At 45.4% G+C, this 72,089-nt stretch overlaps 1 protein-coding gene across 1 annotated transcript; it reads left to right on the plus strand.

Moving 5' to 3' along the window:
* The first annotated feature begins 5,476 nt into the window (after window positions 1-5,476).
* Window positions 5,477-41,542, plus strand: LOC110496314 (brevican core protein). The gene is made up of 14 exons (XM_036952889.1): window positions 5,477-5,811; window positions 23,107-23,186; window positions 23,817-24,203; window positions 24,346-24,520; window positions 25,029-25,156; window positions 26,690-26,983; window positions 27,171-29,051; window positions 29,206-30,219; window positions 35,687-35,794; window positions 36,742-36,900; window positions 37,430-37,512; window positions 37,619-37,763; window positions 38,051-38,233; window positions 38,926-41,542. Exons 1-14 carry the CDS (start codon window positions 5,792-5,794, stop codon window positions 39,051-39,053), a joined length of 4,785 nt encoding a protein of 1,594 aa, XP_036808784.1. The 5' UTR covers window positions 5,477-5,791; the 3' UTR covers window positions 39,054-41,542.
* The last annotated feature ends 30,547 nt before the right edge of the window (window positions 41,543-72,089 follow it).

Genomic DNA, 72,089 nt, shown 5'->3' on the forward strand with positions numbered 1-72,089 from the left:
TCCTTGATCTTTTTTGCCTTCCTGTGACATCTGTTGTTGTAGGTGTCCTGGAGGGCAGGTAGTTTGGCCCCGGTGATGCGTTGTGCAGACCAGACCACCCTCTGGAGAGCCTTGTGGTTGTGGGCGGTGCAGTTGCCGTACTAAGCGGTGATACAACTCGACAGGATTGTACCTATAAAAGTTTGTGAGGGTTTTCACCTCCTGAGGTTGAAGAGGTGCTGTTGTGCCTTCTTCACCACAACGTCTGTGTGGGTGAACCATTTCAGTTTGTTGGTGCTATGGACACTGAGGAACTTAAAACGTTCCATCTTCTCCACTGCTGTCCCATCAATGTGAATAGGGGGATGCTCCCTTTGCTGTTTCCTGAAGTCCACAATCATCTCTTTTGTTTTGCTGACATTGAGTGAGAGGTTATTTTCCTGACACCACACTCCGAGGGCCTTCACCTCCTCCCTGTTGGCTGTTTCGTCATTGTTGGTAATCAAGTCTTCCACTATTGTGTCGTCTGCAAACTTGATGATTGAGTTGGAGGCGTGTGTGGCCACGCAGTCATGGGTGAACAGGGAGTACAGGAGGAGGCTGATAACACACCTTTGTGGGGCTCCAGTGTTGAGGAACAGCGGAGTGGAGGTGTTGTTTCCTACCTTCACCACCTGGGGGCGACCCATCAGGAAGTCCAGGTCCCAGTTGCACAGTGCAGGGTCGAGGCCCAGGGTCTCAAGCTTAACGATGAGTTTGGAGGGTACTATGGTGTTGAATGCTGAGCTGTAGTCAATGAACAGCATTCTGACGTAGGTATCCCTCTTGTCCAGATAGGATTGTGCAGTGTGATGGCGATTGCATCGTCTGGGGACCTATTTAGGCGGTAAGCAAATTGAAGTGGGTCTAGGGTGACAGGTAGGGTGGAGGTGATAGGATCCTTGACTAGTCTCTCAAAGCACTTCATGATGACAGAAGTGAGTGCTACGGGGCGATAGTCATTTAGTTTAGATACCTTAGCTTTCTTGGGAACAGGAACCATGGTGGCCATCTTGAAGCATGTGGGGACAGCAGACTGGGATAGGGATTGATTTAATATGTCCGTAAACACACCAGCCAGCTGGTCTGCGCATGCTCTGGGGACGCGGCTAGGGATGCCGTCTGGGCCGGCAGCCTTGCGAGGGTTAACACGTTTAAATGTTTTACTCACGTTGGCCACGGAGAAGGAGAGCCCACAGTCTTTGGTAGCGGGCCGCGTCGGTGGCACTGTATTGTCCTCAAAGCGCTCAAAGAAGTTGTTTAATTTGTCTGGAAGCAAGACGTCGACATCAGCGACGGGGCTGGTTTTCTTTTTGTAATTCGGGATTGTCTGTAAGCCCTGCCACATACATCTTGTCTTACAATACTCCATCGGTCATCAAATCAATATTATATGCTATGTTCACAGGACTAGAAACTTACGAAACTTTGATATATACGGTAATGCTTTCTTCTATGAAACAGATAAACCAATCACTCCACCGTTCTCTAACATGTCATCTCTAGATTACCGGATGATTGACAATCATGGTCCCCGGGGAGTACCTTGTAGTTTACCGCTTATTTTTGTAGGTACCCTAGTGGATAATCAGCTGTGGTTGGCAAAGGATGGGGAAAAAGTGTGACTCCACTCAGGATAATTGTAAGGGCGTTCGTCTGTAGGAGGAAGAGAAGCGGACCAAAGCGCAGCGTGGTGGTTATTCATGTTTTAATAAATCACTACACATGAACAAACTAACAAAAACAAGAAATGTGAAAACGCAAAACAGTCCTATCCTGTGACAACAAACACAGTGACAGGAACAATCACCCACAAACACACAGTGAAACCCAGGCTACCTAAGTATGATTCTCAATCAGAGACAACTAATGACACCTGCCTCTGATTGAGAACCATACTAGGCCGAAAACATAGAAATGCCCCAAAACATAGAAAAACAAACATAGACTGCCCACCCAACTCACGCCCTGACCATACTAAATAAATACAAAACAACAGAAATAGAGGTCAGAACGTGACAGTACCCCCCCCCAAAGGTGCGGACTCCGGCCGCAAAACCTTGACCTATAGGGGAGGGTCTGGGTGGGCGTCTGTCCGCGGTGGCGGCTCTGGCGCGGGACGCGGACCCCACTTCACCATTGTCTTAGTCCGCCTTATTGTCCGTCTCCCTGGCTTACTCACCATGACCACCCCTCTCAATGACCCCACTGGACAGAGGGGCTGCTCGGGACAGAGGGGCAGCTCGGGACAGAGGTGAAGCAGCTGCTCGGGACAGAGGGACAACTGCTCGGGACAGAGGGACAACTGCTCGGGACAGAGGGGCGATAGCAGCTCGGGACAGAGGGGCGATAGCAGCTCGGGACAGAGGGGCGATAGCAGCTCGGGACAGAGGGGCGGCAGCTGCTCGGGACAGAGGGGCGGCAGCAGCTTGGGACAGAGGGGCGACAGCTGCTCTGGACAGAGGGGCAGCTGCTCGGGCGGCCCCTGGCTGACTGACGGCACTGGCGGCCCCTGGCTTACTTGCGGCCCCTGGCTGACTGGCGGCACTGGCGGCCCCTGGCTTACTGGCGGCCCCTGGCTTACTGGCGGCACTGGCGGCCCCTGGCTGACTGTCGGCACTGGCGGCCCCTGGCTGACTGGCGGCACTGGCGGCCCCTGGCTGACTGGCGGCACTGGCGGCCCCTGGCTGACTGGCGACACTGGCGGCCCCTGGCTGACTGGCGACACTGGCGGCCCCTGGCTGACTGGCGACACTGGCGGCCCCTGGCTGACTGGCGGCACTGGCGGCCCCTGGCTGACTGGCGGCACTGGCGGCCCCTGGCTGACTGGCGGCACTGGCGGCCCCTGGCTGACTGGCGGCACTGGCGGCCCCTGGCTGACGGGCGGCACTGGCGGCTCCTGGCTGACGGGCGGCATTGGCGGCTCCTGGCAGACGGGCGGCACTGGCGGCGCTGGGCAGACGGGCGGCGCTGGCGGCGTTGGGCAGACGGGAAGCTCAGATGGCGCTGGGCAGACGGGAAGCTCAGATGGCGCTGGGCAGACGGGAAGCTCAGATGGCGCTGGGCAGACGGGAAGCTCAGATGGCGCTGGGCAGACGGGAAGCTCAGATGGCGCCGGACAGGCGGGAGGCTCCGGCAGTGCTGGACAGGCGAGGCGCACTGTAGGCCTGATGCGTGGTGCTGGCACTGGTGGTACTGGGCCGAGGACACGCACAGGAAGCCTTGTGCGGGGAGCTGCTACCGGAGGGCTGGGGTGTGGAGGTGGTGACGGATAGACCGGGCCGTGAAGGCGTACTGGAGATCTTGAGAGCAGGGCTGGCACCAACCGCCCTGGCTGGATCTTCACCCTAGCCCGGCAGATGTGGGGAGCTGGGATGTAGCGCACCGGGCTAAGCACGCGTACTGGGGACACCGTGCGCACAACTGCATAACACGGTGCCTGACCAGCACCACGCCCGCCACAGTTAGCACTGCTAGGAGCACTGTAGTGCTGAGATGGCACAGGACGTGCAAGGCTAGGGAGATGCACAGGAGGCCTGGTGCGTGAGGCTGGCACAGTCTTCACCAGACCCCTCGCACGCACCTCAGGATGAGTATGGAGAGCTGACCCCGGTGCCATTAAATCCCTGACACGCTCCGTCGGGCGAATGTCGTGCCTCATGCACCAAACCAGCAAGTCCCTCATATCACTCTCCTCCAATTTCCCCATTAACTCCTTCACAGTCTCTGCTTCGCTCACCTCCAACACCAGCTCTGGTTCTGAGCTCCTCCTTGGCTCCTCACGATAAACGGGGAGAGTTGGCTCAGGTCTGACTCCTGACTCTGCCACACTCCCCCTGTGCCCCCCCCCAAGAAATTTTTGGGGGTGACTCTCGGGCTTCCGTCCGCGCCGCCGTGCTTGCTTCTCAGAATGCCGCCTCTCTGCTTTTGCTGCCTCCAGCTCGGCCTTGGGGCGGCAATATTCTCCTGGCTTAGCCCAGGGTCCTTTCCCGTCGAGGATTTCCTCCCATGTCCAGAATTCCTTACTACGTATCTCCTGCAGCCGCTGTTGCTTCTCCTGCTGCTCCTGCCTGTTGACACGCTGCTTGGTCCTGTTGGGGTGGGTGATTCTGTAAGGGCGTTCGTCTGTAGGAGGAAGAGAAGCGGACCAAAGCGCAGCGTGGTGGTTATTCATGTTTTAATAAATCACTACACACGAACAAACTAACAAAAACAAGAAATTTGAAAACGCAAAACAGTCCTATCCTGTGACAACAAACACAGTGACAGGAACAATCACCCACAAACACACAGTGAAACCCAGGCTACCTAAGTATGATTCTCAATCAGAGACAACTAATGACACCTGCCTCTGATTGAGAACCATACTAGGCCGAAAACATAGAAATGCCCCAAAACATAGAAAAACAAACATAGACTGCCCACCCAACTCACGCCCTGACCATACTAAATAAATACAAAACAACAGAAATAGAGGTCAGAACGTGACAATAATGCTGGGTTCGGCAGGTTGTGTGATTAAAAGTGAGAGAGGCTGAAATTTAACAACGGAAATGGAACCTTCTTCTGGGCTTTTAAAATTAATCCCATACATAGCCAGCAAAACAGCCTAAAATGTTTTGTAATGTTTCTTAGTGGACAATTCCAGGTATTCTCTCCCTGTTTCAGTCCGTTTTCTTCTGTTTGAAGCATAATAAACATGACCTAGCCCTTTCTGCTTTGCCATTTCCCGCCCAAACAGTCCCAGCAATGTCTCATCAGTGTCAAATTCCTCTGAGTCTCGCCACTTCTGCCAAGGCAGAGGACATCTACAAAGCACCATTCACTCACAGTTTAACCCCAAGGATGGGATGCCTCACTATGTGTGCTTGCTTTGCATACTGCTCTTTGGGGTTAAGAAGACAATGTTGTCATTGATACACTTTCAGAAATCATTAGCAGAAGAGGAACTTTGTGAAGTTCAAAAGTCTTCGTCAACTTTTGTGTACAGAAACATTGCGTGTACTCACTCTGATTGAAATAATCCTACGTTCACATAAATTAAATATTCACATCTGGAATTTCGAAATGATTTGTATAGTGTTCATTGACCAGAATAAACCAATTGCAATGGATTCTAAACTTATTGTAAATGCATTATTCATGGTTACCTGCAGGCATACGTTATATTCAATAAAACTTTTCATAGGCTGCATCATCCCATCGCCTTCTTTGCATGCTCTCTGCGACTCTAGTCTATTCTCTCTCGTTGCTTACCTGCAGCATCAGCAATTTGCCCGAATGCTGCACTGACTGACGCACTCTCCCCCTTCGTCTCTCCTCTCTACCCACCGCATTTCTCTTATATTCCCCCTTGCAATAAAACCATGTCTGATCCTTTCCATTAAACGTCATCAATCGTCACGAATTGAGACGTCGCTCAAACAGTTCAACTGCATTGCCATGTATGTCATCCCATCCCACTTTTACTCCATCCCTTTACACGGACACATTCTCCTCCATCCTCTTAGTTGAATGACAAAAGTGGGCAGTTCAAGATTTCATATTTGCCCTCACTGTCTCAAACTCTCTCTTTTCTTCCTCTCCTTTGCAGCCGGTCGGTCGTACGCGTCCCATACCTGCATAGAGTTCCCAGTATTCTTGGGTACAGTATTGAACGTCGCAATATCCCGCGCGCACTGCACCAAGTGAGGGAGCCGATGCCGAAAAGACTTCCCATCCTTTCAACCAAAAAAATATTAGAAAATCCAGGATTGGACAACCATTGATCGAAATGTTTGTCGAAATAATGCGGTAGGTGTCGTTTTATTGATAATTTAGCCTAACAAGTTTGGACCGATGGCGTTTAAATGAGGGCAGAAAGTTATAGTTGGCTTTGTCATATATATATATATATATATATATGTAGCCTGCATTTATGTGTGACATGCAATTATAATTTTTTTCCTCTCATTGCTTTCCTTCCCCGGTGGTCCTGAATTTAGCCTACTCTTATTTACATGGGCTATAATTGGGCTACAAGCAGGATTAGACCGTTTAGGGTCGTATTTCTTTTAAACTCACCTGCGCCCTCAGAATGTTTTTTTCTTAAGAATAATGTTCGACGTTTATTCTACAGTGAAAATCGGATGCGTAATTTGAACATCTTTTCATCAGATTGAGAATAAATCCAGAAGCATAACTTTTCATTTCACAATGTCTCTGCATTGTCCTTTGACTGATGCATCTTTAACTTTGCTTTGTAGCTTAAAGTTTAATACTACAGAGCTTTGCAAGATGTTCCACAAACTGTATTTCCACATGAATACGCACTTTCATCAGCAGTATTATTTAGTAAAGAGACACCTTCTGCCCATGGTTGGTTTAACCATTAAGAGTCTATTGACGCACCCGTGCGTCAATCTAAGTAACATCATTTTAAACAATCCCCATAAAAATCCATCAGTTTAAACTAGAGAGATGTTTTTTTGTGTACATGGGCTGCGTCTCAATGACCACATCCACATATGTCAGCCTTCTGCATCTGTGGTGGAAGGTGGCCAAGCTACAGTGGTGTTTGTCAAACCATGAGATGTCCAAAAATCCATCTTCTCACAAATAAAATGTGTAGCATCCAAAAGGGTTCGGCCTACAAACTAAAGTGACCACTCTATAGAAAGATGAGAATCTCAGGAATACTATGGTGTTCATACAAATTAATGTAAGTATGAGTTTAGTTTTGTGCAAACAAAAGTAAGGGGTTAAAATATTTGTTCAAAAAAAGCAAAATATTTCCTGACACTTATAAACCTAATTCCTTATGATTTCTTTTTTTGACTGTATTTTTTTTTCTTCCATTTATGAATGTATTATTCAATATGTTTCTAGTGGCAATAGTAGTAAATGCCAAATAAAATATTTGATCAAATCATACATAAAATATATATATATTATTCAATATCTAAAGGGGTACTAAAATTAAAAATCAATGGCTTAGACTTTTAGGTCTTAGCTCTTTTTGTAATGTAGAAACCTAAACACCATTACACTCTCTCTCTATTCTATCCATCCATTTAAGCACAAAATAACTTTCCTTCACCACTTTCGTTTTTTGGGGTCCTCTAGAACAGTACCACTCCTAGTACTTCTCAGTTTCGACAGGGTCACAAATAACAACTCTCTCACTGTCTTTAGTCTTTACTTGTCCTTTCTCCCACTCTGTCTATTCCCACTGGGCACACAGTGGTTGAATCAACTTTGTTTCCACGTAACTTCAATGAAATTGAAGGAATAGACGTTGAATTGACGTCTGTACCCAGTGGGTTTTCTCCTCCCTGCGAGCTCTCTATTCCCCCCCTCTCTGTCCCCCTCTCTGTCCCCCTCTCTAATGTAGTCTCTTAGTGGACATGTTGCCTTTGGCATCACAGGCTATAAGCGTCAGTCTTTGGTGCAGCCAAAAACGTGATTTTGCTGTGTTTTATATATATATATTTCCACACTCTGAGGTTGGAATAATACTGTGAAATTGTGAAAAGGATGATAATGCCATTTTAGTATAAGAGCTGTTTGAAAAGACAGCCTGAAATTGTAGCATTTTTTGGTAGGATGGTGTTTTGGCCTGCCTGGTGACATCATCAATAGAACAATAAGGTGGAGAGTTCCAAAACTCTCTGCCAATAACAGCTAGTTTTCAGTTTTCCACTCCCCACTCAGACCACTCCCAGACAGTCTTAGCAAAATTATTTTAGTTTCTTTTTGAGAATTTATATAGAAAACAATCACAGTAAGGTACTTCATTCTTACCCAGAAATAAAAATGGCTGCTTTGGACATTAAAGCCTAATAAGTAGCAACTGTGGTGGGACGAAACAGCGGTGATATTTCATTTTAACATGAACTCTTTTCTAAAGAGAGTCGTTACTTATTCACATGATGGGTTTTGACCCCTGCGGCACTGCTTAGGCACTTTAATCTAGTGGCACCAATAGGATTCTAGCTAATAACTACCAAACTATTATCAATATTGAACTTCAGGGCTCATTTTAACCAACCTATGATGCCAGATATAGTTTCAAATTGCTGGTGACATGGTGGGCATATATTACTTGTTACTATCGCTAGCTTGTGTACTTTGTTGCTACAAAGGTTGTTGTCTATATCCCATATTACAGTAGAACACCCACCCCCAAGATATTTTTGAGAGATACGGTCTTGAAAAACAAATATTATTGCCACTATTGGTTGTGAATATGAACTTCTGAAGAGTTCATCAACCACTGGTAGGTTATACAACTAGGTTGAAAACAGAGTTGGGGTCAATTCAATTTCAATGCTTTTTTTATTTATTTTAAGACATTTCTGATAGACTCTGGGTGCAATCAAATGACATTTTCAACCAACCGTTTCACACTCAAGAAGCTGAAATTTCAATAGTGGGGTGGTTGTGTGATTCACACACATTTTGATGGCTAAATTAAATGGAAGGATGGATGGATAAACTTAATAGATATATTAGCATTTACAATCTCTTTGGAATCTCCAGTCCAGCCCAAAGAATATAGAATAATCCTCACTAGAGATTTCCAAGTCAATGACATCAATCTCCCATTGACATCAATTCCTGATTTACATGGAAGTTTGAATTACAGCACACACACATTTCTCAAGTTACGATGCGGCCGTAAGTTGGGGGAGTTGGGAGAGTAATTTTCCCCAAGGGACTTTTTTTTATGTTAAAAGATACGAGTGATTTATGAATTTGAGGAAGCAGGTTTGAGGAACAAGCAAAAAAAGGTATCTGAGGTCTACATGGTTGTTAAGGGGATATTTCACCCAAATGACATTGTTTCCTTTCAATCCAAAGTGTGGATTTTCATTTCAGAGTAAGGAAACAAATATGTAATGTGGGTGAAGTATCTATTTAACAGACAAGGTTGTAGGGGAGATTCAGAGGTAGTACTTAAAAAAGGGAACTTGAACTAGCCTTCTGTGTTCATTGAACAAGGGGAAGTTAGACAAATGAACTAGGGTTACGTGGGTTAGACCAGTGATGAAGAGACTAAGAGCCGAGAGAATTAAAAACAAGCGGCCAACATTCTCTTGTGTGTATCTGGGCCAGAACATTTCTTTTGCAATTTTCTATAAAACAACATGTGGATGTTGTGCCCTTGCTAGACCGTGCAGAGACTGCTAAAATCCTCTGCTTCCCCTGTGACACAGTCTCCTCAGTCTCCTCATCCAGGGAAATCAGGACATCATGCACCTTTCTTGTCTTTCATCCCACCCTGCAGGAGGCGAGAGCAGGACGCTCTGAGTGCACTCTGTTTCTCTGGCTTTCACCACACAGCCTCGGGGACTGTGGGCTTCTTTAGTTCAACTCAGTAATGGACACGGTATATAGGGGGGGGGGGGGGGGGGGGGGGGGGGAAGCATAAGCAGAAAAGTGAGAGGTGTCCATATAAGTGAATGGGCCTGAACAAGTACTGATGGAAGTGGAGAGCAGGAGGTAAGGAGGGAAAGATTATTTCTAAACAAAAACTCTTCATTAAGCAACCTTGAAATGAAGTGACGTAAAACGTAACCTCACTAAAATGGTTTCAAGAGTCAGTGCTGTCTTACCTAGAGCTTGTAGCTGTTTGTGTGATTTGATATGGCTCTTGTACAGTGCAGTACAAGTGTTTGACATCATAGTAAAGTGCAGCATGGGTTGTGATAACCTATTTTCGAAGTCCCCACAATACCTCCTCGACAGCTACATAAGCGATCTGCTTGCATTGTGCCTGTCTTTTTGTGTCTGCATAAAGCGTACATCATGGTCCAAACCATGTTTTCTACAATAATGGACCTTTGGCTTTCAAATTTTCAGCGCGGCTCAAGCAATTCTCTTCAACTGTCAACACATTCAAATGAAAAAAGGACGCGTACATGGAGCCACGTTGGTTGGGAATTTTTAGGAAGGTGCGCATTCGGACTGTGTATCCCCTCGCGGACGATAGCGTAGCTATGTCACAATGGGACGCAGTACTATCACGTCTCAGCGTCTGTGGATGAAAGAGCTGGTTGAAAGAGCCCTATTTTGTACTGTGTGTACCATGTACTTGAGGATATTGCACAGGCAGCTTTTTCTGGACATGGCAGTGCTGTTGGTGGCGTCTCTGGGCCACGCTTGAGTTCTATTCCCTGGTTTCTTAATTAAAAAGAACAGAAAAGCTGACTGCACAATAACTGCCCAAGGACGTTCTTTCTGAAAGATGTGGCCAAGAGGCACCCAACAAATCAGGCCTGACTGCCATTTTATTCACCGTCATCAGTCTGTCGCCATCAGGATGAACACAAACCTGTATTTACGGATACTCGGTAACAATGGTTCAGTTTGAGAGGCCCTTGGTTAGTGTTCTCTTCATGTGGTCATTGCTTTTCTTCAAGTCCTGTTTTAAGTGATTCCTAGTAGCTTTTGGCTTCTTTTTCCATGAAATAAAGAAAACGGGCCAGTATCTCTTGTCCTGTAATTTTCCAATGTGGACGTTTGTAAGAGAATGGGTATAAAGTGAAACACAGTGTGCAGCTGTCCACTCGCGCGCCGCTCGCCTTTTGTCCGACGTTTTCCAGTCAAGAATATTAATGGCTGCCTGTCTGTGGAGCTAACCCAGCTGGCACGAATACAAACAACATTTATTCAACCACAAGGCAGTGTCGGTTTATACGACACTTGTGTCTGTTTGTCTGCTCTGTGTTTGGATTCCTTTGACTGGATTTGATATACAGTAACAGCAATGATGAGAATAAGGGTGGAATTTAAAAAAAAGCATAGATTAATGATCTGTGTGCTGCAATTGACTCAATTGCGAGCAACTTCAGAGTTGAAGCGTGAGGCTAAATTGATCTGCTGTTTTTGGTCCTGTAGCTACCACTTTGTAGCTGCGTGAAGCACACCTGTACCTGCACAGACACTACAGTTGAAGTCAGATGTTTACATACACTTAGGTTGGTCAATTTTCAACCACTCCACAAATTTCTTGTTAACAAACTATAGTTTTGGCAAGTCGGTTAGAACATCTACTTTGCACGACACAATATTGTTTACAGACTATTTCACTTTTAATTCACTGTATCACAATTTCAGTGGGTAAAAAATGTACATACACTAAGTTGACTGTGCTTTCAAACAGCTTGGGAAATTCCAGAAAATGATGTCATGGCTTTAGAAGCTTCTGATTGGCTAATTGTGTAAGGGGGCGCATACTGGCGGCAGAGAAGTCAGACGCAGGATAGAAAACTGTGTTTCCAGCGGTGCAGTTTATTAAACAAAAACTCACCGGGAAACATAACAAATATAACAAATGGGTACAATACACACCAGGACAAACGTGCACAAACACTTACAAATAACATTCACCGACAAACACAAGGGGGAACAGAGGGTTAAATACACAACATGTAACTGATGGGATTGAAACCAGGTGTGATACAAGACAAGACAAAAATGAAAATAGGATCTGCAATGGCTAGAAAGTCGGTGACTTTGAATTCCGCCCGAACAAGGAGAAGGACCAACTTCGGCGGAAGTCGTGACAGTACACCCCCCTGACGTGCGGCCCCGGCAGAGCGTCAACCGGTGTCGAATGGGTTAGGCGCAGGGCGATCCGGACGAAGACGGTGGAACTCCTGCAGCATAGATGGGTCAAACACGTCCTCGACCGGAACTCAGTTCCTCTCCTCCGGGCTGTACCCCTCCCACTCCATGAGATACTGATGGCCCCTTGCCAGGCTCCTCGAATCCAGTATGGAGTGAACGGAATACGCCGGGGCCCCCGATGTCCAGAGGGTGCGGAGGAACCTCCCACACCTCAGACTCCTGGAGCGGGCCAGCCACCACCGGCCTGAGGAGAGACACATGGAACGAGGGGTTAATGCGGTAATCGGGGGGAAGCTGTAACCTATAACATACCTCGTTCACTCTCCTCGCCCCAAAAACCGCAGACCCAGCTTCTGGCAGGGCAGGCGGAGAGGCAGGTTTCGGGGCGAGAGCCAGACCGGTGCGAACACCGGGGTCTCACTGCGGTGGCGATCTGCATTATTCTTCTGGCACGTCACAGCCTGCTGAAGGTGGACACGGACAGGAACCTCGGTCTGACCCTGATGCCAAGGCGCCAGAACCGACTGGTACCCCAGTACGCACTGGAAGGGAGAGATGTTAGTGGAGGAGTGGCGAAGCAAGTTCTGTGCCAGCTCGGCCCAGGGCACGAACTCTGCCCACTCCCCCGACCGGTCCTGGCAATTAGACCGCAGAAACCTGCCCACATCCTGGTTACCTCTCTCCACCTGCCCATTACTCTCAGAGTGAAAACCTGAAGAAAGGCTGATTGAGACCCCCAGACGTTCCATGAACGCCTTCCGGACCCTAGAGGTGAACTGGGGACCCCGATCAGACACTATATCCTCAGGCACCCCGTAGTGCCAGAAGACAAGTATAAACAAGGCCTCCACAGTCTGTAGGGCCGTAGGCAGACCGGGCAGAGGGAGGAGACGACAGGACTTAGAGAAACAATCCACAACGACCAGGATTGCGGTGTTTCCCTGTGAGAGTGGAAGATCAGTAAGAAAATCCACTGACAGGTGCGACCAAGGCCGTTGTGGAACAGGTAAGGAGTGTAGCTTACCTCTGGGCAGGTGCCTAGGAGCCTTACACTGGGTGCACACCGAGCAGGAGGAAACATAAACACTCAAGTCCTTAGCCAAGGTAGGCCACCAGTACCTCCCACTCAAACAGCGCACTGTCTGACCGATCCCAGGATGACCAGAGGAGGGTGACGTGTGGGCCCAAGAGATCAACCGGTCACGAACAGTAGACGGGACATACAGACGCCCAGCGGGACACTGGAAGGGAGCGGGTTCTGCACGTAATGCCTGCTCAATGTCTGTGTCCAACTCCCACACTACCAGCGCCACCATGCAGGAGGCGGGGAGTATGGGAGTGGGATCCATGGGACGCTCCTCTGTGTCATAGAGCCGGGACAATGCGTTTGCCTTCGCGTTCCGGGAGCCTGGTCTGTAAGAAAGGGTAAACACAAAACGGGTGAAAAACATGTCCCACCTTGCCTGGCGAGGGTTCAGTCTCCTCGCCGCCCAGATGTACTCCAGATTGCTGTGGTCAGCCAATTTCTCCACACCTTTAAAGCCCTGACGACAGCCAACAACTCCCGGTCCCCCACATCATAGTTTCGCTCTGCCGGGCTGAGCTTCTTCCAGAAGAAAGCACAGGGGCGAAGCTTCGGTGGCGTACCTGAGCGCTGAGAGAGCACAGCTGCGTCCACCTCCACTATGAACGCCAAAGAGTGATCCGGATGGGCCAGCACAAGAGCCGAGGTAAACAGAGCTGTGACGAAAAGCCCTGTCCGCCTCAGCTGTCTACTGCAAGCGCCCCGGGCCCCGCTTCGGCAGTGAGGTAATGGGAGCCGCTACCTGATCAAAACCCTGGATAAACCTCCGGTAGTAGTTGGCAAACCCTAAGAAACGCTGCACCTCCTTTATCGTGGTGGGAGTCGGCCAATTACGCACAGCTGCAATGCGGTCACTCTCCATCTCCAAACCTGAGGTGGAAATGCGATATCCTAGAAAGGGGACGGACTGTTAGAAGAACAGGCATTTCTCAGCCTTGAAGTACAGGTCATGCTCCAACAGGCGACCAAGCACTCTGCGCACCAGGGACACATTCTCGGCGTGTGTAGCGGAGTATGTCAAAATGTCATCAATATACACCACTACACCCTGCCTGTGCAGGTCCCTGAAAATCTCATCTACAAAGGCTTGGAAGACTGATGCCGCATTCATTAACTCGTACAGCATGACGAGGTACTCATAGTGCCCAGAGGTGGTACTGAAAGCAGTCTTCTCCCTCTCGGATACGCACCAGGTTGTAAGTGCTCCTGAGATCTAGTTTGGTGAAGAAGCACACCCCGTGCATTGACTCAATTCCTGTGGCGATGAGCGGTAGCGGGTAACTATACCTCACAGTGATCTGATTCAGACCCCGATAGTCAATACACAGTCGCAGACCTCCTTCACAAAAAATAAACTTGAGGAGAATGGTGAAGAGGGGGACCGAATGTACCCCTGACGCAGGGACTCGGACACATATGTTTCCATAGCCTCCGTCTCCGCCTGTGAGAGGGGATACACGTGACTCCTGGGAAGTGCAGCGTCTACCAGGAGATCTATCGCACAATCGCCCCGTCGATGAGGTGGTAATTGAGTCGCCTTCTTTTTGGAGTAGGCGAGAGCCAAATCGGCATATTCAGGGGAAATGCGCACGGTGGAGACCTGGTCTGGACTCTCCACCGTAGTAGCACCAACGGAAACCCCAAAACACCTACCTGAGCACTCTCGCGACTACCCCGTGAGAGCCCTCTGTGGCCAAGAAACAGTGGGGATATGACAAGCTAACCAGGGTAGGCCCAGCACCACAGGAAATGCAGGAGAGTCAATAAGGAAGAGACTAATTCTCTCTGTATGACCCCCCTGTGTCACCATGCCCAAAGGAGCGATGACCTCCCTAATCAACCCTGACCCTAATGGTCGACTATCTAAGGCATGAACGTTGACGGGCACATCCACAGGAACGATGGGGATCCCTAAACTATGGGCTAAAGCTTTATCAATAAAATTCCCAGCCGCGCCTGAATCGATGAGCGCCTTATGCTGGGAATGGATGGAAAACTCAGGGAAAGTGACAGACATATGTGCAACAGAGGGCTATGGGTGAGAAGGGTGCCAGCTCACCTGGGGTGACGCCAGAGCGCCCTGTCTGCTGCCTCGATCCCCAGAAGAACCAATCCGGCACCGACCGGCAGTGTGACCTCTGCGGCCACAGATGATGCACGAGCGAGAACCCCCTCCAGTCTTCCTGCGCACCATCCCTCCCAGCTCCATGGGTACCGGAGAGGGTGTGTGGGAGGATGGAACCACCGGACCCTGATCAGAGCGTCCGCGGGAAGCCAGCAGGTTGTCCAGCCGGATGGACAAGTCCACCAGCTGGTCGAATGTGAGGGTGGTGTCTCTGCAGGCCAATTCCTGACAGACGTCCTCGCGCAGACTGCAGCGGTAATGGTCGATCAGGGCCCTGTCGCTCTATCCCGCGCTGGCAGCCAGGGTCCTAAACTCCAGGGCGAACTCCTGGGCACTCCTTGTCTCCTGCCTCAGATGGAAGAGGCCGCTCTACCCTTGGGCGGATGGTCGAAGACTGCCCGGAAACGGCGGGTGAACTCCTCAAACTGGTCCAACACCGCATCTCCCTCTCTCCACACAGTGTTGGCCCACTCCAGGGCTTTCCCGGTGTAGGCACGAGACGAGGGCGGACACCCTCTTACGGTCCAATAGAGCTGGGTGGACGGTGGCCAGGTATAGCTCCAGTTGAAGCAGGAACCCCTGGTAGTTCGCAGCCTCTCCTTCGTACTCCTGAGGCAGGGAGAACCGAATCCCACTGGAACCAGGTGGAAAAGGGGCGCTCAGAGAAGACCCCGGTTGTGCTGGTGGAGGCGCTGGAAGAACTCACTGTCTCTCCCAGCGGTCCATAGTCCGGACATTGCGGTCCATAGTCCGGACAATGCGGTCCATGGCGGTGCCAAGATGGTGAAGCATTGCTGCGTGCTCCTGGACGCGCTCCTCCAACTCTATAACCGGGGTACCTGCTCCTGCTGACTCCATAGTTCGGTCGGTGATTCTGTAAGGGGGTGCGTACTGGCGGCAGAGAAGTCAGACACAGGAGAGAAAACTGTGTTTCCAGCAGCGCAGTTTATTAAACAAAAACGAATGTACACAGTAAAACGAGTCCTATATCGACATAACCTAAAAGGCCGCTCAGCAAGTAAGAAGCCACTGCTCCATCGCCACAAAAAGCCTAACTACGTTTTGCAACTGCACATGGGGAGAAAGATCATACTTTTTGGAGAAATGTCCCCTGATCTGATTAAACAAAAATAGAACTGTTTGGCCATAATGACCATCGTTATGTTTGGAGGAAAAAGGGGGATGCTTGCAAGCCGAAGAACACCATCCCAACCGTGAAGCACGATCGTGGCAGCATCATGTTGTGGGGGTGCTTTGCTGCAGGAGGGACTGGTGCACTTCACAAAATAGATGGCAACATGAGGATGGAAAATGATGTGTATATATTGAAGCAACATCTCAAGCTTGGTTGCAAATGGGTCTTCCAAATGGACAATGACCCCAATCATACTTCCAAAGTTGTAGCAAAATGGCTTAAGGACAACAAAGTCAAGGTATTGGAGTGGCCATCACAAAGCCCTGACCTCAATCCCATATAATTTTGGGGGGCAGAACTGAAAAAGAGTGTGCGAGCAAGAAGGCCTACAAACCTGACTCAATTACACCAACTCAGTCAGGAGGAATGGGACAAAATTCACTCAACTTATTGTGGGAAGCTTGTGGAGGCCTACCCGAAACATTTGACCGAAGTTAAACAATTTAAAGGCAATGCTACCAAATACTAATTGAGTGTATGTAAACTTCTGACCAACTGGGAATATGCTGAAAGAAATAAAAACTGAAATTAATCACTCTCTACTATTATTCTGACATTTCACATTCTTAAAATAAAGTTGTGATCCTAACTGACCTGAGACAGGGAATTCTTACTAGGAATAAATGTCAGGAATTGTGAAAAACGGAGTTTAAATGTATTTGGCTAAGGTGTATGTAAACTCCCGACTTCAATTGTATGTGTGACCGTGTGAGAGCAAGTCAATTTCTGCGGTGCTGCTCATGCCAACATCATAATGCCGATTCTACCTTTAAGTAATATAGAATCAGATGTATTTACACTGTAGTTCAACTGTCTCTGTCCATGTAATTACTTTGTAAAGACACCGCTTTAAGCACATGCTTTGAAGTGGTCCCGAAATGCTCATAGTCAAAGGGACATGACTTTCAGTTTCACTTAACTCATCAGAGTGAGCAGTAGTAGTTTATTACATTTTACATGTAGGTCGTACTTGGCATCTAAAAGCTGAATTGCACACAACACATACAAGTAAACAAATCTCAAAGCAAAACAAGCGTCAATTAAGAATATGAATGACGTGAGTATAGGTCTGGACTACAATATTCTTAGTACTTAAAGCCTCAAACAGATCGAGCAACAACCACATATACATACAGTGGGGAGAACAAGTACAGTGCATTGCGAAAGTATTCGGCCCCCTTGAACTTTGCGACCTTTTGCCACATTTCAGGCTTCAAACAAAGATATAAAACTGTATTTTTTTGTGAAGAATCAACAACAAGTGGGACTCAATCATGAAGTGGAACGACATTTATTGGATATTTCAAACTTTTTTAACAAATCAAAAACTGAAAAATTGGGCGTGCAAAATTATTCAGCCCCCTTAAGTTAATACTTTGTAGCGCCACCTTTTGCTGCGATTACAGCTGCAAGTCACTTGGGGTATGTCTCTATCAGTTTTGCACATCGAGAGACTGACATTTTTTCCCATTCCTCCTTGCAAAACAGCTCGAGCTCAGTGAGGTTGGATGGAGAGCATTTGTGAACAGCAGTTTTCAGTTCTTTCCACAGATTCTCGATTGGATTCAGGTCTGGACTTTGACTTGGCCATTCTAACACCTGGATATGTTTATTTTTGAACCATTCCTTTGTAGATTTTGCTTTATGTTTTGGATCATTGTCTTGTTGGAAGACAAATCTCCGTCCCAGTCTCAGGTCTTTTGCAGACTCCATCAGGTTTTCTTCCAGAATGGTCCTGTATTTGGCTCCATCCATCTTCCCATCAATTTTAACCATCTTCCCTGTCCCTGCTGAAGAAAAGCAGGCCCAAACCATGATGCTGCCACCACCATGTTTGACAGTGGGGATGGTGTGTTCAGGGTGATGAGCTGTGTTGCTTTTACGCCAAACATAACGTTTTGCATTGTTGCCAAAAAGTTCCATTTTGGTTTCATCTGACCAGAGCACCTTCTTCCACATGTTTGGTGTGTCTCCCAGGTGGCTTGTGGCAAACTTTAAACGACACTTTTTATGGATATCTTTAAGAAATGGCTTTCTTCTTGCCACTCTTCTATAAAGGCCAGATTTGTGCAATATACGACTGATTGTTGTCCTATGGACAGAGTCTCCCACCTCAGCTGTAGGTCTCTGCAGTTCATCCAGAGTGATCATGGGCCTCTTGGCTGCATCTCTGATCAGTCTTCTCCTTGTATGAGCTGAAAGTTTAGAGGGACGGCCAGGTCTTGGTAGATTTGCAGTGGTCTGATACTCCTTCCATTTCAATATTATCGCTTGCACAGTGCTCCTTGGGATGTTTAAAGCTTGGGAAATCTTTTTGTATCCAAATCCGTCTTTAAACTTCTTCACAACAGTATCTCGGACCTGCCTGGTGTGTTCCTTGTTCTTCATGATGCTCTCTGCGCTTTTAACGGACCTCTGAGACTATCACAGTGCAGGTGCATTTATACGGAGACTTGATTACACACAGGTGGATTGTATTTATAATCATTAGTCATTTAGGTCAACATTGGATCATTCAGAGATCCTCACTGAACTTCTGGAGAGAGTTTGCCGCACTGAAAGTAAAGGGGCTGAATAATTTTGCGCGCCCAATTTTTCAGTTTTTGATTTGTTAAAAAAGTTTGAAATATCCAATAAATGTCGTTCCACTTCATGATTGTGTACCACTTGTTGTTGATTCTTCACAAAAAAATACAGTTTTATATCTTTATGTTTGAAGCCTGAAATGTGGCAAAAGGTCGCAAAGTTCAAGGGGGCCGAATACTTTCGCAAGGCACTGTATTTGATAACCTGCAAAATCGGCAGTGTTTCCTACTTACAAAGCATGTAGAGGTCTGTAATTATTATCATAGGTACACTTCAACTGTGAGAGAAAGAATCTAAAAAAAATCCAGAAAATCCAGAAAATCACATTGTATGATTTTTAAGTAATTAATATGCGTTTTATTGCATGACATAAGTATTTGATCACCTACCAACCAGTAAGAATTCCGGCTCTCACAGACCTGTTAGTTTTTCTTTAAGAATCCCTCCTGTTCTCCACTCATTACCTGTATTAACTGCACCTGTTTGAACTCGTTACCTGTATAAAAGACACCTGTCCACACACTCAATCAAACAGACTCCAACCTCTCCACAATGGCCAAGACCAGAGAGCTGTGTAAGGACATCAGGGGTAAAATTGTAGACCTGCACAAGGCTGGGATGGGCTACAGGACAATAGGCAAGCAGCTTGGTGAGAAGGCAACAACTGTTGGCGCAGCTATTAGAAAATGGAAGAAGTTCAAGATGACGGTCAATCACCCTCGGTCTGGGGCTCCATGCAAGATCTCACCTTGTGGGGCATCAATGATCATGAGGAAGGTGAGGGATCAGCCCAGAACTACACGGCAGGACCTGGTTAATGACCTGAAGAGAGCTGGGACCACAGTCTCAAAGAAAACCATTAGTAACACACTACACCGTCATGGATTAAAATCATGCAGCGCACGCAAGGTCCCCCTGCTCAAGCCAGCACATGTCCAGGCCCCTTTTGAAGTTTGCCAATGACCATCTGGATGATCCAGAGGAGGAATGGGAGAAGGTCATGTGGTCTGATGAGACAAAAATAGAGCTTTCTGGTCTAAACTCCACTCGCCGTGTTTGGAGGAAGAAGAAGGATGAGTACAACCCCAAGAACACCATCCCAACCGTGAAGCATGGAGGTGGACACATCATTCTTTGGGGATGCTTTTCTGCAACCCGCACCAGAGTAGCTACTCTACAAGCCCTTTAACACAGACAGCTCAGAGTAGGCAATGTGGTATCTCCTGCACTTATCTCTTCAGTACCATTACTTGTATCATGATGTAAGGCAGGGTTCCCCAACTGGCAGCCCGCGGGCCAGGTTTTATTTGTCCCCCCAAGTTTTCTGAACAAAAAACAAATTATTAAGACAAATGTGGGTGGAATTTTCCTTGTTGGACATAAGACTGTAAAAACACCAGGAAATCAGCTCCAAGTGATTTTAATTTAAGATATCTGTTGCCAAGTATTCCCATGCATAACAGAGAGACGCATGATTGTATACAAATGTTAGCAAGGTTTAAAATGATTATGTTTTAGTCAAACATTATATCTGTTTGGGCTTCTTGTGTTCAATTTGCAGTCTATAAATTATTTGTAATTATGTTCTGGCCCCCCGACCATCCACTCCAGAAATAAAATCGACCCGCGGCTGAATCTAGTTGATGATCCCTGATGTATGGTGACCTTGGGTATTCAGAGAAGTGTACACGTATAACATACAGTGCATTTGGAAAGTATTCAGACCCCTTGACTTTTTCCACATTTTGTTATGTTACAGCCTTATTCTAAAATGTATTAAATAAATAACTGGGAGACTAGTCAGGATCAAGGGAAAGATGAACGGAGCAAAGAACAGAGAGATCTTTGAAAACCTCCTCCAGAGTGCTCAGAACCTCAGACTGGGGTGAAAGTTCCCCTTCCAACAGGACAACGACTCTAAGCACCGATCCAAGACAATGCAGGAGTGGCTTCGGGACAAGTTTTCTGAATGTCCTTGAGTGGCCCAGTCAGAGCCCGGACATGAACACGATCAAACACCTCTGGAAAGACCTGAAAATAACTGTGCAGCAATGCACCCCATCCAACCTGACAGAGCTTGAGAGGATCTGCAGAGAAGAATGGAAGAAACTCCCCAAATACAGGTGTGCCAAGCTTGTAGCATCATACCCAAAAACTCGAGGCTGTAATCGCTGCCAAAGGTGCTTCAACAAAGTAATGAGTAAAGGGTCTGGATACTTATGTAAACATCATTTTTCTGTTTTGCTTTGTCATTATGGTGTGTAAATTGATGAGGGGAAAAAAAACAATTTAATCAATTTTAGAATAAGGCTGTAACTTAATAAAATGTGAAAAATGTCAACCGGTCTGAATACTTTCCGAATGCACTGTATGTACTAGGTCGCCGTTGGTCAAGTGAATGAACGTGGCTCGGTTTTGAGGGTGTCTGGGGCTCATTTAGTAGGCTAGTAGTAAGCTCTGTGAAACTGAGTTGGAGGTGGATTGGTGCTTGACTATTAGAATTTCAGTCACATATAATGTGACAAAAAAAAGCCTGAGTCAAGCCAGCTGGATAGGAGTGAACTCCCCCAACATGAACACACACACACACACACACACACACACACACACACACACACACACACACACACACACACACACACACACACACACACACACACACACACACACACAGAGAGAGAGAGTATTTGTGTGTATTTTGATAAGAAGACCTTCATTTAATGTGAGCAGAGCTGTGTTTTTGGGGCAGCTCACAGACTCTGCTTGTCTCTAAAACAGTGTCTGCAGTCAGTGACTTAATTGTCTACTGTGTTTGTTAATAGTCTACTGTGTCGGGGGGGGGGGGGGGGGGGGGGGGGGGGGGGGGGGCAGGTTGGAGTTTGGGAAACCCTGAGCTAACCTAAAGTAGCCAGGCATAAAAGAAACGCCTGAAACAAGATCCCCCACATTCTGGTCTTGACGATAATAAAACTGTTGGGCATCTTCTGCGCTGTTCAACCAATCCAGTAAATGTGGAGGAGGAGTTAAGATAGAGTGTTACCTTGATAACGTCCATTTGTTGGCAACTCCACTAAGGCTACCAGTCAAAACATTCAGGGAGATTCCTCCGTCCTCCTCTCCTCCGTGACCAGGAAACCCGATAAGTGGTTGTTGAGTGGTCGAGGAGTGTCAGTTCGTTAGTAGGCAAACACAGGAGTGTCCTCCTCACCTCAGTAGCCTCCTCTCGCGAAGTACGTCCTCTACGTATTCTCCGCTGAACTTCAAAAAACATTGGCTGCCACACCCCCTTTGAACGGACTGTTGCACATGCACATATTTAAAAATGATCCGTTTTTTAAAAGATATCATTGTCTCTATAAAATCTCTAGCACAACTAGCTAAATGTAGTTTTACTACTTCGTACATTTATTTTGGATTACCACACCTTTAAACGTCAAGCGCTAGTGAAGAAGGTCTCATTTCAAAGAAGTGATTTGTTTTCCACATTTCCTCCTGTTCTCTCCTTGATTACTTTTGAGTACTGGAAAGTACTCAAAAGTATGAAGTAAAGTTTGTTGCCCTGTCCTTTTTGAAAAGGGCCAGAAAAGTATTTTGAAAAACATTAAAAGAAGGCAAAAAGTAGGCTTCTTCTGCTGTCTTTTGTGTGAGGTAAAAGTACAAGCTTTGTTCAGTTAACTTTCCTGAAACGTACTCACTCAAAAACTGCTTCTACCCTTATTTGTGTGATTGTAGACGTTTATGGTCCCTCCCTTTTCCATCGTGGCTGACTCTGTGAGTTCGTGTGAGGTCAGTGAGAGCGGCCTGCCATGCCTGCTGAGCTAATAACAGGGCCAGACTGGCGAAGGAGCACTGGCAGGCAGCCCTGGGCTATGCAGACATGTCATTTTGCTCGTGGAGATGATGAACCACTTCCGGTCAGATGTGGATTTACCCCTTTTTGGGGGCTGAGCTGCCTCTGTGTCCTGTATTAGGCTTTCAAAGCCCCTGATCTTTTTTTATTTGATTTAATTGTGACCGTTTAGTCTTTACTTTATTCCCATAAATGGTAAATGTTCTGTCCTCCCCCACACATTTTTCTCATCATGTGTGCTTTCCCCTAATCTCTTCATCAACTCCACTTTCAATCTCATCATCCTCTGTTTCACCGCATATCCCTCTCTCTGCTCCTTCTCGCTCTCAGCTCTCCATCGATCTGTTTGACCCTGTTTATCTCCTTCAATCTACTTGTTTACCCTCTGGCATTGATCTAACATTTTAATACTCATCATTCATTACATTTTGACCGCTCTGTCCTTATGTACACTCAAATCATAGAGGGTAAATAATGTAGGAGTAAAATAAGCTTTAAAAAGAATATTGTAACCAATTGGCGAAGTAGAGATTGTTTCTTCGATGCGGTGCAAACAAGGTGCATTTGCCATAGGGTGTATATGGAACATGTCCCATTTTTACCCCTATCTCACTCTCACTACCTCTCCTCCACAGACCAGTAAGGCTCCTCCCCCTTCTGTGCACAGTTTGCCACCTGACCATGGCTTTCCCCGCCCAAACAGGATACTCAGAAGGTACAAATCTACTAAATGTCTCTTTTGACGGACTATCATTATATGGGATGGCAATGCATTGCATTAAAGCATTTATTTTGAGATCAGATTATTATTTTAAAGCAGAAGTTGCTAACTAGCGTTAGACTGATTGCTAACTAGCAGTATGCTAACTGTTCCTGTAGACTTACATTCAAAGCTGTTCCTGTAGACTTACAGTCATTGTGCTAATGCTAGTTAGCATTGGCATGTGAAACTACCTCTAACTTCCTTCATACTGGACGCAGAGACATAAAAATAACCTTAGCAGCTCTGTGGTCCTCATGAACTAGAATTTAAAGCCTCAGTTGCTGTGTAGTAATTGCTGCATAATTGTTGCTGTTATGCTTGAGTTTGGAGATAGTTAAGATAAACATAAATTGTGTATAATTTATATTTCTATATATTTAACACGTACCTGATTAAAGTATTTGGTTTTCCGCCATTCCGAGATCATGGAATCACAGAACTCATCCGTGGAATATAAAAATTGCTGCAAAATCTTGAAGATTGTCCCCAAAATGTATTATTCACCACCACCACTAGAGGTCAATAGCCGGCCACTTACTCAGTAGCATCGTTTACTGACTGTGCCTCTCCTTCCTGACCTAGACGACAAGCGTCAACTCCAGGTCACCATCTCCAAGACAACCCCCATCTCCACTGCACACCTGGGGGGCTCCATCACAATCACCTGCCTGGTGTCCCTGTCACCTGGGCCCCCCTCATCCTCCTCGCCCCCGATCCCACCCCGGATCAAGTGGAGCGTGTTGCATGAGGGGGAGCAGGAGGAGACAGAGATCCTGGTGGCGCGGGGTCAAAGGGTGAAGGTCAATGAGGCCTACAGAGAACGAGCCTCCCTGGTCAACTTTGCAGACTCGCCTGAGGACCTCTCCCTCTGGTTGGGGGAGCTGCGCTCAAGCGACACGGGGCACTACCGCTGCGAGGTGCAGCAAGGCCTGGACGATGCCAGTGATTTCACACAGATAAAAGTCAAAGGTAACAGAGGTTGTAGGAGTCGTTGTGAATTTTTTTGAGTTTTTTTATTTGTCTTGCAGTTTTTACCACATTGTGTATTTAAGCCTGTCCGTATTTCTCTGTGTGCCTATGTTTGTGTTTGTGCACACGCGTGTGCATATAGGTGTGGTCTTTCACTACAGACACGCCTCTGGCCGATATGCGTTTTCGTTTAGTGAGGCCCAGAGGTCGTGCGAGGGCATTGGGGCACACATCGCCACTCCCGACCAGCTTCTGGCAGCCTATTACGATGGCTATGAGCAGTGTGACGCCGGCTGGCTCGCTGACCAATCTGTCAGGTAAACCCCAGTATCCACAACATGACCTATAATACAAAGACACATTTCTTAAAGTTGCTAGACTTTGTTTTGACTACCTGAGTTATTAACGAGAAAGTGCTCAGGTGCCAAGATTATAGAATGACGACCCACAGCAGTGAGCTTATTCACATGTCTAATAGGCTACCGGGGCTTTGAATTTGGCCCACTGTGTGGTATGTGATACTATTTCACGCAGAAGCTGTTGCCCTTTTCTGGTAGAATGTGTGTTGACCTGACTGCAGCTGAATTCTCCTCCTGCTCACTCTAGTCCTGGTGTTAAATACGCTAGATTTCCTCATGTGTATTTTCATGGCTTACATGTGTAAAATAGGGACTGCATTTGGTCCATGTTTCCAACACACAAAGAAATCCTGCTAACAGATTATACAACAACGACTGGGGCCCCTCGCCCGTCAGAGTTAGTCTTTACAATGCTTTCTATTCACAGGAAATACAAATATTTTCAGTTCTTGCACCTATTCTGCAGATATCCAATCCAAGTTCCCCGGGAAGGTTGCTATGGTGACATGGATGGCCGCCCGGGATTGAGGAACTATGGGACGCTGGAATCAGAGGAGCTGTTTGATGTGTATTGTTATGTGGAGCATATTGATGGTAAAAAAACAACAACTTGTGAATAGCTTATCGTAAAAAGTCCGTGTGAATAGCTCCCTGTAAAAAAGGATGTAAATGGGATTCTACAGAGCAATAACGTATGTTTGTAAGTCTGTGACGTTGCGTCAAAAATCATAAAGTACAAACTATTAAGGACACCTGCTCTCTTCATGACATAGACTGACCAGGTGAATCAAGGTGAAAGCTATGATCCCCTTATTGATATCATTTGATAAATCCACTTAAATCAGTGTAGATGAAGGGGAGGAGACAGGTTAAAGAAGGATTTTAAGGCCTTGAGGCAATTGAGGCATGGATTGTGTATGTGTGCCATTCTGAGGGTGAATGGACAAGACAAAAGATTTAAGTGCACTTAAATGGAAAATTGTAGTAGGTGCCAGGCACACCAGTTTGAGTGTGTCAAGAACTGCAATGCTGCTGGGTTTTTCATGCTGAACAATTTCCCCTGTGCATCAAGATATGGTCCACCACCCAAAGGACATCCAGCTGACTTGACACAACTGTGGGAATCATTGGAGTCAACATGAGCCAGCATCCCTGTGGAACGTGTTCAACACCTTGTAGAGTCCATGCCCTGACAAATTGAGTCTGTTCTGAGGGCAAAAGGATGGTGCAACTCAATATTAGGAAGGTGTTCTTAATGTTTTTTACACTCAGTGTCGTCTTCTATGTAAATTTGTCAATTCAGATGCTTTGTCGTTATATATTATCATGTGTTCTGAAGGCACTCTATCAAATGACTGTGTTAGGTGTCCTTAAAGGGATAGTTCACCCAAATTACAAAATGACATATTGGTTCCTTACCCTGCAAACAGTCTATGAACAAGGTAAGACAGCAATCCATGCTTTGATTTAGTTTCCCTGGTACTGTTTCCACATGCTAACGTTTTAGCATTCAGCATTCGTGGCACCATTCAAGTCATGGGACCGATATTAACATTTTTCACCCTCATGTTCAAATCATCTATAAATTACTTTGTGAGCTTCACAATTTTAGATACTTTCGGATTATTTGGACATGATGTGCAAAAAATGCTAATATCAGTCCCATTTCTTGAATGAGATTTGTGCCACAAATGCTAAAATGTTAGCATGTGGTAACAGTTCCAGGGAAACTAAACTAAAGCATGGATTGCTGTCATACCTTGAAAATAGACTACTTACAGTGCAAGGAAACCTATATATAATTTATAATATATAACTATCCCTTTAAGTTACAGGCATGGAGGGGTTTTAGCTAGTGGACAGAGTACTCACTTTAGATGAGTCAGATCATTAGTATTTAAACAGCATACACTTTAGACATTGACAGTACTTTCCTTTCAAGGACAGTTACAATACCTTTTTTTAATGTGTAACATATTCAAAGTCAATTTCCCAACCAAGGTCTCATTCTCCCATGTGTTCAGCCTTTTGTGTTTTTCCAGATACTGCAGGGAAATGAAGGATCTAGGACATGCGTCTGGAATCTAATTCCCATTAGGAGTCTAACACGTGACCCTTTTTGTGTAGGGGAGGTGTTCCATGGCTCTGCCCCTCAGCAGCTGTCATTGGACGAGGCTCGGGCTTACTGCGAGAAGGAAGGGGCAGAGCTGGCTACCACAGGGCAGCTGTACGTGGCGTGGAGCAAGGGTATGGACAGCTGCAACCCTGGCTGGCTGTCTGATGGCAGTGTGCGGTACCCCATCATCATCCCTAGGGAGCGCTGTGGAGGGCCTCAGGCAGGGGTCAAGACCCTGTATCGCTACAGCAACCAGACAGGCTTCCCTGAATCATCCAGCCGCCATGATGTTTACTGTTTCAGAGGTCTGGGTATTGTACTGGACTAATTCATTCTAAAACAGATCATATAGGTTTTAGTATTGCCAGAGATTGTTTCGGATTGCATGCTTCCGGCGATTCTGTTGTGACGTTATGCAGAGAAGGTGTTTGTCATATGAACGGAGATAAACCTATCTCCCTGACTCTCCTGTCTAACCCCTGTTCTTCTCAGGTGTTGGGAATCCTCACACTGATGCCCCCATGGACTACATGGCCACTGAGCCAGAGGACATCGGACAAGATATTGTCGTTCTTATGGAGCTTGCTGAGGAGCTCTATCTGAGCCAGGATAGCAAGCAAGTGGAGCGAGAGGCCCAGAGTGTCCTGGGATCCCTCCCTGTCTTCCAGTCGGCTCCTGCTCAGGAGGATCTGCAGGGGACTCCCCCTACTGCCCTGTCAAGCACAGAGGTCCCCCTCACCCATACAGCCTCTTCCCAGGACCTTCTCCAGCCCTTTGATGAGACTTCACTTCCTGTAGAGGAAAACTACCACTCCCAGCATGCTACTTCACTACCCAACACCTCCAGTGAGCCAGACTCCCTCCACGAAAGAGACTATCACTCCCAGAATTCTAGTTCCATACCCAGCACCTCCACTAAGCCAGACTCCCTCCACGAAGGAGATTATCACTCCCAGAATTCTAGTTCCATACCCAGCACCTCCACTAAGCCAGACTCCCTCCACGAAGGAGATTATCACTCCCAGAATTCTAGTTCCATACCCAGCACCTCCACTAAGCCAGACTCCCTCTATGAAGGAGATTATCACTCCCAGAATTCTAGTTCCATACCCAGCACCTCCACTAAGCCAGACTCCCTCCACGAAGGAGATTATCACTCCCAGAATTCTATTTCCATACCCAGCACCTCCAGTGTGCCAGACTCCGTCTATGAAGGAGACTATCACTCCCAGAATTATATTTCCATACCCAGCACCTCCAGTGAGCCAGACTCCCTCCACGAAAGAGACTATCACTCCCAGAATTCTAGTTCACTACCCAGCACCTCCAGTAAGCCAGACTCCCTCCACGAAGGAGACTATCACTCCCAGAATTCTACTTCACTACCCAGCACCTCCAGTGAGCCAGTCTCCCTCCACGAAGGAGACAATCACTCCCAGAATTCTACTTCACTACCTAACACCTCCAGTGAGCCAGACTCCCTCCACGAAGGAGACTATCACTCCCAGAATTCTACTTCACTACCCAGCACCTCCAGTGAGCCAGTCTCCCTCCATGAAGGAGACAATCACTCCCAGAATTCTACTTCACTACCCAACACCTCCAGTGAGCCAGACTCCCTCCACGAAGGAGACTATCACTCCCAGAATTCTACTTCACTACCCAGCACCTCCAGTGAGCCAGACTCCCTCCACGAAGGAGACTATCACTCCCAGAATTCTACTTCACTACCCAGCACCTCCAGTGAGCCAGACTCCCTCCATGAAGGAGACTATCACTCACACAATTCTACTTCACTACCCAACACCTCCAGTGAGCCAGACTCTCTCCACGAAGGAGACTATCACTCACAAAATTCTACTTCACTACCCAGAACCTCTAGTGTTCTAGACTCTCTCCACGAAGGCAATTCCAGTCTCTACCGGCTAGTGCTGGAAACAGCCCCAGAATTCCCTGAGCCGTCCTACGAGCCACACAGACATTACCAGCCGATGCCAGAGATGAACCCGGAGGAAACTGACTACCAACAGTCAGGATCTTCCAAGCACTTCCAGCCAATGCCAGAGACCAATCTCGAGTTGGATCAAGTGGAAGCCAACTACAGCACAACAGGAGGTAACCAGAGTCATCGGGAGAATACAAAAGAGACTACCACAATGGCCTTTGAACCCATAGAGAATGCTACCGAGGCACGTGACCATGCCGCAGAGAGAAGACACAAAGAGGTGATCGTGGGAGAGCCTGAGGAGACATCCATCTCTACCAAGTCCCCGGGAGAGCTTGATCCCCGCCCAGCATGGTCTACCCTCTCCCCCCACGCAAAGGCAACCTCAGTGTGGTCGCCCCTGGATGGATCTGGAGATGTGTCCCAAGGTATGGCCAATGTGGCAGCCAATTCCTAAAATACTTAGGCCTATAGCTTTATGATACATGAAGTTACTCCTAACTCTATTTACTTTGTCATTGTAGAACCGTGTAGAACTTGATTATCATGCAACAAAAAATGTTTATTGTACTTTCTTTACAGAGATAGAACTAGTTGTCCACCAGGGAATCCACACAGACAGATTCCCCACCTCCTCCTCCTCCTCCTCCTCCTCCTCCTCTTCCTCCTCCTTCACCACTCACATGTCTGCCTCCCCTGGAGCCACCAGCATTCCCAGTGAGGAGCAGACAGGAGTTACGCATTCAAGCAGCATCTTATCGGGACTGGATCATTCGGAGGAGCTAGGACTGGATGTGTACTCCACAGTAGGCCATCCAAAAGTAACCTCGCAGGGAACTTCCTCCGCTAGGCTGGAGGGCAGCACCAGTCTAGATTTTGAGGGTATCGTCATTCCAGAGAGATTGGTACCTTCTAGAGAAGTGGAGCTGGCACCAGGGGAGTCTGATGAGGAGCACCTGGGGTCTGGAGAGGGCATAGCCACTACCGAGTCTCCAGACCTCTCCACCACCTCCCAGCTGTCCGTCGAGTTTACCACTCTGGGCTATCAAACAACGACCATGTCCAGAATAGAGATGGATCCCACAACCACGGACCCTGAAGAAGACGGAAATGGACATGAGCCAAGCACTGATGAACCATCCCTGGGAGAAAAAGTGACCGTCTTCCCCCTTGAGTCGCAAACATCCAGCTGGGATCTGCACCGAACCACCTCTGCACCCCAAGAGTCTCAGGAAGACCTTGAATACAGCGGGGAACCCCTTTCCACCTCTTCCCAGACAGATCTTCCAGACTCCTCAGAAGAACCTGATCTGTTTGGGTCAGACTCCTTGTCCACCTCAAGTACGGATCCCACCGCAGCCACCATGTCCACATCCACCATGTACACCTCCACAGAGTGGGCCACACGGACCTGGAGCCCCACCACCTCCACGACACAAGGTCCCCCAGAAACATCTGAGCCGGAGAGGGTGACGGCTCTTATGCCCCCCGTGGATCAGGGCCGGTTGGATCTGGAATTCGGCCTCACCCAGCCACCCACCCTGCTCATGTTGCCCAATGAGAGGGCTGCCGTGGGCAGTGCCAGGAAGATTTCAGGTAACACTAGAGCCACCCTAACCAGCCTAACCGCCCTCCTCTTGCTGCTCGGCACCATGATGCACTAAACCCTGGCCACTCCCACCCCAAGCTGCCTTGCTCTACTTTCTGCAAACCACCAGCCTCCCAACGGCTCCTCTTCGTCTGTCTCACTGTTTGTCTCAGCAGCCCACTCACCCTCCTTCCCTTCCCTCCCAGATAAAGAGCACCCTGCTTCTCGTCATTGACAGATATATGGGACAACTCCCTTTTGCCATTTGTCCAACAAACCAGTCTTGCTGTGCATCATGTTTTTTTTTTCACTCAAAGATTGACTTCTATGAAGTACTGTATTGCCCGGACACACCATTTCTGTGAAAGAGAATTGCAATGCTTGTTTGTCTCCTACTATTCTTCCTGCAAGACTGATGTCCAACTTGCAACTTCACCGTCTTGAATGTTTCAGCATTCAGACAGTCAATCTCCTCTTACCAGGGGCCCGTATTAATTTGAGCACAATTCCAAATGGAGAAAAAAAAACCCAGCGTTATTCAACCGGACAAACATTTGTCCTTGCATTGTAGCTCCACTAACTCTGAATGTAACAGCACTGACTCCCAAATGCAACACCGCTGACATTTTATTGGTAAAGATTACAGATAATATTGATTTCATAGAGGGACAGCATCCCGGTTACAAAACATCAGCACCTTTTTTTAAACTAACTCAGCAGCTATTGAGTTAGTCTATAGTAGATTGTATAGCACAGAATGTCACTTATATAACCACAATAATGGAATGTTTCTTGTCGATATCTAAATGACATCTATCAGAATATTTGTAATGTTAATTGAGGTACAAATGTCTGTAATGCCACCAATCTCCCAGTGTAACAGGACGTATCATTTGAAGAATGACAATGACCTCCTAGATGGCAGTCTGATCATAGAGTAAGAGTTGCTTAATGGGAAAAGGGGAAACTATTGAGGCTGGTTTATTGTTTGACGCTGACGTGACATCAGTGTGACATGATTAGTTCCGTGTCATCTCATCTAAAATGGGTCTTTGCAGATTGTGATTGTGTAGATGGAGAGTCAGAAGCAGCATCTCACAAGCACAGCTAACAGCATTGGTTGTTCTTTAAACATGTGTGCTTTCTCCTCTAAGGAATTAACTCATACAGGATGGGACCATTCATAAAACCACTAAACCAACAGACCATAAACCAGCCTGTTGGATAACTTGAACTGAATTGTATAAAATGCTACATTTGCTGTCTCATTTTAGGTCATGTGCTTTTTACACAGAGGCGTAACCATTAAAGTGAACATCTAAATTAGAGGACATGACCTTTAAGTTTTGGTTTAACCGCTGGTGCTTTACTTTCCTGGCAGATTAGGTAGAAGTTGCCCTAACCACTGACACAGCATCTTGTATTTTGTCATCCGCCCAATGGTTAAAATCGGGGGTTGGGTAATCTGTTCCTACAATTGTAGTTAAGGACCATTTCTACCTCGAGCTTTCTCGACACAGGTGAAGCCAGATACAGAGCCTTCGGAAAGAATTCAGACCGGTTGACGTTTTCCACATTTTGGTAGGTTAATGCCTTCTTCTAAAATGTGTTAAATTGTTTTTTTCTCCCCCTAATCAATCTACACCCAATACCCCATAATGACAAAGCCAAAACACGATTTTAGAAATGTTGCACATTTATAAAAAAAATCAAAACTGAAATATTACATGTATTATTATTCAGACCCTTGACTCAGTGCTTTGTTGAAGCACCTTTGGCAGTGATTACAGTCTCGGGACTTCTTGGGTATGATGCTACAAGCTTGGCTCACCTGTATTTGGGGAGTTTCTCCCATTCTTCTCTGCAGATCCTCTCAAGCTCTGTCAGCTTGGATGGGAAGCGTTGCTGTACAGTCAGTTATTTTCAGGTCTCTCCAGAGATGTTCGATCAGGTTCAAAGCCAGGCTCTGGGCCTCCCGGGTGGCGCAGTGCTAGCTGTGCCACCAGAGACTCTGGGTTCGAGCCCAGGCTCTGTCGCAGCCGGCCGCGACCGTGAGGTCCATGGGGCGAAGCACAATTGGCCTAGCATCGTCCGGGTTAGGGAGGGTTTGTCCGGTAGGGATATCCTTGTCTCCTCGCGCACTAGCGACTCCTGTGGTGGGCCGGGCGCAGTGCATGCTGACCAGGTCGCTAGGTGTACAGGGTTTCCTCCGACACATTGGTGCGGCTGGCTTCCGGGTTGAGTGCGTGCTGTGTTAAGAAGCAGTGCGGCTTGGTTGGGTTGTGTTTCGGAGGACGCATGAGTCTCGACCTTCGTCTCTCCCAAGCCCGTATGGGAGTTGTAGCGATGAGAAAAGACAGTAACTACTAACAATTGGATACCACGAAGAAAAAGGGGGTAAAATAAAATAAATAAAAAACGGTCTCTGGCTGGACTTCTCAAGGACGTTCAGAGACTTGTCCCGAAGACACTCATGTGTTTTCTTGGCTGTGTGCTTAGGGTCGGTGAATCTTTGCTCCAGTCTGAAGTTCTGAGCGCTCTGGAGCAGGTTTTCATCATTAAACTCTCTATACTTTTCTCCGTACATCTTTTCCTCGATCCTGACTAGTCTCCCAGTCCCTGCTGCTGAAAAACATCCCCACAGCATGACGCTGCCACCACCATGCTTCACCATAGGGATGATGCCAGGTTTACTCCAGAAGTGATGCTTGAAATTCAGGCCAAAGAGTTCAATCTTGGTTTCATTAGACCAGATAATCTTGTTTATCATGGTCTGAGAGTCTTTAGGTGCCTTTTGGCAAACTCCAAGCAGGCTGTCAATTGCCTTTCACTGAGGAGTGGCTTCCATCTGGCCACTATACCATGAAGGTCAGATTAGCGGAGTGCTGCAGAGATGGTTGTCCTTCTGGAAGATTTTCCTATCTCCACAGAATAACTCTGGCTTGTTTTTTTGCTCTGACATGTCCTGTCAACTGTGGGACCTTACATAGACAGGCGTGTGCCTTTCCAAATCATGTCCAATCAATTGAATTTACCACAGGTGGACTCCAATCAAGTTGTAGAAACATCTCAAGGATGATAAATGGAAACAGGATGCAATTTCGAGTCTCATAGCAAAGGGTCTGAATACTTACGTAAATAAGGTATTTCTAAAAAACGTCATTATGGGGTATTGTGTGTAGATTGCTGAGGATATATTTTTTCATCCATTTTAGAATAAGGCTGTAACGTAACAAAATGTGGGGAAAAGTCAAGGGGCCTGAAGGCACTGTACAGGCCTTGTGAGTGTTGTGTCAACTCAATACGGGAACTTTGGTGCCACCTACTGGCTGGTTGCATGTTAAGCAAAATAAAATCAAATTTCCTTGGTCACATTCACATATTTAGCAGATGTTATTGCGGGTGTAGCGAAATGCTTGTGTTCCTAGCTCCAACAGTGCAGTAGTATCTAACAGTGCGGTAGTATCTAAAAACAATTCACAACAATACACAGAAATGTAAGTTAAAGAATGGAATTAAGAAATATATAAATATTAGATCTAACAATGTCGAAGTGGCGCTGACTAAAATACAGTATAACAGAAGACAGTATATACATATGAGATGAGTAAAGCAGTATGTAAATATTATTTTTAAAGTGAATAGTGTTCCATCATTTCAATGGTCTGTGATTCTAAGTTTATGTATATAGGGCAGCAGCCTCTAAGGTGCAGGGTTGAGTAACCGGGTGGAAGCCGGCTAATGATAGCTATTTAACAGTCTGATATAAGTTGTTTTTCAGTCTCTCGGTCCCAGCTTTGATGCACCTGTACTGACCTCGCCTTCTGGATGATAACGGAGTGAACAGGCCGTGGCTCGGGTGGTGGATGTCCTTGATGATCTTATTGGCCTTCCTGTGGCATGCTGTAAGTGTCCTGGAGGGCAGGTAGTTTGCTCCCAGTGATGCATTGTGCAGACCGCACCATCCTTTGGAGAGCCCTGCGGTTGCGGGGGGTGCAGTTGCCGTACCAGGCGGTGATACAGCCCGACAGAGTGCTGTCAATTGTGCATCTGTAAAAGTTTGGGAGGGTTTTAGGGGCCAAGAATTTCTTCAACCTCCTGAGGTTGAAGAGGTGCTGTTGCGGCTTCTTCACCTCACTGTGTGGGTGGACCATTTCAGATCGTCATTGATTTGTACGCCGAGGAACTTGCAGCTTTCCACCTTTTCCTTCTGTTGTTTCCTGCAGTACACGATCAGCTCCTTTGTTTTGTTGACGTTGAGTGAGAGGTTATTTTCCTGGCACCACTCTCCCAAGACCCTCACCACCTCCCTGTAGGCTGCCTCGTCAGGTCTACTACTGTTGTATCGTCTGCAAACTTGATGATTGAGTTGGAGGCGTGCGTGGCCACGCAGTCATGGGTTAACGGAGTACAGGAGGGCTGAGCACGCACCCTTGTGGGGCCCCTGTGTTGAGGATCAGCAAAGTGGAGGTGTCGTTTCCCCTTTCACCACCTGGGGGCAGTCCGCCAGGAAGTCCAGAACCCAGTTGCACAGGGCGGGGTTCAGACCCAGGGCCCTGAATTTAATGATGAGCTTGGAGGGTACTAAAGGATAGGAGAACAGGGAGGTATTCTTGTCTGATACATGTGTGCGCTCCATCCAGTCTGACACAAGAGGCGAAGGGATACTTTCAATTAGATTATATTTGGTGTTCTTGTATTTTGATACCAAATGGTCTGATGTCTAAGTCTCACTCTCTCACTTCTGGTTCCAGCCCAGGTTACATTTACAGTAGATTGCAGAAATACCACTATAAGGTATGAGGCATCCATAATGTGTCTTAGTTCATTTTTACAATTGTCAGCAAACGTAACACCGTACGTTGGTAATATGTTCCAGACCAAAATATAACTACATCTACACAGAGATACATGCAAAAGTGTAACCAATGGAAAACATCACAACAGGTTCATTTTAGGCAATCAATTGCAGATAAAGACAGTACTACAAATTCCCTTGCCCTCTATATCACATCACCATCACTGCATTTCTAATTAGCACAACACTGAAATCAGCATAATTGTAGATGTGATAGAAATGACTCATCCTCACCAGAAGAGGGCGAAATTACCCTGAGGGCTAACAAGTACTTGACCTGGAGAATAGTGTGGGGAATCATTCAAGGTTACAGGGGATATCTTCAGCGAACATGACAAGGACTGTGGTCAAACTGAGTTAATGGAACGTCATTCGGGCAGGAGATAAAGCACCTTATTCGGGCAGCCTTACAGACCTTGACCAACCTTCGCTTTTTCTTTACATAATCTCTAAACTCCTCCGTCTTCAACTCTTTTATCATCATATTCATATTTTAACCACCTTTGTTTTCTTTCTCCTCTTGGCTGCTGCTGCCGCCGTCACTGCCTTCTACACACTAGGCTATAATTGCATGACATTATCATCCTATTACTTGTACAACTCTTGCTGTGTTTCAGATGCCTGTCTGGAGGACCCCTGTGCCAACGGCGGCACCTGCGTTGAGATGGGCGGGAGCACCAAATGCCTCTGTTTGCCCAGCTATGGAGGTGACCTCTGTCAGACAGGTGAGCTCGTCATTCGGCTGTTACAGTAGCTCCGTAATTGTAAGAGTGCTTGTTGTAAATCCCCCAGTAATGCATTACCACATTCAGTAAAAAAATACTTTGGGGTTTGTATGTACTGAAGCAGAATAAGTCAGCTATGTTCCAGTCATCTTCACAAATAAAAGAAGCCAAAGGAAGTGAGAGGTCCTTCATTGTTTTGTTATGATTAGGTAAGACAGTTGTGCTAGTCTAGTTTTGTAGAACTAGTCTGTTGATAACCAACTCAAAATCAATAAAAAGGGAAATCTTACACACTGTGGCTTTAGGAGCCTGTCAAACTCAAAGACCCGCCTTGTTCAAAGGGGACAAAACCTTGCTTTTGGAACAATTGTCCCCCTTCATTTCTGTCTGACGTAGGCTTTTCTCTGAGACCTGCTTGCTATGCCGCTGTGTTCCTGTCACACAGATTTAGGGATGAGAAAATAGAAATGGAAAGAAGGTGAGATGAGAAGTGTTCTTTAGATGGATGGACCTCATGGATCCATCTGCTCCGTGAATCAGGGAAAATGTACGGCAAGGATTCCATCAAAAGGCCATTTTCCTGACTTTCGCGGCGATCACATTCATGTCAACACCTTGAATGTCGGCTCAAGCGTAAACAATCTCCTTCAAAAGTCAAGTGCGTTGCACTTGTCGACAATGTGTCTTAGATTGAATCCCGGCCAAGGTCTTTAAGGTAGTTTCGTTTGGATCGCCTCATTGTTTCTCAAAACCAACCGTTCTCTTTCTTTCTTGCTCAATGGTCAGAAAATCTCAACAAATCTTACCTTTCCCTCTCAATCATTCAAATGAATTAATAAAATCCCTCCCTCCCTCCCTCCCTCCCTCCCTCCCTCCCTCCCTCCCTCCCTCCCTCCCTCCCTCCCTCCCTCCCTCCCTCCCTCCCTCCCTCCTGTTCTGTCTCTTAGATCTGGAGCAGTGTGAGGTGGGCTGGCAGAAGTTCCACGGGAACTGCTACAAGCACTTCAACCAGCGGCTGAGCTGGGAGGTGGCGGAGCAGCACTGTCGCATGGTGGGGGGCCACCTGGCGTCAATCATGACACCTGAAGAGAAGGACTTCATTAACAGTACGCTGGGAGTAGTGGCAGCAAGCCACCAAACTTCGTACATCCCCTTTCCCCTTCCATTGATAGGCTACTTCATTTGTTTGCATAGTGTACCAGTTTACTGCACATGAATACATCGAAAAGACAATGGCTAGCTCTCAAGGTTTTATGTGTGCTATTTATTAGCATAGGAAGGACAAATGTCATGCCATTGACCCTGCTGGGCAGAAGTGCCACATGCTAATGGTAATAGATGCACACTTACTTTTAACCAGAGTGACAAACTGTACTGTCACTGTCACTAGCCACTGTCACCAACTTCTGATATTAACAAAAAAACAATGGAAGTGCTGCGGGCAGCTTCAGCGTGTTCTAAACTACAGGCCATGTTACCTCCAATTAACTTCAAACCCAGTCATTTGGCAATGCAAACCCTGGCAGAGTTGTTGATATTAGCAGTGGAAGCACGAAGACAAAGACCTACTGTATAACTTGTTAGAGAAGCGATAGGACTACTGCTTGAAAAGCAAATGTGTTATTCTATCCTCAGATAACTTTAAGGAGTATCAGTGGACGGGACTAAACGACAAGACAATCGAGGGGGATTTCCACTGGTCCGATGGCAACCCACTGGTGAGTCCAGACAGATTAGTTTGACGGAGAAAAAGTACTGGGTCAAAACCTGTCCACAGGATGACATGCAGCTACAAAGACTAAAGGAAAAGACTTGTCTTCACAGCTCTATGAGAACTGGTACAGGGGCCAGCCTGACAGTTACTTCCTGTCTGGAGAGGACTGTGTGGTGATGGTATGGCATGATTCTGGGCACTGGAGTGACGTGCCCTGCAACTACCACCTGGCCTACACCTGCAAGAAAGGCACCTGTGAGTAATGGACATGATGTTACTACAAACAGGCAGCAATAGACCAGTTCCTTTACCTACTGTACCTGTAACTACCTCTATGCAATTGATTACATTGACGTAACTTAGAGGTCTATAGAAGTAGTCGTAGATGTTTAATACACACATTCAATACAGTCCCAAACTACTGTCCTGCCCGAAACTGTATTGAATGTGTTTAACAGACAAATAGTCTTTCAACTTTTCATGAATTTGTTTTCGGTTTAAAATACATTATCACCTACAATCTTTCGTAACTCCTCCCACAGCTTCATGTGGCCCTCCCCCCAAAGTCCGAAACGCACTCGCGTTTGGCAAAATTCGCCAGAGGTACGAGACGGGCGCCGTTGTGCGCTACTACTGTGCCCAGGGCTTCCAGCAGAGACGAAACTCTCTGGCCGTGTGCCTGCCGGGTGGCAAGTGGGAGGAGCCGCAGATCCTCTGCATCCCTGGTATGAACAGTACTATGACCCACCCACTTATCTCTAATTCGTGACCATGTTCCATTGCAGTTCTGATATGGCTAAATATGACTCAAGAACAGTTATTGAGATGCAGTTCATCTCTCGTACAGGCTGTCAGCAAGAATGAAGTATTGAAAGAATCATGATTTAGTACACGAATGTCACTGATTCTTTCGATGAATTAAGGAGATGCTTAAGAGTGGAGACGGGGATTTTAACCGGAACGTTAGTTGTTGTTCTTTAGTGGGGAGTTGCTGAATCTGCTTTAGCTCTGGAAAATAAGATCTGTCATTGGGATTCAATCATAAGTCGCATTGTCGACAAGCACACTGCACTTGAAAGGTAGTTTACGCTTGAGCCAACATTCGCAGCGTTTACTGTGAGTGCAGTCTACAGACAGTCAGGGAATTGCCTGTAGAAAGCGCAATGTTGACAGTGTTGTGCCCTTGTCGAAATGTGCCTTTCACTGAGTCCCGTCCTAAGTTAAGGCAATGGCATAGCAGCAGGCAAAGCCAACCCAGAAAACCAGTGTCTAAATCAGACGGTGTTCTCACTCCGGAGATGATGTGGGAAGAACAAGATAGATGTATGAAAGTGGTGAACAAATGACACTACATTTTTATCCAACAGATTTGTCAGAAGTCTTTATTTTCAACTTTGCGCTGGGGGTTTCCTTTCAGGGGCAGGAAGCACAGCACAGACAGTAGGAGTAACATCACTAACCACAGGAAGCCAGGAGCTGGCTGAAGAGGAATCACAAACAACAAAGGAAACGCTTCAATACTGGGACATCAAGTGGAACTTTTAAATGTCATACCATGTCCCAGTACACTTCAAGAGTTTCCTTTCCTCATTGACCAGAGATCTGAAATGGCCTAACGGGTAAAGGCAATAGGGTGATCTTGAAGGATAGGAGACAGGGAAAGAGTACTGGGACACAGGGTCAGTCAAGCATAACCTCTTACATTCCTACTGTCCTCCCCAAAGCACATCGATCTGAATCTGTTGTTGGGATAGCCTGGGCTTGAAGGTCTCTTGTAGCCCTACATAGGATGCAATGAATTGCAATGGTGTCCTAGAACGCTATAATACAGAACCCAGAACATATTCTGTGAAAATCACTGAGGCATATCTATAATCAGTAACTCCTTGTCCATTCATCCAGATTGTATAATGTGTGGATCTGTAAGGAAACTTTTCTCCAAACCTTTTCTCCAAACCGGCACATAACCCCAGGCGTGGTAGACAGACAGTGGTAGGATATGCAGTAGCTTGTCTTGAGCACTGTCTATCACAGGTGAAGTATGGTGCCGGTTTGGTTCAGACGGTTTCTTTAAAGATATCCACACATTGGACAATCCAGAAGGATGGACAAGGAGGTATGGATAGTAGATGTGAATTCAGTAAAAATATTACTGGAAACAGGTAAACCTATGGACTTTTCGCCAGATATGTTCCGGACTCCACATTGTAGCTATCTAGGATGCCATTGCATTCAATGTGCGGGGTCATCTGTAAGCCCAGGTCTCTTGTTGGTTTTAAACAGGCCTCAGCAGGCTAATGGTGTTCAGCGATCTCATCTCCGCAATTTATCATGTCAGTTCTCAATCATTGTTTATTGACTATTATTGGCAAATCAACTTTATAAATCCACCCATAACATTTTCAACAACAGCTGGTCTGTTTCCAATTCCATTCATATTCCATCAGCTGAGGACTACCTGGGGTCTGTTCAGGAGGGTGCAAACGTTACAGGACGTTCAGATAGAAATGTATTGTGTAGAATAGATATGATTGCCCAGTCTGGCCTCAGAGCCGCACAAAATATAATTGTGTAGTTCTGAGCACCTCCAAGAGGTATGATCCCTACAGTCTAGCAATCCAAAGGTTGCATGATCGAGCCGCCTCGGGGATATCTGTAGCATTTTAGCTAACCTTTCCCCTAACCCTTATTTTAACGTTAACCCAATTGACCTGCTATGTAAATTCACCTAACCTTTGTCATTTTAGTCTTCCTAACCTTTGTAGTTAGTTCCCGTAACCGCCAACTTAAATTGTCCCCGTAATTGTCCTTTGTTGTTACAGTGCAACAAGCAACGTGGTCTCAGACAAAGACTTTGCAATGCTATATGTTCTCCAATTCGCATGATATTGTACGACCACTATTTTATTCAACGTAGCGTAATGTATCATCCTGAATTGAGTGTCACAGATTTCCGTACAGATTCACACCAATTGCCCTGACACCACATTGGATTGCCTGTAGGCTCGGGACTCGGGAACGACTGTAGTTCTGTTAGTAATATTTCTGCCTGCAATGATTTGAACTTTTCATCTTATTGAGTACACTGCAGGACAGGTGAGTCCTTGTAGGGATGTCTGGTTGAGTGTCGACTCTGTGGTCCAACGTAACCTGTCCCACATCACCACCCCTATGTCCTTTATGAGTTCCCTTCATAAAACAAAAAGGACTGCATAGGTGTACGCAATATGATGGAAACTCCACCAAGCCCACCAGAGGGCTAGGTGTGGCTATTACCACATTGCTGATACCAATACAAATATTTCAGATGCACGAGGTGACTTAACAAAGTCTTCAGGAATGGAAGGAATGGTTGGTTTGGAATTGGGGCAACAAAAAAAAAAAATCCCTGTGCTCTTAGGAACCCATATCAACTCTTGAACTCAGCGTTTATGTCCATCTCAACCATCTCACAACCATACGCCTTCTTAGACGTTTGTCATCGACAGACTTTACATGAAACATGGTGCTAACACCCTTGCGTATGATACCTGCATGAAGTGCGTTAAGAAATGTTCATCCTTAAGAATCAAAATGGCAAGGTTTGTGCAGCAGGATGTTAGAAAAATAAAACAACTCCAAACAAGCTTGTTTATAAAAGTCAATACCATTATCGAAGTAGAATTGACATTTCTCACAGTGGTCATAACTCTTGCGGGGTGAAAGAGGCGAGAGTGAGTGAGTAGCATGCAAAAGATTTGACCATGGATACGATGCCACTACTGTACTCATCGCTGATATTAATTTTGTCTCAAAGTATGTTTCAATTGCTGTCCACTCTTCCCTCTGATAGATGCCCTACATTTTACGGACACAGTTCTATGAAAAGCTTTGTGTTGTAATAAAGTTTTTTTTATAGAATAAAGCAAGGATTTAATGAGTATTAACCACACAGCCATTATCGGAAATTGTATGTGTTTGTTCTTTATTTGCTTCGGTTTTTATAAGCCTATTTTACGGTAATACTGTTCCTTTATAAACCAACTAAAATAACATTTGAACGTTTCTGTGACTTTATGTGTGCCTATTTAGTTGGTGTGGAGGATCAACAGTTGAGATGGAGTCAGAGGTCCAGGTGCACATTTTTTTATTTAAGTTTTTATTTAACAGTCCAGGTGATGATGAAGACCGTATCTAGAGATTGTATTTACAACAAACAAACAAAAAGCGGGTCAAAATACCCTTAAAGTCATGTATCTACATACTGTCAATGGCCCTGGCAGAGCTAAAGTAACAGCATGTTACCTAGACAAGCAGCGCTCCCAGAATGAGGAGCATCGGCATCCCAAAAATATCTGCTCTACCCAGTGGCGATTTTAGCATGTACAGTGCATTCGAGAAAGTATTCAGACCCCTTGACTCTTTTCCAAATTCTGTTACATTACAGCCTTATTCGAAAATGGATCACATTTGTTTTACCCTCGATCAATCTACGCACGATACCCCATAATGACAAAATGTGGATTTTTTGCTACACCCCGCAATAACATCTCAGTTTGATTTGATTTATTGTGTGTAGATTGATGAGGAACATGTTTTAATTCATCCATTTTAGAATAAGGCTGTAACGTAACAATATGTGGAAAAAGTTATGGGGTCTGAATACTTTCCAAATGCACCTTAAATCTTGGTGGGGCAACAAGATTTAAAGTGCCAGCAGAGCCACTACACATCACAACACTAAACAATACATGAATTGTACTATGACAGTGACCAATGGTGCAGACAAACTGTTAGGTCCTACATAGAGCTTTCCTTTCAGCACCACAGAGTGAATCCTTACCACCGCTACACCTGGCTATCAGCGAAACAGTTCATTCATCCTCATTTACTGCCTTTTCAAAAACCATAGCTGATATGGCTGACTTGCTTAAAGAAATGTGGATACTACTGACTTCTTGTGGATTTGGATTTGATAAGTCAATAAGAACTTTACTGAACATTTTGTTGAAAACAAATATTTAAATGAGAAGAGACTGTCACTGGTAAACATGGTGACAGACCCAACAACATTATATAGTATATCCTCCTTGTCAAGAAAAGCACATGAGCTAATTATAATACACAAAGTAAGTAAAACAATGAAATCCTTCCAACGTTGCCTAAAATGATGGCTAAGATACCAATGAGATAGACCTCTATAAGCAATTGGCCTGTAACAATTGAGATGTACAAACTAGGGCATAAGGGAACAATGAGCGGATGAGAGGCAATCCGTAATTTCGATTAAGACATTAATGTATGTTCTGCACTTTTGATATGTACAGCGACAGAATTCAGAACATGGGCCGTTCTAACAGCATTCTGCCTGTACTCCAAGTCAGAACCGTAGGATAAATAAAGGGGACATATAAGCAGACAAAGAAAGCTCTTACAATATTCAATGATGACATTTCTCTAAAACAGGCTACATGTGCACCGCCAAGTCAGAACAGTAGGCGAAGTTCTGAGGGGTAAAGGGACCAAATTATTTATCAAGGCGAGACCCAGATGCAGATACAGGAGGCAGATGGTTGGAGTCTTACAATGTTATTAATCCAAAGAGGTAGGCAAGAGAATGGTCGTGGACAGGCAAGAAGGTTAAAACCAGATCAGAGTCCAATAGGTACCGAAGGGCAGGCAGGAAAGTAGTCAGGCTGGGGTCAGAACCGGGAGGACTATAAAAAGAGAATAGAAAAGGAGTATGGGGAAAAACACGCTGGTTGACTTGAATAAACATACAAGACAAACTGGCACAGAGAGACAGGAAACAGGGATGAATACACTGGGGAAAATAAGCAACACCTGGAGGGGGTGGAGACAATAACAGGAACAGGTGAAACAGATCAAGGGCGTGACATTATTAGGGTGATGCACATGGGCTACTAACAGTTTACCACACCACATACACTTAGTATTACTTTATTAGCTACAGCATACATATCTGGCATGTTACAGCATTTATGCAGAAGCATACAAGACATTGTTGGACTCAACGATGTTGTGCTGTGATCACTTGAACAGGAAGGTAGCGTGGCGGTCCTTCTTGTGGGCAAATTTTGTCATCCAAGTTTGTCATCAAAGTCTGGCATTCTCTGGATTTATGGTGCTTTCAAGACAACTGGGAACTCAGAAAAAACAAGGTTGAATCATGACGTCAGAGCTCTTCAGGTCGGAGCTCTAGAAAGAGGCCCGAGTTCTCAACTTGGAATTCAGAGTTGGATGACCGTTCAACGTGTATTTTCCCAGGCAGAGATTCCAGTTGTTTTGAAAGCGGCAGAAGTCATGCTGGTTTGACAGCATGACCATTGTATTAAACATTTTCTGGCCCATGGTGTTATGTGTCAATGTTTATCCTTTTAAGCTTGGAAAAGAGACTCTTTCTGACAGATGTTTTAAATCCTTAAACCCAGACTTGGAACACACACCCTTTCCACTGAATAGCAGACAGAGGAAGCAAAATAGTGAATCCTTTGCAACGCTGGCAGTTAGCCCCTGATTCCTTCCAAACCACTTACTGATGAATTAGCGATTTCCGACATGTTGTGTAATGTTTATGTCCAATGGCCGATGAGCACCGATACGTTTTGTATATAATTTCTCTTCATATGAAAGGGATTTGCCAAGATTGTCGATGTGATTCATGATGATGACTGCTTGTCTAGTTTGCTAGCTAAGATTTTGAAAGTATGATGTCAACATTTGTATTTGTGTTTATTAAGGATCCCCATTAGCTGCTACCAAGGCTACTCTTCCTGGGGTTCAGCAATATTAAGGCAATTATACATTTTTTAAAACATTACAATACATTAACAGATTTCACAATATATTAAGTGTCATCCAATCAGAAAAGCATTAACAAGAGCAAGCTATTGTGTTTCATTTGAAAACAGCTTAACATTTTCTAAAAACAGAATACTTCAGGTCATCCCATTAAGTGTCATCTCCCGGACAGTCCAATCAAAGCTACGGTGGATAAAACATGATTTTTATCTGTGGCCAAAGAACTTGAGCCTTCTTGGATGGGCACTTCTAATGTAAATCTATGGCTGCACCTAAGGTGGTTTGAACTGCCTAGCTCTCCCTGTAGATTCTGCGGTGACTTAGTGTCCACATGAGTGACAGAACATTGAGCCAATCCCGACGCAACTAGAGAAGATTGCCAACGCCTACACTCTGTTTTTTTCGCTGGCTGCCCCAGCATCACAGAAAGTACTGAGCTAGGCTGAAAAACCTGTGTTTCAGAGCTGCCTTACTCAAGAAGCGACTATCTCCCAATTATGCAGCTTTATTCACTCAATTAGTGTGTTTTTACAATGTTTGCCAACTGATATGTGACATGAATTAATGCCAAAATAACATGCAAATCAGGCAAATTAACAAAAACATTATTTTACCATGAACATGTGTTATGGGATTTTTATAATTAAGGACTAAGCTTAGAATTATAACTAAACAGAATACTACTCTGTTACTGTATGAACATCTGAATCTTATTATAATCATAATACTGAATATAAGGTGTGTAGTTTTAGTCAAGAATTAGAAAAAGGACTTTCTGTTCCTTGTTAGAAAGGAATGGAGCTATCGTCAGACCGGCTGAAATACTGTGTTCCTTACAGGACATTCTGTCCCTACCCAGGGAGGGGAGAGACCTTGGGCTTGTAGTAGATTGTTTAACAGGTGGCAAACAAATGTTGGTAAAATGTTGTTAATTTCTTAGCATATTTTAAAAACAAACACTACAAACATGTCAGTGTTCACTTACACGTGTTCTTCTTTGTAAGAACTTGGTTAATACCACTCAAAGGAAAAATGTTTGATGTATTTGCTAATGTTACAGTAATAATCCACATTTACCAGAGGCTTCATCTTGCAATAAGGGTAGTTAAACTTGGTCAGCATTAAATCGTAGCATTAAACAGCCACATAAAAACGACTGGTGGCTGATCTCAGGTCTTCCGTATGTATGTCTACCATGGTGCGTACATAGTGAAGGCTTCAGGCAGCTATAATTTGAATCAAAAGTGTCAGGAAAGTTTCCCTGGGTGAGAATATCAGAAGGGTAGTTGCAGTCAAAACACCTATTTGTTCAGTTAAAACACATGCTAGGATTAATTTATTTTTTACCTAATTCTAGTTCATGTTGCAGGTTTTGTGAAAGACATGGTACAGATACCTGGACACATCAGAGAACTATGGTTCCCATGATCCTATGGCCCAAAATCGAAGGTCCTACTTCAGGCACATGGTACACACAATACCATGCAGTATTTACATAATTTAATATCTATTGGTAGTGTAATTTTCATCCTTACAGATTCAATAGTATTCAACTTGAAAAGGAGGAGGTACAGTATGAAAAGTTTCTGGGAAAATACGTAAATTCATATAGCATTGATAACTTGAACTTCTGAAATGGAGAAAGGACATTTTAAGTGAGTTTGTATCCACATTATAGCTACTAACAAGGCAACAGTGTGACAGAGAAACGAGGATTGCAGAAATAAATAGGCACATTGCAAGAACTCTCGTGTCCAGTTTTATGTGGGTTAGGAAAATATTCCACCAAGAAAATGGTTGCCATGTTCTTAGAACATAAGATATTATTGTTCTAGACACGTTTCAAGGGAATGTTGCAGGAACATTTCTGTGTATCAGTCTCTGAGTGTAGGTGTAACTTGATAGGTGTACAGTGAGGCTGTAAGCAATAGGATGACTGCACTTTGAAGTAAATCTCAGCTCTGTTAAAAGTACACTCAAGAAAAACTTTCAGGAGCAGGGGGTTGGATCCAAAATTGTTTTCCTCTGTTCCAACCAGCAAAATAAGGTTCGGACCTCCAAAAAGTACTAGTTTGTATTGTTCCTTTCTGTTCCTGTTTAAACCTTTGAATATTTTTGGTTTGTTTACATTTAGCTCAACATTAAATTATTTCATCAATCAGTGCAGATAGAGCAGCTTACTGTGGAGCATGTAAGGGATTTAATCTGTATAGGAAAGTTGTTAACAGCAAATTGTATTTGGCTGTAACAGCATGGTTTAATCATAATGAAAGACAAACACACACACCATGCTGCCAGTCACAGTGTAAGGTACGAGATGCAACTGAAATTTTGAGGGTGAGGAGAGGATGGCAGAAGCTTGAGTTAAAGCGCTGGGCATCTTGTTACCACATGCATTATCTAAATTAGGCCCATGGAATTATTCCCAAAGAGGAACGGCTTCTATGGAAGAGCTTTGAATGTGTTTGAACTTCCGAGTTGGTTTAACGTTGGACCAGCTACCTTTATTCTTTCTTTTTTTTCTCTTCTTCCTTTTGAAATTGTGAAAACAACAAATACAAAAACAGCAATATACAAATAAGAGTGCATAAACAGTGTTACATGTCGACATACATTTTCAATTTGTCCAAAAACTTTTAAGGTGCGTATTGCTTTTTTGTTTTGACATTTACTGATCATTTCAAAAAATAATATTTCAAATCTATCTTAAATCACGTGAAGAGGGGTTTGTTCTCTGCCCACTACATTTCATGGATAAAGAATCTTCCACGAAAGATAGACAAATTAACAATGGAAGTTAAATCAGGGCCCATGTCATTTGGATCAAAATAAAACATAATATCAGAGTCTCTTAAATAACATTAATAGTCATTTCTTTTCAAATAAAATCTTCTAACTCACTCCAAAATCTTCTGACATAAGAACGGTCCCAAAATAAATGGTCAAGAGTCTCTGGGTCACAACCACAAAATACACATTTGTTATCAATGGCTATTTTAAATCTGTGTATAATAAAGGTCTTTACAGGGTCGATTCTATGAATGAGTTTGTATGATACTTCTTTCACCTTATTAGATATACAATATTTACCAGACAACAACGAGACTTTGTTCCAGTTCACTTGTCCTAGGGCTGCATTCCAGTTCACTTGTCCTAGGGCTGCATTCCAGTACACTTGTCCTAGGGCTGCATTCCAGTACACTTGTCCTAGGGCTGCATTCCAGTTCACTTGTCCTAGGGCTGCATTCCAGTTCACTTGTCCTAGGGCTGCATTCCAGTTCACTTGTCCTAGGGCTGCATTCCAGTTCACTTGTCCTAGGGCTGCATTCCAGTTCACTTGTCCTAGGGCTGCATTCCAGTACACTTGTCCTAAGGCTGCATTCCAGTACATTTTAGCAAAGGGAATAGTAACATATTGACATAGTTTCCTTATATACATGTTATTACATTTATAGTTTAAAATGTCAATTCCTTCGAAATGTATTGAGGCTACAAAATCCTCAACAGTTTTTCACTTGGAGTATTGTTATATTCTCCTAAAAGAAGAATAGCACCTTTAGGGATGGCTCTAACAACAATGTGATACTCCTCAGGAGTGAATGTAACATTGTGTGTTCTAATAAATTCTGGATAATCATGTAGTTGTCCATCATTATTCAATAATTGTTTAGCCCAGATAATGTTGTTGTCAAATTAGTTCTGGAAAAACGAAGACTTGCTTTTGTATTTTATGTCTTTATTATTCCAGATTGTATACCTATGTGTGCATGAGGTTCCAAGTTAGAAGTACTTAGCAAGCTCAATAGGGATTTTACCCATATCAAAGTTGCATTTGAGTAAGAATTCTAGACTACCAAATCTGTTGGAATATTAAATTAGAGATTATTTTCCAAATGCAATCCTTATTTCTTAAATAGTTTTGAATCCATCTGATCTAAGAGATTATATTAGAGGTCTTAAAATCCAGAGCATTCAACCCTCCCTCACTTTGGGTTCTACATATTACCACTTTTCTTAAATAATGAGGTTTATTCCTCCATAGGAAGTTAAATAATTTAGTATCAACCATTTGAGTTACTGACAGAGGAACGTCCAAGGCAAGGGAGGTATAAACTCATCTGGACCTTCAGATTGTGATAAAAGTACACGTCCAGATGAAGAAAGATAAACCTGATACATGTGTGAAGGCATTAATACACTCAATTGCTTTCCTGACTTCATTATGATCTTTCAAAAAACAAATGTGAAGATTTTGTCTCTTTGTCTTGTATCTGAATACCCCTAAAACTATCCTTATTTATATGAAGTGCCATATAAGAAATGCATGTCTGCCCTTCATAAAACCAGACTGGGTGATATCAATGATTTTGTCAAGACCTTTCCATCGTTGTTCATTAATGCGATTGGTCTCCAATTTTCTAACATCATAGATGTTAAAAACATGAAATATAAATTCAATAATATCCTCCTGAAAATATTTATAGAATTCACCTGATAATGCCATCATTCCCTGGAGACTTGTTCTCTTTTAAACTTGCTGATAATTTTTTAAAATTTCATTAATAGAAATAAATTCATCACACGACTTTTGGAAGTCTTCATCTATGAATTTTGCATAGTCTTTGACAGAGTCTAGAAAGGCAGACATGTCACTAGTAGGACAGACATTACTGGTATGAAGGTTACCATAGAATTCTGAAACATATTTTGAAATATCTTTGGGGTTTTCATTTTCTTTGCCATCTATATTAAGCATAAGCTTAATAAGCTCTCTATATTGTAAAAGTATTTTGTGTTTTTTTCACCTTCTTCCAACCATCTCCTTCTTGATCTTACAAATGCTCCTTTTGCTCTCTCTTCATACATTCGGTCCATTTGTAGTTGTAAAGAGAATAACAGACCCTTTCCTTCTTCACCAAGGTCCTCCATAAAGATTAGATCAAGTTAAGGAAAGGAGGGAAAGGGAAATACTTTATCTTCCCTCAATCTTTTAAGGTCAGCAATTTCTTTACCTCTCTTCATGGCTGTTTGTCTTACTTCATTAATTCCCCAAATTTCCCATAAGACTTAAATAGTTGGGCTTTCCTCCAATTGTCTTGGATAATATCTTTGGCATCCATCTTGAAAGCCCATCTTGATCATCTTCCAACAGTCTACTATTGAGTTTCCAATAACTCCGATTGTTTTTATTAACTTCAGATCCATTAATATTTAAAGATAAGAATATAACTTTATGATGAGTAAGAATCGATGGTTCAATGGATACCTTGACTACATACAGTACTATCTAATGAATTAGAAATCAACTAGAAGTCAATTGTTGACCATCTGGACATGTCCTTGTTACTCCAAGTGAAGTCATTTTTATCAGGACATTTAGATCTCCAAATATCGAATAATCCAAGACCAAGACATTGGTTATTAAACTCAAGATTAACAATGCTGGATCTGTTAGGAGGGGGATATCTCTCAATCATCACATTAGAAATAGAATTAAAATCTCCACATGAGATCATTTTGATACCCTGAAATACACTCTATTAATCTCTTCTTCAATTTTTTAAAGTAATATCCTGTTGTTTTGTTTGTTGTTGGATGCATAAATATTCCCAAATAAAAACATTTCACTGTTAAAATGAACCAACGTCCAGAGTGGTGAGTCTTAGTACTGATGACCTTCCCTTTAAAAGCACCTCTTAAAACTGCTACACCTGCAGAGTGGTGAGTCTTAGTACTGATGACCTTCCCTTTAAATGCACCTCTTAAAACTGCTACACCTGCAGAGTGGTGACTCTTAGTACTGATGACCTTCCCTTTAAATGCACCTCTTAAAACTGCTACACCTGCAGAGTGGTGACTCTTAGTACTGATAACCTTCCCTTTAAATGCACCTGTTAAAACTGCTACACCTGCAGAGTGGTGAGTCTTAGTACTGATGACCTTCCCTTTAAATGCACCTCTTAAAACTGCTACACCTGCAGAGTGGTGACTCTTAGTACTGATGACCTTCCCTTTAAATGCACCTCTTAAAACTGCTACACCTGCAGAGTGGTGACTCTTAGTACTGATAACCTTCCCTTTAAATGCACCTCTTAAAACTGCTATACACCTGCAGAGTGGTGAGTCTTAGTACTGATGACCTTCCCTTTAAAAGCACCTCTTAAAACTGCTACACCTGCAGAGTGGTGAGTCTTAGTACTGATGACCTTCCCTTTAAATGCACCTCTTAAAACTGCTACACCTGCAGAGTGGTGACTCTTAGTACTGATGACCTTCCCTTTAAATGCACCTGTTAAAGCTGCTATACACCTGCAGAGTGGTGAGTCTTAGTACTGATAACCTTCCCTTTAAATGCACCTCTTAAAACTGCTACACCTGCAGAGTGGTGAGTCTTAGTACTGATGACCTTCCCTTTAAAAGCACCTCTTAAAACTGCTACACCTGCAGAGTGGTGAGTCTTAGTACTGATGACCTTCCCTTTAAATGCACCTCTTAAAACTGCTACACCTGCAGAGTGGTGAGTCTTAGTACTGATGACCTTCCCTTTAAATGCACCTCTTAAAACTGCTACAGCTGCAGAGTGGTGAGTCTTAGTACTGATGACCTTCCCTTTAAATGCACCTGTTAAAACTGCTACAGCTGCAGAGTGGTGAGTCATAGTACTGATGACCTTCCCTTTAAATGCACATCTTAAAACTGCTACAGCTGCAGAGTGGTGACTCTTAGTACTGATGACCTTCCCTTTAAATGCACCTGTTAAAACTGCTACAGCTGCAGAGTGGTGAGTCTTAGTACTGATGAACTTCCCTTTAAATGCACCTGTTAAAACTGCTACACCTGCAGAGTGGTGAGTCTTAGTACTGATGACCTTCCCTTTAAATGCACCTCTTAAAACTGCTACACCTGCAGAGTGGTGAGTCTTAGTACTGATGACCTTCCCTTTAAATGCACCTCTTAAAACTGCTACACCTGCAGAGTGGTGACTCTTAGTACTGATGACCTTCCCTTTAAATGCACCTGTTAAAGCTGCTATACACCTGCAGAGTGGTGAGTCTTAGTACTGATAACCTTCCCTTTAAATGCACCTCTTAAAACTGCTACACCTGCAGAGTGGTGAGTCTTAGTACTGATGACCTTCCCTTTAAAAGCACCTCTTAAAACTGCTACACCTGCAGAGTGGTGAGTCTTAGTACTGATGACCTTCCCTTTAAATGCACCTCTTAAAACTGCTACACCTGCAGAGTGGTGAGTCTTAGTACTGATGACCTTCCCTTTAAAAGCACCTCTTAAAACTGCTACACCTGCAGAGTGGTGAGTCTTAGTACTGATGACCTTCCCTTTAAATGCACCTCTTAAAACTGCTACACCTGCAGAGTGGTGAGTCTTAGTACTGATGACCTTCCCTTTAAATGCACCTCTTAAAACTGCTACAGCTGCAGAGTGGTGAGTCTTAGTACTGATGACCTTCCCTTTAAATGCACCTGTTAAAACTGCTACAGCTGCAGAGTGGTGAGTCATAGTACTGATGAACTTCCCTTTAAATGCACATCTTAAAACTGCTACAGCTGCAGAGTGGTGACTCTTAGTACTGATGACCTTCCCTTTAAATGCACCTGTTAAAACTGCTACAGCTGCAGAGTGGTGAGTCTTAGTACTGATGACCTTCCCTTTAAATGCACCTGTTAAAACTGCTACAGCTGCAGAGTGGTGAGTCTTAGTACTGATGAACTTCCCTTTAAATGCACCTGTTAAAACTGCTACAGCTGCAGAGTGGTGAGTCTTAGTACTGATGAACTTCCCTTTAAATGCACCTGTTAAAACTGCTACACCTGCAGTGTGGTGAGTCTTAGTACTGATGACCTTCCCTTTAAATGCACCTGTTAAAACTGCTACAGCTGCAGAGTGGTTGTTGCCATATGATAACCTGATATCGTTAACCCACATATTTTTTCCAAAAAGCTAGATCGGAATAACAAGCATGAGTCTCTTGTTGAAAGTAAAAGTCTGCATTAAATCGTTTGCAATTACAGGAAAATAGCCTTACGTTTGAGTAAATTATGAATACACCTGACATTAATTGAACAAAGAGATAAATACATAAACTTCAACCAACAACCTTGTTATGCTAATATATGCTTTTCCTAAGGACATGTAACTCAAAAGGATTTCCATCCCATTATTAACCTATCCAACAAAAAACAAACAATGTATTCTTGCTCCCACAAGGGGGAGACATTGTGTAGACTTTACAATAAGCAGTTATTCACCCATAGTTAGTGTTAGTTTACCAGTTCTCAGGTCAGCCTTTTCTCATTCTGGTGTTTGTGTATAAAAAATTGAATAAAAGGCTGCTTTTCACCTGGCAATTAGGCAGTTTTTTGGCCTACCAGTTCTGGCCTACCAGCTAACAAGCTTGTGTGTGCAGAGCAGCACTAGAATGAAAAACACTTCTTACCTTTTTGTAGTTAATAAATCCAATGTGACACGTGATAACTAACTATAGTATCCTTATCTACCATTGAAAAAGTCAATCCATTATTCTCTGATTAAACATCTCCCTAATTTCTGAATGAATGTTTGTTCCTTTGTCAGTAGGCTACAGTAGCCTATGTTTCAGAGGGGACAGGCAGGTCATAGCTTACACACACTTACACCCACTGGCAAAGACTTCCAGCTGGCAGGCAGGCGCTGGAATACGTTTCTGAGTGACAGAGTGACGGCTTTGCGCTGTTGCACTGTGGGACTGGAAAAAGTCTGGGGAAAAAATGGCTAGAATGTTAAAGAAGGTTATTAACCGGTTCCAATGCTTTTAAAATAACGGTTCTGTTCCGGAAATGTATAGATCACGTTCGGCTTCTGGTTCTGTTCCTTAAATAATGTTGTTATTTTCCACTTTTCTGTTCCCTGAACCGGTTCCAACCCGTGTTCAGGAGTATCATTAAAGCATGTTAACATGCCCCATCAACATTAGACAACTACACTGAAAGCCCTTCAATTGCTGAAATAAGTCAATCAAATCAATGATCTGTAGGGTCAGATTAACTGACACAAGACACGGACATGGTACCATAGCAGGAAGATTGGTGTACCGTAAACAAAGAGGTTGGGAGGTCAAATCCTAGTTGAGGACTGTTGAATATGAATTATTGTGTAAATGAACATGCACAATCTAGTATATGTATGTTGAAAACACTGTATGTTAAAAGCACCGTGTCTGAGTATCCCTAACCTTGGCAACAGTGAAAGAGTGGTGAATGGATCAGTGGTATAGTGGAAATTCACCGCCACGGTGTGGAAATTTGGAAATTACCACAAGGGACACGTGAAGTCAATCTTAAATAAATCATCCTTTCTTATCAGAGCGCTGGAGAGGTTCCAACCAACTCAATGCACCATAGCACACATGTCAATCAGGAGCTCTGCTGGGGCAGTCCCAGCAGTTGTCTTGTATACGGCTATACACAGACAAGTTCTATTTACATGATTTAGCATAATTAATTCATCATTACCATTTTGGTTCTTTCATGTGACCGACAAATACTGGTTCATAACATGTGACAGACCAATAGCTCATGCGGCTTCTTCTCCCTAAGCTGAGGCCTTGAAACTGAGATATCTTTGGTTCTCAAAACAAAGGTCTGGGCATGCTGCCAAATTGCAGCTGCAGATAGTGAGGATTCGTTCAGTCAGTCACTTGCATGAACACAGTAAAGCACATGACTAGAACACAGAAATGAGTTATTAGAAAATCTGAAACATAAAAAATGTCCAGCACAGTGGTTCACCAATCAGGGCCTTGATCATCAGGCGACGTCCTGTATTCCAACTTAAATGAATTATTTCTCAATTATGCTTTAATATACAAGTGTCAAATAATAATAACAATCCTTCCCTCAAAAGACCCTCATGTAAATAAAATGTTATGAAAAAAAACGTGTTCAAGTTTTGTGAAGAATCACCCTTTCCTGCTTTTTTCCATTCACTACAGGGTTCGGGTGACGTGCTCCATCCGACGCTGGAATCTTCAGCTTATGAAGCCTCAACGTCCAACAATACTCCCGATACAACGCCTTTTATTGGTCCTCTGCTCCGAAAACCAAAGCTCTTCACTCCACAATGCTCTTCCTGAGACACAGGAAATAAAACATCTAAAAAACACTCCTGTTCACTCTTGACTGACTCTACCTTTCTTAATGAATCTTTTACCATCTTTGTGACCTTAAATGGATCTCCCTAGAATACATCACTATTACCGAATCATACAAGAAACCGATGTCAATTTACCATTTTTGCTGTGTTTTTGCTGAATTTTTGTCGTTGCTGTCTTCCACTCACTCTCACCGAACTCACTCAACGTGCCATCTTCTTCTTCTTCACCTACTTCTTCTTCTTTTTTACATTTTGGTATTGGAGGATTGCAACCAACTGAAAAGTGCATACACCGCCACCTACTGTACTGAAGTGTGAGGCCATTCACTTCCTCCCTATTCCTGTATTTCTCTTATCTATCCTTATGTTTCCACCAGTGGAGGCTTCTGAGGGGAGGACGGCTCATAATAATGGCTGGAACGGCACAAAGGGAATGGCATCAAACCATGTGTTTGATACCATTCCACCTATTCCGCTCCAGCCATTACCATGAGCCCGTCCTCCCCAATTAAGGTGCCACCAACCTCCTGTGGTTTTTAGATATTGTTCTGTATTGGGAATTCATTACACTTTGTGACACAAAAGGGAAGGGAAACAGGATGTGGGAAAATGGAAGAAAATTTGTTCTGCCAACTAACCCTACACCATTAAAACCTCACCACTGTTCCACAACTCGGCCCTGATCGTACAACAGGCCGGCGGCCTGGTTAGGACAGGACACTATCATTAAAACCCACACGAACTCCGCCGCAGCAAAATCTCGTACATCCAAGTACTTCTCTGCAGCTGCCACCACAACATCAATTTTCTGTGATTTACGTTCCATTTCTGTGGTGCAGTTGATAACCATGACTATGAACGAATGTCACATCGACTCAAAAAGGGCAAGTTTAGAGAGCCATTCTTATGATGTATTCAAAGACGCAAAATATGTGAGTTATTACCAGGTAGGCTACTACCTCAATGCATATAATTAGTAACCCCACAAATAATACCAATAACCTATAGGTGTTATTAGGATATAGTCAACTACAGTGGTTAAAATGTATTGAAATTAAATTAGTTAGAAATTATTTACATTCTCCAACTGCAACTTTGCAATTGGTTCTCCTTCACGAGGTTGACAGCGTTAGCAAAACTTCCATGCAACGGCTAAAATATGGTCATTCCAGGGTCTTAGGCTCTGTTTACACAGGCAGCACAATTATTATATTTTCCCTCCACAAATTGGTCATTTGACCAATCAGATTATCTATTTTCCCAATAATTGGGCAAAAGAGCACAATTGGGCTGCATGTGTAAACGCAGCCTTATTGACAAAAGATCTGATCTGATTGGTCAACAGTACCAGAATTGCGCTGGCTGTGTAAACCAACACACCAACACAGCCATATTGGCGCAGTATTTGAGGGGTTGAATAGTTGCTGACGACTCACCCTGAATTTAATTCCGCTGCTCTATTGATCGCACATACATACATTTGGTCTAAATCTGCCATCCAATAGTCGTTTGTGTGACTTCCGTGATTGGATAATTTCTAACAAATCAGTATCAAAATTGATAACTCATCAAGTAGGCTGGCTCTGGCACAACCCGTTGATTTCTGAGACCAGTCAGAACGGTCAGAAATTGTTTGCGTTGTAGGAATCGTAGGGGGGGGGGGCAAAGTCAGACTCATTTTGGAGAAGAAACTACATTTGGCCGGAGCGATGTGGATGGGCAAACTGTCAAGTTGAATAGGCCTTTGCGCTCACCTTATTTTCTACCACTAGATGGCATTATTGAGGCATGTTTATACACTCACGGTTGGGTGTGTTGAGAGAGCCAAGGGAAACCAGGACAAATGTTGTTATTAGTTTCAATGCACTGTTCTAGTGCATTTATTTTTTGATAGCAGCTTGGGGGGCTAAAACATTTTAACAACAGCCCTTTAGTAGCTGTGTGATCATATTTTTTTTATAGTCATTCAAGAGAGGAAACAGAACTCCTTTACCAGCCTAATGATCTGTATTCGAGCTATTGTACATTTGAAAATTATTTCATGCATATGATTGTGAAAGTGTGTGTGTGTTGGCCGTACGTGTGAAAGATAATCCTCAGGAATTCTTTATATAAACTGTGATATTAGTGCAGCGAGGGATACTGTTGGCATCCAGATAGTATTTCTCGTTTGGCTTAATTAATACCGTTTCTGCTTTGAAAAGGATCAAACGACTGAAGTCACAGTTGCCGTGCTTATTTTTTGACGCACTGCGTTAAGCTGGGCCTGGGGGGTAGCTAGTGTCATGTTTGTGTGTGATGGCGGAACAGAGTGGCTGAGTGGGCATCATCAGGAGAATCCCGCTATAGGCCCCATCTCCACGTAAACCAGCACGGCAGGGCTTTCCCATGAGCCAAGCCAGGTGCTCGTTTGCATTAATGAATGGACGGTAATTAAGAAAACATTTAATTCTGGCGTAAAGCTCTAATTCTAAATGCAAGAAAATGCCACTAATTGGGATTATGATAATAACGCCGAACCCGAGCAGAATCTTAAGCAAATTTCTCCGAACCTAACCAAGGTTGGCCCCTGCTAATCTTTTCATCATCAGCAACATGGAAAACAGCTTTATCAGATTTTGAACAGTGTGTGTGTGTGTGTATGCTCTTGTGCAGTGACAGCAATGAGGTGAACCCTGAATGAAGTTTCTCTTATGGTTGTTTGGCTAAAGTCTCAGGGTCTCAAACAAATATCCTATTGTCCACAACTCAACCGAGTTATGCTTGGACCAATGGCGTGAGGTTTTGTGCAGGACTGTGGTCTCAATAATAATTGAGTCAAAAGGAACCTTCTACGTCTGCAAACCTGACTAGAAGAGGAACCTGCATTCTAGAAGGATGGCTGATATTGGGAGGGGGGGGTTTAAAGAGGGGCCCGGCCATGGATCGCAGGCTGTCAATGGGCCCCAATAGGCTGGACATCAATAGGGAAGGTTGGACCACTTACCTCCACCAAATAGGACAACTACACGGCTCCAAATGGGATTGCATTATGGGCCTTGACCCCAAGGTCATGGGGTCAAGAAGGGGTGAAGAGAGGTCAGTGCTCATGAACACTTTATGGAGTTCCTCCTTTTTTTCAAAGGACGTGTGGCACTAATTTAAAACTGGTCAAAGATTTGCCCTCTGTCCCCACCCCAAGCGCAAGGTGCTTGTCACTCGGTAATGACCAGCCACCCCAACTAACATGGGTAGAAGGAGAGAAATTGTTAGAGGAGGGGTTGGTTCACCAAATGACTTGCTACACAATATATTTTATATGTGTACTTTTAAAAATGTCACTAGCCAATAGAAAAAAAAAGGGGGAGGTTTTAGTTAATGAGCAACAAATTGCAGCACAGCAAAAAACAGCATTGGATCTCATTGGAGGGCTGGCATGTACAACATTTTTAAAAATCATGTTAAACGGGCATGCCAAGTTGGCTGGGAATCACACGATATTCTTTACCCATAACCCTTCACCCCAACTCTCATTGCATCCTGTCCCAAATTACCAACAACATTTGTGTACAACAACATCCCTTGCATTCCAATTAGCACAAACACAATATCAACAGCATTTTTAACATGGACAGCACCAACTCAAACCCTATCATTCCCTAGCTCTGGAGGAATCACTTACACACACATGGACACACCACCATGCACACACACGCACACACAAAGTTCTTCCTGCGATGGTGATTTTAAAACAATTAACTTTGACTTAGATGTAGGATCTTAATTTGAGCCAGTTTGCTACAGCAGGAAAATAATCCTGCAGCAACAGGAAATGTGAATTATTATGTGGATTATAATTATTGGACATTTTTGTAGGGGTTGATACATTTTTCGCAAGAGAAGAGGTCTACTTATTGATCCGTCGCTACATACTACATACACTACATGGCCAAAAGTATGTGGACCCCACTTCAAATTAGCGGATTCATCTATTTCAGCCACACCGTTGCTGACAGATGTATGAAATCAAGCACACATCCATGCAATCTCCATAGACAAACATTGGCAGTAGATGGCCCATACTGAAGACCTAAGTGACTTTCATTGTGGCACCATCATAGGATGCAGCCTTTCCAACAAGTCAGTTTATCAAATGTTTTCCTTACTAGAGCTGCCCCTGTCAACAGTAAGTGCTGTTATTGTGAAGTGGAAACTTCTAGGAGCAACAACGGCTCAGCCGGGAAGTGGTAGGCCACACAAGCTCACAGAATGGTACCGCTGAGTTCGGAAGTGCATGGCACGCAAAAATTGTCTGTCCTCAGTTGCTACACTCCAAACTGCCTCTGGAAGCAACATCAGCACAATAACTGTTCGTTGGGAGCTTCAAGAAATGGGTTTCCATGGCCGAGCAGCCCCACACAAGCTTAAGATCACAATACGCAATGCCCCACAAAAGCTTAAGACCACAATACGCAATTCTTATTTACAATGACGGCCTACCAAAAGGCAAAAGGCCTCCTGCGGAGACGGGGGCCTGGGATTAAAAATAAATTTATAAATACAATATAAATATAGGACAAAACACAGCAATGTTCCAACATCTAGTGGAAAGCCTTCCCAGAAGAGTGGAGGCTGTTATAGCAGCAAAGGGGGAACAAACTCCATATTAATGGCCATATTTTTGGAAAGAGATGTTAGACTAGCAGGTGTCCACATACTTCTGGTGATGTAGTGTAAGTACCTAAATGTAATAACATAGGATTCATCTGTATTGGCCCTGTAGCGGAGGCCTCCAAATGCCCTGTAAGAGACTCCCTATTGGCTTTAAAGGCCAATATGCCACTCAATTAATGATTGAGAGCTCGAAGGGGTGAGTATAAGATAGAGCGAGAGAGAGAGGCAGAGAGCGAGAGAGAGACAGAGAGAGAGAGAGAGAGTGAGAGATTTTGTCTATCGGACCAAGATTAGTCCGTTTGACTGCCAGATGGTGAAGTGTGATTCATCACTCTAGACAACGCATTTCCAAAAACAGTGAGCTTTACACCACCCGATTCTTGCGCATGGTGATCTTAGGCTTGTGTGAGGCTGCTCAGCTATGGAAACCCATTTCATTGCTACATTCTTAAATTATAATTTTTGCTCGTTGGAACTTGGAACATTTTATTTTATTTGGATATAGGCTATTGCGTTATCGAAGAGCAGGTTTGAAGCTCTGAAAATCAAAGTTTTCAGAGTTTTATTTCTTCACTTTTAATCCAGTTTTTGGAGAACAGCACAGAGAGTGAACGAATAGGCTGCTGCATCATGCAGAGCATGCAACTCGGCAGACACGAACATTTGACCATATAAGAGCGTGACCTCGGCAGTAAGGGCTTCCTCCCTCGGGATATGATTGTGCTGGTAATAAGATAATTAATCCTGTACCCTCCCTCAAGAGCTAGATGAAATAGCTCTACCTGAAAATAATTTCAACAGATTTGCGTGTTTCCTTTTTGATATAGGGCCTACATCTAGGCCTATATGGGACATGCATGAACAAATAAATAGGTTCAAATAATATCTCTGCAAAATGTTCACGATGAAAATGCGCTAAATATATAAAGAAGAGTCCACTGTATATGATATTTTCGTGATTTTTGTCTTGCTTTTGAAAGCAGCACTTTCCTTTTTTTTCTTTTTCTTTACAACTTCTAATCTTATAGACTGATATTTGTGAAAGAAAATGCATATAATTAAGCTGATAGGCCTATATATCAAGAGATGATTTATGCACGAAATATTGGGCACATTATGGGCGTATAGGCTATAAATGACACAGATTGGCGTATAACATAATTGTAACCTAATTTGTAAGAAAGGGTCAAAACATTGCAGCATGAAATATTCATCATTTTGAACATTATGCAATACACTTTTTTTGGGTCATTTTGCCACTATCTTAACTATGTTAAGTTCCATCTATTAGACAGGGCGCTTGTGCCATGCAGTTTAGTCTACCACCCAGTGCAGACGTTTATTGATGTCTGTCGGATCCTTGCCAATGTACTCCCATTATTGGAGCAAGATGTGAGCGAGAACGGGGAGGGAAAGCATTAGAGGGACTCAAGAATATAAGTAGCGCAGAAAGTCTAAAGGCTGTTCATTGCCTACTAGAAAAGCACTTCTGCACTAGACAATGTGCATGAATTCGCGCATTATCCACCCAAAAATAGATTATTATTAAACATATATTTTTTTACAGTATACCAATTATAGTCTTTAGGCTAGGGTTACTCATTTGAAGGTCCCGTGACACAAATTTCCTCGGTGGCAAAGGTCCGGATGGATATCGTCCTTTATCGGAGCTGTGGTACAGCGTAGTAACAAACATAGTCGTCTACGACTTAGGAAAAACGTAGTTATATAAAATGCACATTAAACGAGACAACACATTTGAATGTATTACAACTTCTTTCGAATGTTAACATGTGTAACATTGCATCAACATGGTTGAAGAACGAAAGTGGTTGCATAATTGTCTATGCACAAAGTACACTGTGAACCATTGCACATGGGGCTTGAATTTTTATATTTATTTTTTTGTATGAAAGAAAGTGCATGTTTTCTGGAGAACAAAGAGAGTTGAACAAAAATAATAATCTGAATGCACAAAATGTCACTGTGGGCCATGCAATATTCATGTATAAGTCACTCTGGGCCTTGCCCTGCATTAATGAGAGAAATTACATTTTTTTGTCTCCTGCCAATGCTTTGAACTTTGGCACAAATGGTGTGAGAGCAACTCTGAGACACTGGTGCAGGTGTTCATTGGTGAGCCTGGTGTGGTATTTGTTTCTAAGAAAATTAATTGTGGAGAAGATTCACAGCTGTATGTGGAGCCAAACATGGTCAGGATGTAGAGTTTCTTGAGAACAGGGACATCAGCTGCAGGCACCATCTTTCCCCAGAAAGTGACAGGGTCACAATCAGCCTGCTCCTTCAAAGCCACATTTTTTTTGCAGCTCAATCAACTCCATTTGCAGTGATGCAACAGCTACCCATCCGAAGATCTGTTGTGCTACGTCTGACAACTTTGTCACATTTGTGACCAAGAAGGGGTTCTGGATGAGCAGCAGCTGTTCTCTTCCAACAGTGAAGTCATCAAAGCGAGCCTTGAAGTTATCCATCCACTTCTGGTTGAAATCAACATGGTTGGCAACATCTTTGTCTCCCTGCGTTTGCACCAGAAGATTGGGGAAGTGGACAAGTTAATCCCTGGAGATCATTCTTGAAAATCTCAGATTTCTTCAGGAAAGCCCAGACTGATGTTATCATATCACACACTGTGTTGTCCCGTCTCTGCAGCTTAACATTCTGTTGATTAAGGTGTGATGTAATGTCTGTCAAAAATTCTTCTTCTCCTCATCTTCCAAAAACTCAGAAAACTGAGTTGCCTTGTCACTCTTTTGATCCGATAAGAAAGATTTGATTTCCTCCATAATGGCCCAAAAGCATTCCTTTGCTGAGCCATCTGACATTGTTGTGCAATAGTAAGTCATAAAAACGGCCATTGGCCTCTGTCAGAATGCCTTGTAGCAGCTGGTGTTGAAGGGTTAATGTTGCCTTCAAAAAGCTGATCAGTTTCATCATCGTTGTCATGACCTCAGAACACTCTTTTCCCAGACTGGCACACAGGACAGACTGATGGATGATGCAGTGATATGATGTCAGGTCAGGGTGGTCCTCTTTCAAACGTGCTACCAGTCCCCTCCCTCTTCCTGTCGTGGCTGGAGCTCCATCTGTGGTGATTTGAAGTCAGTGGTCTCCATCACCCTTTTTGTCAGCATCCCTTTGATGGCCTCGTGGATAAGAAAGAGAGGTTTAATTTTATTTATTTTTTATTTCACCTTTATTTAACCAGGTAGGTCCACCAGTTTGTTTAGCTTTTTATCCCAAATGTAAAACTGACCTGTTGGGATATATATATATATATATTTTTTCTTATTGTTACAATGTTTAACCCACCATTATAAAGCTTAGGCTATTGAAATCAGAAGGCTACTGTTTATAGAAAGTTAACTTTCATGGAAATGCATGGTTTTGTCTGTCTTATTTTTCGCACTAATTTGAGTTGTTTAAGCCTACGTTCCCACCTCACAGAGGGGATCCACTGATCCACGTTGAACTTGATAGCGAAGTGGGCGGGAGCATGGTCGAGGTGAACAGGGTGGGAGCATGGTCGAGGTGAACAGGGTGGGAGCATGGTCGAGGTGAACAGGGTGGGAGCATGGTCGAGGTGAACAGGGTGGGAGCATGGTCGAGGTGAACAGGGTGGGAGCATGGTAGAGGTGAACAGGGCGGGAGCATGGTCGAGGTGAACAGGGCGGGAGCATGGTCGAGGTGAACAGGGTGGGAGCATGGTCGAGGTGAACAGGGTGGGAGCATGGTCGAGGTGAACAGGGTGGGAGCATGGTCGAGGTGAACAGGGTGGGAGCATGGTAGAGGTGAACAGGGTGGGAGCATGGTAGAGGTGAACAGGGTGGGAGCATGGTCGAGGTGAACAGGGTGGGAGCATGGTAGAGGTGAACAGGGTGGGAGCATGGTAGAGGTGAACAGGGTGGGAGCATGGTCGAGGTGAACAGGGTGGGAGCATGGTCGAGGTGAACAGGGTGGGAGCATGGTAGAGGTGAACAGGGTGGGAGCATGGTCGAGGTGAACAGGGTGGGAGCATGGTCGAGGTGAACAGGGTGGGAGCATGGTAGAGGTGAACAGGGTGGGAGCATGGTCGAGGTGAACAGGGTGGGAGCATGGTAGAGGTGAACAGGGTGGGAGCATGGTTGAGGTGAACAGGGTGGGAGCATGGTAGAGGTGAACAGGGTGGGAGCATGGTCGAGGTGAACAGGGTGGGAGCATGGTAGAGGTGAACAGGGCGGGAGCATGGTAGAGGTGAACAGGGCGGGAGCATGGTCGAGGTGAACAGGGTGGGAGCATGGTAGAGGTGAACAGGGTGGGAGCATGGTAGAGGTGAACAGGGTGGGAGCATGGTAGAGGTGAACAGGGTGGGAGCATGGTAGAGGTGAACAGGGTGGGAACATGGTCGAGGTGAACAGGGTGGGAGCATGGTAGAGGTGAACAGGGTGGGAGCATGGTCGAGGTGAACAGGGTGGGAGCATGGTCGAGGTGAACAGGGTGGGAGCATGGTAGAGGTGAACAGGGTGGGAGCATGGTCGAGGTGAACAGGGTGGGAGCATGGTCGAGGTGAACAGGGTGGGAGCATGGTAGAGGTGAACAGGGTGGGAGCATGGTCGAGGTGAACAGGGTGGGAGCATGGTAGAGGTGAACAGGGTGGGAGCATGGTTGAGGTGAACAGGGTGGGAGCATGGTAGAGGTGAACAGGGTGGGAGCATGGTCGAGGTGAACAGGGTGGGAGCATGGTAGAGGTGAACAGGGCGGGAGCATGGTAGAGGTGAACAGGGTGGGAGCATGGTCGAGGTGAACAGGGTGGGAGCATGGTAGAGGTGAACAGGGTGGGAGCATGGTAGAGGTGAACAGGGTGGGAGCATGGTCGAGGTGAACAGGGTGGGAGCATGGTAGAGGTGAACAGGGTGGGAGCATGGTAGAGGTGAACAGGGTGGGAGCATGGTAGAGGTGAACAGGGTGGGAACATGGTCGAGGTGAACAGGGTGGGAGCATGGTAGAGGTGAACAGGGTGGGAGCATGGTCGAGGTGAACAGGGTGGGAGCATGGTCGAGGTGAACAGGGTGGGAGCATGGTAGAGGTGAACAGGGTGGGAGCATGGTCGAGGTGAACAGGGTGGGAGCATGGTCGAGGTGAACAGGGTGGGAGCATGGTCGAGGTGAACAGGGTGTCATGCTGTCTTGTCTCTGTCCTTTCCCTTCACCCTGTCTCCCTCTGCTGGTCGTGTCAGGTTACCTTTTCTCCCCTTCTTTCCCCCAGCTGTTCCCTGTCTCCTCCTAACTACCCATTCACCCCGTTCCCCACCTGTTCCCTTTTTCCCTCTGATTAGGTCCCTATATCTCCCTCTGTTTCTGCTCCTGTCCTTGTCGGATTCTTGTTTGTTTGTGTTTCATGCCTGAGCCAGACTATCGTCATGTTTGCTGTAACCTTGTCCTGTCCTGTCGGAATCTGCCGGTCTATCTGAGCCTACTTATGTTTTGTTATTAAAGAAGCTCTGTTTAAGTTAGTTCGCTTTTGGGTCCTCATTCACTCACCATAACAGAAGAATCCGACCAAGAATGGACCCAGCGACTTCGGATCCTCTCCACTCAGCCGTCGGGATCCAGGGAGCGATGCTAGGCAGACACGAGCAGGAAGTGTCTGCTGCTCGACATGCCGTTGAGACCCTGGCCACCCAAGTCTCCAACCTCACAGAACAGGTTCACCATCTCCGCCTCGATCCACCGGCCACTTCCAGGGCTTTCGAATCTCCGGAGCCCAGAATCAATAACCCGCCGTGTTACTCTGGGGAGCCCACTGAATGCCGCTCGTTCCTCACCCAGTGTGATATTGTGTTTTCTCTCCAGCCCAACACTTACTCCAGGAGCACTGCTCGTGTCGCCTACGTCATATCTCTCCTTATTGGACGGGCTCGTGAGTGGGGCACGGCAATCTGGGAGGCAAGGGCTGAGTGTACTAACCAGTATCAGGACTTTAAGGAGGAGATGATACGGGTTTTTGATCGATCTGTTTTTGGGGAGGAGGCTTCCAGGGCCCTGTCTTCCCTATGTCAAGGTAATCGATCCATAACAGACTACTCTATTGAGTTTCGCACTCTTGCTGCCTCCAGTGGCTGGAACGAGCCGGCTTTGCTCGCTCGTTTTCTGGAGGGTCTCCGCGCAGAGGTAAAGGATGAGATTCTCTCCCGGGAGGTCCCTTCCAGCGTGGATTCCCTGATTGAACTCGCTATTCGCATTGAGCGACGGGTTGATCTGCGTCACCGAGCTCGTGGAAAGGAGCTCGCGTTCTCCGTTGCCCCCCTCTCCGCATCACTACCATCTTCCTCTGCCGGCTCGGGAGCTGAGCCTATGCAGCTGGGAGGTATCCGCATCTCGACTAAGGAGAGGGAACGGAGAATCACCAACCGCCTCTGTCTCTATTGCGGTTCTGCTGGTCATTTTGTCACTTCATGTCCAGTAAAAGCCAGAGCTCATCAGTAAGCGGAGGGCTACTGGTGAGCGCTACTACTCCTGTCTCTCCTTCAAGATCCTGCACTACCTTGTCGGTCCATCTACGCTGGACCGGTTCGTCAGCTTCCTGCAGTGCCTTAATAGACTCTGGGGCGGAGGGCTGTTTTATGGACGAGACCTGGGCTCGGGAACATGACATTCCTCTCAGACAGTTAAGGGAGTCCACGGCCTTGTTCGCCCTGGATGGTAGTCCTCTCCCCAGGATTCAGCGTGAGACGCTACCTTTAACCCTCACTGTTTCTGGTAATCATAGCGAAACCATTTCTTTTTTGATTTTTCGTTCACCTTTTACACCTGTTGTTTTGGGCCATCCCTGGCTAGTTTGTCATAATCCTTCCATTAATTGGTCTAGTAATTCTATCCTCTCCTGGAACGTCTCTTGTCATGTGAAATGTTTAATGTCTGCTATCCCTCCTGTTTCCTCTGTCTCTTCTTCACAGGAGGAGCCTGGTGATTTGACAGGGGTGCCGGAGGAATATCACGATCTGCGCACGGTGTTCAGTCGGTCCAGGGCCACCTCTCTTCCTCCACACCGGTCGTATGATTGTAGTATTGATCTCCTTCCGGGAACCACTCCCCCCCGGGGTAGACTATACTCTCTGTCGGCTCCCGAACGTAAGGCTCTCGAGGATTATTTGTCTGTAGCTCTTGACGCCGGTACCATAGTCCCCTCCTCCTCTCCCGCCGGAGCGGGGTTTTTTTTTGTCAAGAAGAAGGACGGGTCTCTGCGCCCCTGCATAGATTATCGAGGGCTGAATGACATAACAGTTAAGAATCGTTATCCGCTTCCTCTTATGTCTTCAGCCTTCGAGATCCTGCAGGGAGCCAGGTTTTTCACTAAGTTGGACCTTCGTAACGCTTACCATCTCGTGCGCATCAGGGAGGGGGACGAGTGGAAGACGGCGTTTAACACTCCGTTAGGGCACTTTGAATACCGGGTTCTTCCTTTCGGCCTCGCTAACGCTCCAGCTGTCTTTCAGGCATTAGTCAATGATGTCCTGAGAGACATGCTGAACATCTTTGTTTTCGTTTACCTTGACGATATCCTGATTTTTTCACCGTCACTCCAGATTCATGTTCAGCACGTTCGACGTGTCCTCCAGCGCCTTTTAGAGAATTGTCTTTTTGTGAAGGCTGAGAAGTGCACTTTTCATGCCTCCTCCGTCACATTTCTCGGTTCTGTTATTTCCGCTGAAGGCATTAAGATGGATCCCGCTAAAGTCCAAGCTGTCATTGATTGGCCCGTCCCTAAGTCACGCGTCGAGCTGCAGCGCTTTCTCGGCTTCGCGAACTTCTATCGTCGTTTCATCCGTAATTTCGGTCAGGTGGCCGCTCCTCTCACAGCCCTTACTTCTGTCAAGACGTGCTTTAAGTGGTCCGTTTCCGCCCAGGGAGCTTTTGATCTCCTCAAGAATCGTTTTACATCCGCTCCTATCCTTGTTACACCTGACGTCTCTAGACAGTTCGTTGTCGAGGTTGACGCGTCAGAGGTGGGCGTGGGAGCCATTCTTTCTCAGCGCTCCCTCTCTGACGACAAGGTCCACCCATGCGCGTATTTTTCTCATCGCCTGTCGCCGTCGGAACGTAACTATGATGTGGGTAACCGCGAACTGCTCGCCATCCGGTTAGCCCTAGGCGAATGGCGACAGTGGTTGGAGGGGGCGACCGTTCCTTTTGTCGTTTGGACTGACCATAGGAACCTTGAGTACATCCGTTCTGCCAAACGACTTAATGCGCGTCAGGCGCGTTGGGCGCTGTTTTTCGCTCGTTTCGAGTTCGTGATTTCTTATCGTCCGGGCTCTAAGAACACCAAGCCTGATGCTTTGTCTCGTCTCTTCAGTTCTTCAGTAGCCTCCACTGACCCCGAGGGGATTCTCCCTGAGGGGCGTGTTGTCGGGTTGACTGTCTGGGGAATTGAGAGGCAGGTAAAACAAGCGCTCACTCACACTCCGTCGCCGCGCGCTTGTCCTAGGAACCTTCTTTTCGTTCCCGTTCCTACTCGTCTGGCCGTTCTTCAGTGGGCTCACTCTGCCAAGTTAGCCGGCCACCCTGGCGTTCGGGGTACGCTTGCTTCCATTCGCCAGCGTTTTTGGTGGCCCACCCGGGAGCATGACACGCGTCGTTTCGTGGCTGCTTGTTCGGTCTGCGCGCAGACTAAGTCCGGTAACTCTCCTCCTGCCGGCCGTCTCAGGCCGCTTCCTATTCCCTCTCGACCGTGGTCTCACATCGCCTTAGATTTTGTCACCGGACTGCCTTCGTCAGCGGGGAAGACTGTTATTCTTACGGTTGTCGATAGGTTCTCTAAGGCGGCCCATTTCATTCCCCTTGCTAAGCTTCCTTCTGCTAAAGAGACGGCACAAATCATCATCGAGAATGTTTTCAGAATTCATGGCCTTCCGTCAGACGTCGTTTCGGACAGAGGTCCGCAATTCACGTCTCAATTTTGGAGGGAGTTTTGCCGTTTGATTGGGGCTTCCGTCAGTCTCTCTTCCGGCTTTCACCCCCAGTCTAACGGTCAAGCAGAACGGGCCAATCAGACTATTGGTCGCATCTTACGCAGTCTTTCTTTTCGCAACCCTGCGTCTTGGTCAGAACAGCTCCCCTGGGCAGAATACGCCCACAACTCGCTTCCTTCGTCTGCGACCGGGCTATCTCCTTTTCAGAGTAGCCTCGGGTACCAGCCTCCGCTGTTCTCATCTCAGTTCGCCGAGTCCAGCGTCCCCTCCGCTCAGGCTTTTGTCCAACGTTGCGAGCGCACCTGGAAGAGGGTCAGGTCTGCACTTTGCCGTTATAGGACGCAGACTGTGAGGGCTGCTAATAAGCGTAGAACTAAGAGTCCTAGATATTGTCGCGGTCAGAGAGTTTGGCTCTCCACTCAGAACCTTCCCCTTAAGACGGCTTCTCGCAAGTTGACCCCGCGGTTCATTGGTCCGTTCCGTATTTCTCGGGTCATTAATCCTGTCGCAGTTCGACTTCTTCTTCCGCGATACCTTCGTCGCGTCCACCCGGTCTTCCACGTCTCCTGCATTAAGCCCGTTCTTCGCGCCCCCGCTCGTCTTCCCCCCCCCCCCCCCCATCCTTGTCGAGGGCGCACCCATCTACAGGGTCCGCAGGATTTTGGACATGCGTCCTCGGGGCCGTGGTCACCAGTACCTTGTCGATTGGGAGGGGTACGGTCCTGAGGAGAGGAGTTGGGTTCCCTCTCGGGACGTGCTGGACCGTGCGCTGATCGAGGATTTCCTCCGTTGCCGCCAGGTTTCCTCCTCGAGTGCGCCAGGAGGCGCTCGGTGAGTGGGGGGGTACTGTCATGTTGTCTTGTCTCTGTCCTTTCCCTTCACCCTGTCTCCCTCTGCTGGTCGTGTCAGGTTACCTTTTCTCCCCTTCTTTCCCCCAGCTGTTCCCTGTCTCCTCCTAACTACCCATTCACCCCGTTCCCCACCTGTTCCCTTTTTCCCTCTGATTAGGTCCCTATATCTCCCTCTGTTTCTGCTCCTGTCCTTGTCGGATTCTTGTTTGTTTGTGTTTCATGCCTGAGCCAGACTATCGTCATGTTTGCTGTAACCTTGTCCTGTCCTGTCGGAATCTGCCGGTCTATCTGAGCCTACTTATGTTTTGTTATTAAAGAAGCTCTGTTTAAGTTAGTTCGCTTTTGGGTCCTCATTCACTCACCATAACACAGGGTGGGAGCATGGTCGAGGTGAACAGGGTGGGAGCATGGTAGAGGTGAACAGGGTGGGAGCATGGTCGAGGTGAACAGGGTGGGAGCATGGTAGAGGTGAACAGGGTGGGAGCATGGTAGAGGTGAACAGGGTGGGAGCATGGTAGAGGTGAACAGGGTGGGAGCAAGGTTGGGGAAAGCTGAACTTTATGCAAATACTGTCACGGCTGTCAAATGAAGTAGACCAAAGCTCAGCTGGGAGCGTACATTTTCCATTTTTATTTTGGAATGACGCCAACAAAACAAGAAACAAAAGGAACAACCATGAAGCTTACAGGGCTTTAGTGCCACAAACAAAGTTAACTACCCACATTGAAAGGAGGGAAAGGGCTACCTAAGTATGGTTCCCAATCAGAGACAACGATAGACAGCTGTCCCTGATTGAGAACCATACCCGGCCAAAACATAGAAATACAAAATCATAAAAAACAAAAACATCATAAAAATAAAAACATAGAATGCCCACCCCAAATCACACCCTGACCAAACCAAATAGAGACATAAAAAGGCTCTCTAAGGTCAGGGCGTGTCAGTCCGTCGTTGGAGGCTTCGTGCCATGGATCATCCCTGGAGGCTTCTTGCCATGGATCATCCCTGGAGGCTTCTTGCCATGGATCATCACTGGAGGCTTCGTGCCATGGATCATCACTGGAGTGGAGAGACACACAGGAGGCCTGGCTCTGGGAGCAGGCACAGGACTCACCAGGCTGGGGAGACATACAGGAGGCTTAGTTCTGGGCGCAGGCACAGGACTCACCAGGCTGGAGAGGCATACTGGAGGCCGTCATTGGAGGCTTCGTGCCATGACTCCTCACTGGAGGCTTCGTGCCATGGATCATCACTAGAAGCTTTGTGCCATGGATCATCACTGGAGGCTTTCGTGCCATGGATAATCACTGGAGGCTTCTTGCCATGGATCTTCACTGGAGGCTTCGTGCCATGGCTCATCACTGGAGGCTTCGTGCCATGGATCATCACTGGAGGCCTCGTGCCATGGATCATCACTGGAGTGGAGAGACATACAGGAGACCTGGCTCTGGGAGCAGGCACAGGACTCACCAGGCTGGGGAGACATACAGGAGGCTTTGTCCTTGGCAGAGGCACCGGATACACTGGGCCATGGAGGCGCACTGGAGGTCTCGAGCTTAGAGCCTGCCCAACCCGTCTTGGCTGGGTGGTTATCTTTGCCCTGCAAATGCTGGGCGCTGGCACAGGACAAACTGGGCTGTGCAGACGTACCGGAGACACAGTGCGCAGAGCCGGCGCAGGATATCCTGGGCCGAAGAGACACACTGGAGACCAGGCGCACTGAGCCGGCACCATCCATCCTGGCTGGATGCTCACCCTAGCCCGGCAGATGCGGGGAGCTGGGATGTAGCGCACCGGGCTGTGAACGTGCACTGGAGACACCGTGCGCTCCACCGGATAACACGGTGCCTGACCAGTACGACGCTCACCACGGTAAGCACAGGGAGTTGGCTCAGGTCTATAACCCGACTCTGCCAATCTCCCCATGTGCCCCCCCCCAAAATGTTTTGGGGCTGCCTCTCGGGCTTCCTCGCTAACCGTGTACGTCTCGCCAACTCCATTCTCCGGTATCCCTCTTCGCATAGAAATACAAAATCATAGAAAACAAAAACATAGAATGCCTATCCCAAATCACACCATGACCAAACCAAATAGAGACATAATAAGGCTCTCTAAGGTCAGGGCGTGACAAATTCTCTGTGATATTGCAGCACGATTGAACAATCAAACCTCATTATATCTTCCAGACCCTACTGGATTGGCTTTTGAAATCTAGCACTACCTAGCATGCTTGCTAGCGAAGCTAGTGTAGCTGCCCAATATAACACGGATGGTGGAAATCCCCTGTCAGATGTTATGCCTATAGGCCCATGTCTAGCCCCCCCATCCCCCATTGTTGATTTTAGTTGATATGGCTTGACACTATCAAGTTTTAGGCCTGTATTCGTAAACCAGCCTACTCCCTGAAAACCATCAGTAGCCTTCACAGTCTGAAGCTCCTTGTTTAAATCTCCACAGGACATTCTTCTCATGTTCTGGGGATACATAACTGACAGAGATTTTTTGTTGTTGTTGCACTCAGTGTTATAGGCCGGCCGTTAGCAAATCCATTCGTCTGTTGCGCGTGTCATTTGGATAGACTATTTTAAACCTTTAAACCTGTATTTTAGATGCCCTACCCATATTATTTTTTTCATCAGATATTTTGATAAGCTTTATAAGTGAATATTTTCTGTTTTTTTGTTTTGTTTTTTTGATCATTGTAGCTAATCATTTTTCGGGTGGTGCTATTACCGTTTACTTCTCAATTACGATTAGGCCTACATCAAATCAGGAACAATTTTAGTTAGCCTAAATATAGATTAGCACATTTTTTTGGTAAACTTTCTGGACTCAAAATGTAATATGGCTTTTTACTTCCATTCTTGTTTTGGCTCCTATTCATGGATTGTATTGGCCAGAGTAGACTAGCTCTCCGGGAACCTGAGTTCATACATCCATTGGGTTCTCATTGGAACAATTGACCACAGTGGGGCCAATGTGTAGCCTACAACTGTCCTGAGTATCTGTCTAACTGTTAATAATCATTGCGTGCAATACAGTTTTGGAAACCTCAGAAACTCTACTTTCATATCACCCCAAAATGATTTGACACATACAAAAGGAACACTTAATGTGCACCGTTTTAACACAGATTCTCACAGAGGTGTTTTGCATTGC

The sequence above is a fragment of the Oncorhynchus mykiss genome, chromosome 18 (genome assembly GCF_013265735.2).
Source record: "Oncorhynchus mykiss isolate Arlee chromosome 18, USDA_OmykA_1.1, whole genome shotgun sequence".
Taxonomy (NCBI): Eukaryota; Metazoa; Chordata; class Actinopteri; order Salmoniformes; family Salmonidae; genus Oncorhynchus; species Oncorhynchus mykiss.

What these genes read in the sequence shown, in the direction of transcription:
- LOC110496314 (XM_036952889.1), top strand. Translation starts at nt 5,792, where the DNA reads ATGTTTGTCGAAATAATGCG. An exon ending in TTATGTGGAGCATATTGATG is followed by an intron (nt 25,157 to 26,689) that starts GTAAAAAAACAA and finishes CTTTTTGTGTAG; the next exon opens with GGGAGGTGTTCCATGGCTCT. An exon ending in GGTCCGATGGCAACCCACTG is followed by an intron (nt 37,513 to 37,618) that starts GTGAGTCCAGAC and finishes TTGTCTTCACAG; the next exon opens with CTCTATGAGAACTGGTACAG.